Below are 72,089 nucleotides of genomic sequence, written 5' to 3'. Positions count from 1 at the left end.
TAGAGATTTTGAGATCAACTTTGCAGTTTTTGCATAGGGACATACCATTCAAGCAAAACTATTTTGAATATTTTAAGCAAAAAAAAAATGTATCATGTTATGATCTTATAACATCCTAAGTTATAGGTGAGAGGTTTTTGTTTATTGACTCTGAAATAGAACCTTCTTTTTTAGAAACACATCCTCGTTGAATTCAGGCTAGGGAACAGTCAGATTTTAATTTTAAGGGAACAGGCCATGCATGATACAGTAGTGGCAGTTTTCAGAGGGAGGGGTATCTAGGAAATTAAGTTTGCTGGACTTGGCATTAGGAGGTACACATGCTCTCACTCCTGCCAGGGCTTTACTTCCGTGAGAATACCCTATACAGCATTAAAAATTATACTTGATACTGTGGAGAACTGCTGAAACTTGTACATCCACTTGCCCACCATGTACCAACAGGAAGGAGAAAAGTTCTCTGGAAATGTGTTAATACTGGAGTCTTTTGCAATAAGCCACATGACAAGGTGCTATTGAATAGTTTGGAAAATCAGGTTTAGGTAAAGCATGTTAATGCAAGAGCAGTGTACAGTAAGGCATTATTAGGGAAACTTTAGAACCTATGGGAGATCTATTCTCCTTGTTAGCAAAGTTTTATTCAAGAAGAAAGTAACAAAGAAAGGGAGGGAGGGAGGGAGGAAGAGAGAGAAAGGAGGAAGGAGGGTTGGAGGGAGAGAGAGAGAGGGGAAGGAAAGAAGGAGAGTAGGAAGGAAGGAGACAGATTATTTCTTTAAAGAATCAAACAGAATGGCTGAATTGAACCAGAGGCTTAGAGGGTCTTGGGGAATTTGATAAAGCTGGATTAACAGCCTGCCCAGCAAATCAGCTTCCTTGCAAGTAGGGTCCCAGAGAGTGGTTTTCAACCTCCAGATTCAACCTGAAACCCAGTAAGAGTGGGAGCCCTAGTGTAAGACTGTGTCTACCAATTTTCTTTTAGTGTATGAGATCTGGTCACAAAGAGAATCATTGTGACTATCCATGGGCAAACTACCTTTAGCCCAATCATATGCCACACATTCAAGAAAAGGTTAGGGTTTCCAAGTAAAATAAAGGTATTTATCTTCCTCTCTTTTCAAATTTGGTTATAGAAAATATGAGTATTTTCTATAAATAGCACTTGCTTTGGGATTCTTTCTTTAGCTATTGATGAGTTAAGATTAGAAAATAAGGAAATCCAAGGAGACTAGTCATCTTAGCAAGCAAAACTGCCCATAGACAATCTGGTTCTTTCTTTTTATAGGAGACAGATGCAGGGAGAGGCTGAAAAGAATAGAAGCTGATGTCCCTTCCCTGTGTGTAGGAGTCATAAACCCAGAAGTTCAGAAAGTGGGAAAGATGACTGCACCCCTGGTGAGAATTTAATTTTCTAAGCCCTATATTCTCTCATGCTAGGATCCTCAATCTAGGGACAACAATATAGCCCCCACACCTGGAGCCCACATATCAAAAGAGATGTCTACTGATGTGAGAGACTGTTTGAATATGGTTTGTCCTCCAAAGGCTGATGTGCTAGAAGCTTGGTCCCCTGTCCTGGTACTGAGAGGTGGTGGAATTGGGAAGTGGGGCCTAGTGGGATGCAGTGAGGTCACAGGGATACCACATTTGGAAGGGATTAATGCTCATCTGCACAAAGTAGACTCAGTCCTGTGGAACTGGATTACTTACCTTGAGCATAGGTCGTCATAAGACAAGACCACCTTACCTTATTGGCCTCTTGTGTTCTTACACAAACTCTCACCATTTGATGTCATTCATCATATAATAATGCATGAGACCCTCACTCAATGTGGCTGCCCAAGCTTGGACTTTATAGCCTCCAAAACCATAAGACAAAATAAACCTATTTTCCTTATAAAGTACCTAGTTTGGTGAATTTTGTTATAGCAACATGAAGCATACTAAGACAGACAGCCTACCTGAGTAGGCTGGGACAGTGGTAGTATTGGTATGGGTAACTAGTCCTTTATAGGTATGGGTAAGAAAAATTTTCAGCATACAGTATCTGACAGGGCAGAACTAGGAAAAACAAATCTCTCAGAGGCCAATCCAAATCCTCAAGGAGAACAATGATCTGTGTGGGCTCAGAAAAAGAAACTACCATGTGGTCTTTGCACCCACAGCTCAGGAAGAGGATTTTTATGGAACATGAGTAATTGGCTGTATATTCCCCTCTCAGGATGCTGCATTTGATCCAAGATAGTAATTCTTCTAGTTGACTGGAATGTTGGATGCTGAGGTCTCACAGCTACATCTTATTTCAGAAATTGCCCTTAGTAGGAAGAAGCTGCCTCACCAAAACCATGTCTCCTTCCTGGGTCCCACAGCAAGTGATGCATGAAGAAAAGCTTTGTTTCTCTTGCCTCAGCATCTCTAAAGGGGTCTCCACCTTCAGAGATTCCCAAAGGATTGACTGAGGCTGCTCCTGTAATTATTTCTCAGGTCAGCTTCCCTTCTCATGTGTCCAGGATGAGCAGAAATCCCCTCAACATATTAAATACTTTGGCATTAACTTGATGTTAAAACACTTTGCTACATGCTAAGAAAATTAAAATTATGACTTAGTCTTCAAGGATATTTTAACTTATAGAATCAATAAATGACTCCAAAATATAATACAAGGCCATGCCCCACTCAAGTACAAGGTGCTAAGACCTTCCCTCATAAAGACTATATACCTACTTTGTGCTTTGTGCCACAAATAGAAAGACCAGTAATACGTGGGATCTGCCATTAAGGAGTTAGTATATTCAGGAGAGGAAACATCTCTTCTTAACCCGAGTTTCTCTGTGAAGATTGGATTCATTTATTTACTTAAGTTCACACTTAACTTCCAAAAGGAATTTGAGGTAGATAATAAAAAGCAATTAAGTATTTTATGAAGGATTAGAATGGTATGGTGTGTGTGTGTGGGGGGGTGTGCAAATTCCAGGTTGACGTAATAACAGGAAGGCAGTTTCTTGTAATAGTTTCTGATAGAATCTTTAAAAGTGGAGCAGGAGAAGAATATTTCACAGGCAGATGGAGTCCAGAAAGAGGAAGATGCCTTCTGTATTCTCACATGGCTGAAGAAGTGAAGAAGATCTCTGAGTCTCTCATAAAGGAACTGATCCCATTCATGAGTGTTCTGCCTTCATGTTTTAATCACCCCCCAAAGAACCCCTCTACAGACATCTCACTGGGGATTAGGTTTCAACATAGGAACTCCCAGGAACATAAGCATCCAGTCTGTAGCAACAGCAAATGAGGTGTGGCAGTAGGGACCTGACCATGAAATGTATTGGTCCTCTGGTATATACTGTGACTCAGAAGTTTCCTGCCTAAAAAAGCAATGGAATAATTTTTTGAAGGTATACATGAGGTGGCATCTTGGAAATTATACCCTTTGAGGATATGGAATCATCCTCCAAGATAAAAGATCCCACCCTAAGTCATCAATCATTATGTGATGCTGAGTTGCCAGGTATGGATAATAGACTCATCTGGGAGAGTTGTCTTTCCCACCATTACAACTCCAGGTTCTATAGGTCCAATTATCATGCTTCCCAGAGGGAGGATGCTTCCATAAAATTCCTATTAAATTTTAGCTCTAACTGCCCTGTGGTTGAGATACTGTCACATAATTCTTTGTGTCAGGGAGTCAGGACCCACTGTCCTGGCAGGGGTTATTGGCTCTGATCATCAGAAGGAGGTTGGTGTTGAGAGCCACAGCCGAAGGGGCCCCAGCAAATTTCCAGCTGCCAGCAAACTTCCAGCTGCCGACTCACAGTGGCCCCAGCAACATCTAGCTGATTGGCTCCTCTGCAGTGATGCTCATTGGAGATGCTCATTGAGCTGTTTCCCCGCCCTTTCAGACTGCCAGCTGATGATTGGCTCACAGCGGCCCCAGCAACATCTAGCTGATTGGCTCCTCTGCGGTGATGCTCATTGGGCTGTTTCCCTGCCCTTTCAGACCACGGAGCTGCTCATTGGGGGACTTTTTTGGCTCCGCCCATGCGACCCAGCCAATGGGCCTCAAGAGCAGGAGGATGGGGGAGGTGGTGAGGCTTGTGGTTGAGGGAGAGGCTTGTGGGAAGCCGGTGGTGGCAGTTGGGGCTCTGAGGGTTTTTCCTGAGAAGCTGTTTTGTTTGGCCTGTGTGGTTCTAAAAATAAAGTTAGTTTCCTTTGACAAGTGGCTCCTGATTGTGCCCAGCCAGACTGCAGCAGGTTGGGATACCGTCACATAATAGTACTAAGGAAAAATGTACTTGGTACCCATGTGATCTTTTGGGAATGGGGAGAAGGGTTCTTGTATTCCCCTAACCAATTTTGATGATAAATGGACACATGCAGAAGCCACATCCTCAGAAACTCATGATAGCTAGAGACTGATTAGGGGATTAGGGGATGATGGTCTAGGTCATCTTACCAGATAAGCAAAAAAAAAAAAAAATGGGTAGTCAAGGATGAGGGGAATCTAATAGATGAGTGGGACAATAAATATTAGGCACAACCTGGAGAATGGCTACAGAGGTAAAGGGTGGAGTGAGGAGGAGCAGAAAGAGGGAAGGAACCAATGCTGTAATTTCTCCTACTGACTTCCTTTTAAACCTTTCCCAGAACAGAATCTCTTTTGTGGAGATAAAATACTATGAGAGGCAAGTGGTGTGTGGCACAAAGGTGGAACAAATTAGGTACATTTGGATACCACCCAGGTTCCCCTTCATGATCAAACCATGCTCCAAATGCCTAGCATATTAACTCTGACAACTCATAGCTCCCTCAATCTGATAACTGCTCTCAACTAAAGGAGGCTACCTTATCCAAATCTATGTTCTGATTCCTAGGGGCAACCACTATCCAAAGATTAATTGATCTGAAGTACATTCCTCAGTGTGGGGCATCTTTGTAGGACCATCTCAGCCTTGAGAGATGTGTGTGGCATTGGTTGAAGCTATTGTTTCAACCAACCGTATCTCTTTTTGTTTCTGCCTCTATCCTGCCTTGTTTACCTTGCTATTTCACAGAGCACTTTTTACTACTTTCAAGAGCACTTCTAATAAACCTCCTGTGCGCAAACCTTAGAAAAAAATTTACCTGTGACAATAGGGTATATTTCTAAAGCCAAACCTCTAAGACGAACAGAACCAGAAGCCTCTTTTATATTAATAAACTCTGAAAGGAATTGTATATATGATGCTGAGTGTACAGATAGGTATATTATGTCTAAAATAAGGAGAAGAATTTGGAATTCACAGGAAGCAGTTTCATGACAAGGGACTAAAGACCATATGAGAGAATGAAAGAGTTGAGGAAGTACACTAAATATGTGAAAAGAAGGGAAATTTCTTATTGAAGCCAGCGAGGGACAGTCTTTCATTCAGGTTGACATGGAAAAAAGGAGGTGAACATGTGTAAAAGTGAGAGTCACATACATAGGACCAGTTCCTCATCTTCACCTTCTTGGCAATTGGCATGAAAAGACCTTGGTCTTTGATAGGTCCTTGAAATTTGAATGTTGAGATGCAGACAACTCCATGACAGATATGTAAATTATGAAATATGTTTGTTGTACCAAGTTGTATTCTTTTAGAGCTGAATTTGTTCTTACATGGGATCTTTTCCTTTCTAAATGAATTATTTACTTTTTAATTAGTTGCTATGGATTATTGTGATTTATCAGCATCTTTGGTATAAACCTATGTCTTTATCATAAAGTCATCTTTGACTTTATTTCCTCTTAATAACTACATTTAATACATCTGGAAATCTCATTATATATTCAGAATTCAGGAATCTCCTTAAAAGGAATATGAGACCAGCCATAAATATGAATCTACATAAGAAAATGAAGAACATTGTATTATGGGTTTGGAGAGAAGTTGTCACCCAATGGTTCTTGTTAATGCAGAAATATTTGGAAGTGAAATAATTAGATTATGAGGGCTACTACCCAATCTGTTCATCCTAGTTTGGAGAGACTGGGTGAGAACTGTAGGAGGATAGGTCACTGGAGGTATGCCCTAGAAAGGTACATCTTCTCTGTGACTCCTTCCTTCTCCTTTTCTCTTTGCTTTCTGACCCACCATGAACTGATCAGCTTTCAGAGTCCTTCCCCCATGATGTTCTGCCTTACTTTTTAGGTCACAGCAATAGAGTCAGCTGTCTGTGAGCTCCAAATAAACTTTTCCTTCTCTAGGTTGTTCACAGTGACACAAAAGCTATCTAAAACACATTGGAAATAAAATAAATCAAGGCAATATTAAGTCTTCTTACTTTAATTGAGCTAAAAGATAACTAACTGACTAAAGAAAAAACAATATAGATTTTTCACAATGTAAAAGTAAGATATATGACAACAATTACACCAAAGATAGGAGAAACGGATTGCGTATGTACTATTTTAAAGAATTTATACTTCAAATGAAATGGTATAATACTATTTTGATGTATGTCTGATTAAGCAGGTATATTTTAAAAATCTGTAGAAACCAATAAACTATTTTATAGAGAGGCATAACAAATAAGTCCATAGTAGAAATAAAGTAGAGTTTAAAAAGGTACTCAGTGAATCCAAAGGAAGGCAAAAATTAATGAAAAAGAAAAAAGAAACAAAGAACAGAAGGAACATTAGAAAACAGCAAAATAATAGCTATAAATAAAACCATAAAATAATCATATTAAATGTAAACAGTATAAACCTATTGTTTACAAGATGCATATTGCCAAATTGGATGAAAAAGCAAGATCAACTATCTGCTATCTATAAGAAACCCATTTTAGGTATAAGACATAGAACTACCATTGTATTACTAATTAAAAGAAGCTGGCATAGCTATATTAATAGCTGATGAAGTAGAGTGTAGAATGATAAAATTTACCAAGGCTAAAGAGGTACATTACTTAATGATAAAAGGAGTCAATTCTCAAAGAAGACATAATAATGCTTCATAAGTATATATCACACAACAGAATATCAAGAATACGTAAAGCAAAAATTGATAGAAATAAAAAATGAATACATGATTATGGTTGGAGAATTCAACACTCTCCTCAGAGTAATTAATAGGACAAAGAGAAATTTCATATTTACCAACTTGACTTAACTAATATCTATAGAACATTCCACCAAACAACTGTACACATTTTTCCAAGTAACTATCATTTTCCAGTGACTAATCTTCTGAGTCATAGAACAAAATTTTAATACATTTATTCATTTCAAGGAACTGAATAACATAAAACATGTTTCAAACTTTAATTCAACTAAAAATCAATAACAGAAAAATATTTAGAAAAATCTACAAAATAGGGCTGGGAGTATAGTTCAGTGGTAAAGCACTTGTCTGGCATGTGAGAAGACCTGGGTATGATTCTCAGCACTAAATAAAATAAAAAGGAAAATTTTAAAAACCCTAAATACTAGAAGATAAAACTGATTATTTCTAAATAACCCATTAGTCAAAAGAGAAAATCCTAAAGGAGATTATAATTTATATTGAATTGAATAAAAATAAAACATACACCAATTAATGGGATGAAGCTAAAGCAGACTTGAGGATGATATCTAGCATTAAATTTTTTATGATAAAATATATTCAGATTTTATTTTATTTTATTTTTTTGTTGTCTCATATGCATTCTTTTTTTTTAATTTTTTATTGTTGGCTGTTCAAAACATTACATAGTTCTTGATATATCATATTTCACACTTTGATTCAAGTGGATTATGAGCTCCCATTTTTACCCCATATACAGATTGCAGAATCACATCAGTTACACATCCACTGATTTACATACTGCCATACTAGTGTCTGTTGTATTCTGCTGCCTTTCCTATCCTCTACTATCCCCCCTCCCCTCCACTCCCCTCTTCTCTCTCTGCCCCCTCTACTGACATTCATTTGTCCCCCTTGTATTTTTTCCCTTTCCCCTCACTTCCTCTTGTATGTACTTTTGTATAACTCTGAGGGTCTCCTTCCATTTCCATGCAATTTCCCTTCTCTCTCCCTTTCCCTCCCACCTCTCATCCCTGTTTAATGTTAATCTTCTTCTCATGCTCTTCGACCCTACTCTGTTCTTAGTTACTCTCCTTATATCAAAGAAGACATTTGGCATTTGTTTTTTAGGGATTGGCTAGCTTCACTTAGCATAATCTGCTCTAATGCCATCCATTTCCCTGTAAATTCTATGATTTTGTCATTTTTTAATGCAGAGTAATACTCCATTGTGTATAAATGCCACATTTTTTTAATCCATTCATCTATTGAAGGGCATCTAGGTTGGTTCCACAGTCTTGCTATTGTGAATTGTGCTGCTATGAACATCCATGTAGCAGTGTCCCTGTAGCATGCTCTTTTTAGGTCTTTAGGGAATAGACCGAGAAGGGGAATAGCTGGGTCAAATGGTGGCTCCATTCCCAGCTTTCCAAGAAATCTCCATACTGCTTTCCAAATTGGCTGCACCAATTTGCAGTCCCACCAGCAATGTACAAGTGTACCCTTTTCCCCACATCCTCGCCAGCACTTGTTGTTGTTTGACTTCATAATGGCTGCCAATCTAACTGGAGTGAGATGGTATCTTAGGGTGGTTTTGATTTGCATTTCTCTGACTGCTAGAGATGGTGAGCATTTTTTCATGTACTTGTTGATTGACTGTATGTCCTCCTCTGAGAAGTGTCTGTTCAGGTCCTTGGCCCATTTGTTGATTGGGTTGTTTGTTCTCTTATTGTCTAATTTTTTGAGTTCTTTGTATACTCTGGATATTAGGGCTCTATCTGAAGTGTGAGGAGTAAAGATTTGTTCCCAGGGTGTAGGCTCCCTATTTACCTCTCTTATTGTTTCTTTTGCTGAGAAAAAACTTTTTAGTTCGAGTAAGTCCCATTTGTTGATTCTAGTTATTAACTTTTGTGCTATGGGTGTCCTATTGAGGAATTTGGAGCCCGACCCCACCGAATGTAGATCGTAGCCAACTTTTTCTTCTATCAGATGGCGTGTCTCTGATTTGATATCAAGCTCCTTGATCCATTTTGAATTAACTTTTGTGCATGGCGAGAGAAAGGGATTCAGTTTCATTTTGTTGCATATGGATTTCCAGTTTTCCCAGCACCATTTGTTGAAGATGCTATCCTTCCTCCATTGCATGCTTTTAGCCCCTTTATCAAATATAAGGTAGTTGTAGTTTTGTGGATTGGTTTCTGTGTCCTCTATTCTGTACCATTGGTCCACCCGCCTGTTTTGGTACCAGTACCATGCTGTTTTTGTTACTATTGCTCTGTAGTATAGTTTGAAGTCTGGTATCGCTATACCGCCTGATTCACACTTCCTGCTTAGCAATGTTTTTGTTTTTCTGGGTCTTTTATTTTTCCATATGAATTTCATGATTGCTTTCTCTATTTCTACAAGAAATGCCATTGGGATTTTGATTGGTATTGCATTAAACCTATAGAGAACTTTTGGTAATATTGCCATTTTGATGATGTTAGTTCTGCCTATCCATGAACAGGGTATATTTTTCCATCTTCTAAGATCTTCTTCTATTTCTCTCTTTAGGGTTCTGTAGTTTTCATTGTATAAGTCTTTCACCTCTTTTGTTAGGTTGATTCCCAAGTATTTTATTTTTTTTGAAGATATTGTGAATGGAGTGGTTGTCCTCATTTCCATTTCAGAGGATTTGTCACTGATATACCGGAATGCCTTTGATTTATGCGTGTTGATTTTATATCCTGCCACTTTGCTGAATTCATTTATTAGCTCTAATAGTTTCTTTGTAGACCCTTTTGGGTCTGCTAGGTATAGAATCATGTCATCTGCAAATAGTGATAATTTAAGTTCTTCTTTTCCTATTTTGATGCCTTTAATTTCTTTCGTCTGTCTAATTGCTCTGGCCAGTGTTTCGAGAACTATGTTGAACAGAAGTGGTGAGAGAGGGCATCCCTGTCTTGTTCCAGATTTTATTATTCACCACATCAATAGACTTAAAAATAAGAACCATATGATCATCTCGATAGATGCGGAAAAAGCATTCAACAAAGTACAGCATCCCTTTATGTTCAAAACTCTAGAAAAACTAGGGATAACAGGAACATACCTCAATATTGTAAAAGCAATCTATGCTAAGCCTCAGGCTAGCATCATTCTGAATGGAGAAAAATTGAAGGCATTCCCTCTAAAATCTGGAATATTCAGATTTTAGTTCATCCATTTATAAGCCATCATTCTTCTTCACCCAGGTTATTGAAAGACCTCCTAACTCTTTCTCTTGCTTATACCCATGCCCACAGTAGTCTTAATACACTGGCTAGAGTGATTCACTTTAAATTTCAACTTATCATTCCCATTATCCTAATTCTATTCTATGTCAAGAGCACTAATTATTTTCTAATGTACTATGTTTTTATTTGTAGATTTATTTTTATCAGTTTGTCACCTACCACTGGAATATATTTGAATATAGCAATTTGTGTCTTCTTCCTTTTTGCGGGGGGGGGGGGCAGCTATAATATCACAAATACCCAGTATAGTGCCTGATGCATATAGTAAGCACTAAGTTAATATTAATTGAATTAAACGAGAAAAGGAGATAATAAATGAACATATAGAATGGGGAAGAAGGCAAAGGGAACAAGGGAAAAAAAATAAATCTGCAATTAAATTTTGCTCATATTTGTGGTAGAGTGTTCAAAGTTTGGGTGTAGTAAACTTCATGCTGTTTGTTACAGAACATCTAACTACTCTCAAAAAGTGAGTGTCCTGGTGCTGGAATCATAGCGCAGTGGTAGAGCACTTTCCTAGCATGTGTAAAGCATTGGGTTTGATTTTAAGCACCACATATAAATAAATAAAGATTCGTTGAAAACTAAAAAAAAAAAAAAAAAAAAAAAAATTAAAAAAATTTCAGTGTCCTAGCATTTTTCTCTTGTTTATATATCTGTGGTAAACACTTTAGAAATCTTTTCACAGTAATGTTCATATTTTTTCTCTTTCTCTACATAATTTTTCTGCCTTCTTAAGTCTGGTATTTACATTAGTAAACATGGAATTCACATGTGTGGGGACTGGTAGCATGTTTGTTCATATATCTGGAAATGGTATGTCAATGTTCCTATGTGTATTTTAGTCTCAGGATGGGATCTATGGATTTCTTTATATTCTGAAGTGCATCTGTATCTAAAACTTTTTAAATATCCATGGACAGCATTCCGAAGACAATTTAGGATTAAGAATGTGTACCTTGGTATCAGACTACTAAATGTCACCCCTTGCTCTTTCCCTTACTAGCTGTGCAATTTTCAGCACATGATTTAACACACTGAAACTCTATATCCTATATAAAATTGGTATATGGTATACTGACATCATTGGCTCTTTGTGTGCACAAAAAGAGGTGATACATGCTCAAGACTTAGCAGAGTATTTGAGATCTAGTAAGCCTTCAAATGACAATTGTTACTGCTCATAAATTTTTTGAAATTCTGTTTTAAAAACAGTTATTTAAAACTCAAATAGTTTCCTTTTGCAATTATTCATATTAAATTTCCAGGCTGGATGACAGAATTCTATACTTAGAGGATCCAAAAAATTCCACCAAAAAACCTCTAGAACTAATAAATGAATTCATCAAAGTAACAGGATATAAAATCAACACCCATTAATCAAATGCATGTCTGTACATCAGTGACAAATCCTCCGAAAGAGAAACTAGGAAAACTACCCTATTTACAATAGCTTCAAAATAATATAAAATAAAATACTTTGGAATCAACAAAAGAGGTGAAAGACCTCTAAAAGGAGAATTATAGAATTCTAAAGAAAGAAATTAAAGAAGATCTTAGAAGATGGAAAGATCTCCCTTACTCTTGGATAGGCAGAATTAATATTGTCAAAATGACCGTGCTACCAAAAACATTATACAGATTTAATGTGATTCCAAACAAAATCCCAATGACATTCCTCATAGAAACAGAAAAAGCAATAATGAAATTCATCTGGAAAATAAAAGACCCAGAATAGCAAAAGCAATTCTTAGCAGAAGAGTGAAGCAGGTAGCATCACTATACGAGAACTTAAGCTATACTACTGAGCAATAGTAACAAAAACAGCATGGTATTGGCACCAAGATAGACTAGTAGACCAATGGTACAGAATAGAGGACACAGAAACAAACCTACATAAATATATTTTTCTCCTACTAGACAAAGGTGCCAAAAACATATATTGGATAAAAGATATCCTCTTCAATAAATGGTGCTGGGAAAACTGGAAATCCATGTGCAGCAAAATTAAATTAAGCCCTTATTTCTCATCATGCACAAAACTCAACTCAAAGTGGAGCAAAGACCTAGGAATTAGATCAGAGACCCTGCGTCTAGTGGAAGAAAAAGTAGGCCCAAATCTTCATCATGTCGAATTAGGCCCCATCTTCTTAAGCAAGGCTCCTATAGTGCAAGAAATAAAATCAAGAATCAATAAATGGAATTAATTCAAACTGAAAAGCTTCTGCTGAGCAAAACAAACAAGCAATGATGTAAAGAAAGAACCTATAGAATGGGAGAAAATTTTTATCACAGGCACATCAGATAGAGCACTAATCTCCGGGATATAAAGAACTCAAAAAAACAACACCAAAAAAGCAAATAACCCAATCAATAAATGGGCTAAGGAACTGAACAGACACTTCTCAGATGATGATATATAATTGATTATCAAATATATGAAAAAAATATTCAACATCTCTAGCAATTAGAGAATTGCAAATCAAAACTATTTCATCTCATTCCAGTCAGAATGGCAGTTATTAAGAATGCAAGCAACAATAAATGTTGGTGAGGATGAATTGGTGAAACCAATCTGGAAAGCAGTATGGAGATTCCTTAGAAAAAAACTTGGAATGGAACCACGATTTGACTCAGATATTCCACTCCTAGGTTTATACTCAAAGGACTTAAAAACATCATACTACAGGGACACTGCCACATCAATGTTTATAGCAGCACAATCCACAGTAGCTAAATTATGGAACCTACCTAGATGCTCTTCAATAGATAAATGGGTAAAGAAACTGTGGTATATATACACAATGTATTATTACTCAGCATTAAAGAGAATAAAATTACAGCATTTGCAGGTAAATGGATGGAGTTGGAGAATATCATGTTAAGTGAAGTAAGCCAATCCCAAAAAAGCAAAGGCTGAATGTTTTCTCTGATAAGTGGATGCTAATCCATAATGGGGGTGGTAGGGGAGCATGGGAGGAATAGAGGAACTTTAGATAGGGCAAAGGGGAGAGAGAGTAAGGGAGGGGGTATGGGGGTAGGAAAAATGGTAAAATGAGATGGACATCATTATCCCTAAGTATATGTATGAAGACACAAATGGTGGGACTCTACTTTGTGTACAATCAGAGAAATGAAAAATGGTGCTCCATATGTGTACTATGAATTGAAATGTATTCTGCAGTCATGTATAACAAATTTTTAAAAAAACACTATTAAAATAATAATAATAATATTTCCAGACTGTATAATATGCACAAGTAAATAAATATAAATAAATTACATTATATACCTAGATTGACTCTATAAAATTATCCTAATAGAAGAGAACTTAATTCCCATGGGAAACTTGTTCACTTACTTATTTACTCAATAATTCATCAGTAATTTCATTTTGCCAGGTAATACATATGTATCAGTAGTAATTTTCTTCAGGAAAATGTGTTTGGAATTAAGCTCACACAAAGGCACTACACTAGCTGTGAAACCAAAACATCCCCACAACAGAGCTCACCCCCTATCAGTAGCCATATAGATCTCCTCACCTCCCACCATTGGACATAGTTTCACAGCTTTCAAAGGCCCATACCCAGGGATGTTTCTCGAATTCAAGCAGGACTCTCCTACTTGTTTCCTTTAACAATGTTTTCACTGCTACCAACTTTCTCCCTACGTCTGTCTTGACTCACATAGGAAAATTCAGCCTCAGTTTCTCTCCAATGTCAAACATCTTCAATAGAAACTCCACATCATTGTCATTAATAACACATGCTCATGCTATTTTAATAGCTATATGTCAAAAGACAAGGGCTGATAATGACAACAGAAGATAAAACCACAAATTTCACCTAACCCAACCCTTAAAAAAAACCTAAAAGGTAAATAATAACAGGCCTTTTGAAGGGACCTGGGTCCTGAAGCTCACAGTTCTTCCTTGATTTTAACCACAGCTGTATCCTTTTCTTGAGATTTCTCCACAAGTATCCATATTAAGGTTTGCCCACAAAATGGTTACTTATCAAACCTACCAAAAAATAATTGACTTAGAGACAAGCTTAGTTTTTGATATCTTTAAAGGGGCCAAACAGGCAAATTTTCACTGGCCTCAATTTCCAGACAATAATAAACCAACACACTATTTAAGTCAGCCTCAGAAAATGGAATGCCATTAGCAAGTGTGAGTTTTTCAGTGTGGGAAGGGATTTTGCTTATTCAGATTTTGCTTATACAAAACCAGTTGAAACACTATTGGAATGCTTTTGTGACACCATCCATACCTCCTAATCTCCCAATCACCCTGTGGCTTTCAGTCTAAAACGCAGAACACTTTCTTCTTTCAGATCTTGAAAATGTAATTCAAAATCACTTCACATCCTCCGTGAAGAAGTTAAACAAATCTGTGCACAGCCATTCATTATCTCTCAATTAATTACAATCCTTGGAACACATTGTGCATGAGAATTTAAACCATCAAATTTGCCTTCTGGCATGCTTTTCTTTAATGAATTAGTGTGTCTCAAAAGTATACCATAAAAATAATGACACTGAATTCTAGACAAAGCAGATGCTTTTCTTTCAATAGTTCTCTTCAAGATAGGAGATACAATTTTACATCCATAATTTCATCACAGGCTGCATTTCAAAACACTATTTGAAAAAGAACTGGCATTCTTTGTCCTAAAGATGATGAAACCTAGGCTGTGTTGTTGAGGAACATATATTTTGTAACTGATAGTGGGCCCTAATTAAGAAAAAATGCATAGAAACTTGGATGATGGCCAGATATAAAGGATGAATTCTTTGCAGTTATTAAAGTTTTGCCTTTCAAAGCACTTCTTTGGAAATGGAAGGCACAACCTTCTGATTTAGTTCCCTTTTATTATCTGCTACTCTTCCTGTTATTAATAACATGTGACAAGAGTTATATCTCCATAGATCTATGGACAAAATCAACAGATAAGATTCGGTCACCTGAGGTCCATTGACTGTGTGTGAAAACCTCAGTTATGGTCTTCTATGAGTAGAAAACAGGAGACATGGCTTCTGTCCTTAAAGTGTTTGTAAGTAAATAAGGAAGAAGAGACCTGAGACCAGTAACAATGTTGTAAGGAAGAAAGGTGGCCTTAAATATTCATTTCATTCAATGTGGAAAACAGAAACACAATCCTAGATGACATTCAAGAGAAACACTCAAAAAGGCACTCTTTGGTCTTCTTCACTGTCATTTTGCTTTACTTATTTTTTTTCCATTTTCTGCACCCCTCCCCCACCAGGTCAACCTCCTACAAATAAATACATACTCAAAGCTGGAAGATTAGCTGTTATGATGGCATATGCTTCAGAATTTACATAGCTACCTTGTCTGTGGCTCTTCCCAGGCTAAGAATAAAATAAATTGTAGTATCTCAGATACAAATCTCATGCCTTATTCCTCTCAAAATGTTGTGTATATTTGGTATCATTTCATCGTAACAATAGGACATGAGTAGATATTGGTTTGTTTATTGAAAGAGGAAACTGAAACACACAGAGGCTGTTACCTAACATTTCAGATGTCCCATTAGTCATGAGGCTGGTATTAGAATCTGGTTTACAAAAAAAAAAAAAAAAAAAAACACCACTCTGTCCAAAAGAATTCGGCTCTATTGATAGGTTATAATCATAATTAATAATTCCTAGTTTTACTAGAACAGAAGATAATCTCATCACACACATGACATTCCCTCACACTACCTTAGCAGAATTAACAAAATGATCCAAGAGTTAGAAGTCACATAGCATCAGGAGACAGTCACTGCTTTACCTCTTCTGAGTTTCAACTACTGCAAGGTAAGCGTGTAGTGAGAAGGAAAGATAGAGGAGAAGCCAGTAGTATATACAATTGGATTCAAAGCCCAGGATTTCAATTTCAGTTCTACTTTTCTTACATCTGTGTGTATGTGTGTGTGTGTGTGTGTGTGTGTGTGTGTGTGTGCTGTAGTGGGGAATGAACTCAGGGCCTCATGCATGCTATGCAAATGCACCTTTCCCAGCCATTAAGTTTTCTTATATTTTTTTTTTGGGGGGGGGGGATCCCAGAGAGATCACAAATCTAAATGTATGACACTTTCTCCCAAAGAACACCTTTTTCTCCTAATTTGAGCCCCACCCTCATTCAGATCCCATTTCTCTTTTCTCTTACTCTTCTCAGATACTCAGTTATTTGAAGCTTCATTATACTGAAGACCTTTATAAAATAAGCTTGGGGGAGGAAGGATGATGAGAGGACAGAATTTTAAATGCTACAGCACAAGCTGCCCTTTTAAGACTTTATTTACTTTTCACATCCTATGTTCACTTCTGACTGTGAAGGGCAACAATTTCCTTGGTATATCAATCAACCAAAACAATACATCAAAGCTCTAACCATGTTCCAGGAACTGTCTAGTACATCATCTCCTTAATGTCTAGAGAAAATAATCATGGACATTTTCCCACACGCTATACAGAAGTCCTTCTTCTTTGAAACATTACTCTAATCTTTTTAGTCCTACTCTTTCTTAAGAGGATATTTTACTTAAGGAAATAAAATGGAAAAAAAATACATTTCAACAGGCTTGTGTATTCATAAAATATAAGGATTCACAAAATTAGTCATAAAGCAGACAAATATTAGCTAGGTTGCTACCTTTTATGGCTTTATACAACAGTCATTTTTTGCAGAGTTATCCTAAAGAACAATAGTGGAAAAGACCCTAAAGCTCAGTAAGCATCAACTGAATACACATATTCAAAACAAGAACTGGTGAAAGGGTATTTGTTCTTGTAGAATTCCAAGTTCTAGTCAATTACATTAAAAACACCAAAGATTTCACAATGAAGAAATTCTTATTCAGCATCTGTTTTCACTGAGGAAAAAATACCCAGATAACAAATACAGCAAGTAACAGCCTCATGCCACATTTGCCTTTAAAGTTAAGAAATTGTAGTTGACTTCAAGTTAAGCTTATTCCTTTTATAGACCTCACTATAGCCGGTGATTCTTCATTCCCCTGCATGCAGAGGTTACCAAAATTCTACATTAAGCAGCAAAACAAAGGGTCGAAATTTAGAGTGACTGTTTCTGGTTCATGTAATTTTCATTCCATAATTTCAAGCAAATGTGTGTGTGTGTGTGTGTGTGTGTGTGTGTACAATTTCCCTGAAGGAGAAATAAAGCTGTCTTAGGTATTATAAAGGGACCTACAGTTCCTAAATTATTTTGTTCTTATTCTTTTGTAATATTCTTCTAACCAGTGGAGTTGTTTCACTTTGAAAACTCTGGTCTTCGGGGGGCATAAACAACATTGGCAGTTATCTGTGAAATGTTTCCAAGAATCCACTTGTCTTCTCTCCTTAAAGCAGTCTGCTTTCAGGATTCAGAAGGGGCAAATTCAGGATCCCCATATCCCTAAGTGTCACTCTTCTATCACCTCTTAGGTATAGCTTGCTAAGCTTTCTTCCAGTATTCACTTAGATAGTTTGGAAACAGATAAGTACTTTAAGAAGAAAAGGGTGAGGAGCAAAGATGAAGTAGTTGAAAATACAGTATTTGGGCATAGTACATGCCAGTTCCTTCCTCTTACAAAGAATGTACTAATGATAGTCCCATTATCAGTTTCCTTAGATTAACATGTTCTATTACAATCATCCATAGCGCAAGAGCAGGGTTTATGGGGTTCTATTAATTCAGTCCTTAAACCATGCCCAAATTGACACATAAAAGGTGCTTTTAGGTAATGTTTACTATAACCTAATGGAGCCAAACACATCATGAATCAGGAGGGCAACAGACAAATTCCATTTAATTTGTTTTTACAAATACAGAAATTGAATCACAGAGTTTTGTATGAATCATGGCCACACATGGAATCCAAGTCTCCCTTCTAAGATGCTCCCAGCTTAAAGCCACACTGAGCTAAAAAACATTCCTGTCCAATCTTTTGGTAACTGCTTCCATCCAACCCCTCCATCAATGAAGTATGCTGTTGATACATTGAAATTCCCTTCTCTGAGCATTCTCTATTCTTCTCTCTATTTCTTCATTGCTGTTTCTAGAAGATTCTGTCACTAATCATGAGGTTTTCATCTTCCTTCTTTAAGCTCATTACAGATTTGTTTATGCCCCATATAATAGTTATATAGTGTTCTACCTAGGTCATGTGGGCTTAATTTTTCCCACTGAACTGTAAGAGCCTTAAAGGCAGAATCTACATCTTATTTCTATCATCCTTTCAGTGCTATTCCCATTGATGGACACAGAGGAGAACACATCCCCACACACTGCAAGTTATAGACCTCCCTAGCATGATGTCCTCCTGTATTTGGTTATTGTAGAGATCTCACCTCTAACATGCAGTCCCCTTCCTCCTGTTTCCTCTCTGCACAAGGAATTGCCCTTGTCCTCAGGTCTTAAGTTGGTAAACAGTTCTCTAATGATAACTGATAACCATTCATGATTACAGTGTATTGACAACAATCAGCTAAAGACAAGGCCCCTGTCCATCTAAACTGATAATGACTAAGAACCCTGGAAAATCAACATTCAAAAGATCTGGAGATGTGTAAAGTTTTTACATCCTAAAATTTCACAGCTGTAGTAAACAAAGGTTTGTCACTGCATCCTGATTGCTCAGCCCCCTGCCTGTTCTGCTCTCCCTTTGCCTCAGAGGCTCACAGAGCAAGAGCTGATCAAGGAAGAAGGTCAATCTTAATTTTCAAAAGTGTAGCATGAGCCATACAAAAGAAAAAGAACAGTTGAAACATTTTTTTAAGTGGAATTACTATGTTTGACAGACTTAAAGATAGAAAACAGAACTCTAGGAATAACATAGATGACAACTAGTGAAAAAAAGGCCCCATTGTTTTTAGAGCTGATGAATTAAGTGAACCAGAAAGAGAAATAGAAAAAGTATGGACAGTTATGGAGAAAACAGTGAATATTTTAAAGAAACACTGTAACTCAAACAATAGTCATACTACATATTGATGCTAACCTCACAGTTGGAAATGTAATGCTTGGATGTGTAAATTCTGAAGCAGAGAGTGAACAAGGGAAATAAAGAAATGTGCAAGCTTATTATCTTTATGTAATATTTATATTTACAGTAAAAGTATAATCTTCAAGGGTTTCTGGAAGAAGCTGGACTGATTTACAGAGTTTTATTTCTTTTAAGATTGAATGAAATAATTATATTTCTTGAAAAATGTCCCTTCTATCCAAGAGCATCCACTATTGATGAGTGGCTTATTGAAGGGATAGGACAGATCTGTGATTTGCAATTATTGGCATATAATGAATACTTAGGTTTTATCATTTGTTGAAAAGTATAGTTTCTTAATTTTAGCATCGTTTCTTACCACTGTCATTTACTTGTCATAATTAAGACAGAGCAAGACCTCTAGTTCTTAGCTTTGGTTTCCCATGATCCAATAATTCCTATTAGCTATGAAAACTTGGGCAAGCTACTTAACTTCTGTATATCTCATTTTCCCATTATGAAACAAAGTCGTTAATAATATCTACCCCACAGAACTGTTGTGAGGGTTCAATAAAAGAAAACACATAAAATACTGGGCATGGATCAGCTATTTAGCAAGTATTTGATTAATATTAGTTATTTTTGTCATTGAGGTGATGCAGATATTAAATCTTAAACCATGATTTTTTAAAATCTTGTGGTAAATATTTCAAAATCCAACAGTTAGTACTAAGGAGTCATTATTTACAGAGATCCTGTTTGTCAAATATACAATTTAGAAATTTACTTAGAGACTTTAAAAAAGCAGAAGTATAGTTTCAGAGAGCAAAGTGGATATAATAAAAAGTTGAATATCATTTCAGCATTTGCACTAATTCTCTGAGGGCCAGCTAATACATATACAGTACGTCATGTAATAGTGTAATAGGACAGGAATCCTGAGATTAGGTAACCCAAATATTTTATAAAAGGAAATAAACCCATCTCACATTTGCTCTATATATTATCTTTATGATGCTGGATAGTAAGTACACCTGCCCTTTGCTTTGGAAAAAAATACTATATGTGTGTGTGTATGTGTGTGTGTGTGTGTGGAGAGAGAGAGAGAGAGGGAGGGAGGGAGGGAGGGAGGGAGAGAGAGAGAGAGAGAGAGAGAGAGAGAGAGAGAGAGAGAGAGAGACTGAAACAAAACAAAGGTAGTCAGTATTCCTTTGTGGGCAGAAACACAAGAAACCCATGGAGAATTGTTTACCAACATTTATAAGTAGATGCTATAATTAACTGATATTATTGATGTAGAAGTTAAGGAACAGAGGGATTAAATAATATGACTAGGTCAGTGGCTTGTGTGGAACTGCACTCAAATCCAGATAGTTAATCCCAGGAGCAAGACATCTTAACTAGTATGATTAATTGATTTCCCAGGGTTCTTAATCATGTGATCAACTGAATGTAAATGTTATTATTAAAATTATCCTGGCTAATGTATTGATATAAAGCAAAGTATGAAATATTGATCTGCTCTTATCTATTGAGATAGTTTGCTTACAGTTGTTATTAGTTTTTATTACTTGGGGGAAACTAAGTCTTAAAGGAATTAGGGTTTGTTCCTGTTTTAAAGTCTTAAATGATTATTTTTAACTGGTTAAACAAACAACTGTTATTTAGGTTATAACAATATAGTTGACACCCTAAATATATGTGAGTAGGTATACATATGTATCTGAGAACTCCATCTTTCTAAGCCTTCTTGTCTAAGTATTATGTAAAAGTTTATAAAATGAAAGTTTATGTAAGTTTATCAGCAAGATAACCAATGAGTGCTGTCTTTTATATATTGTATCTGATGTAGAAGGACCACACTGTCATTAGAAGACCTGTCTTATATCTGTTTGTTTTGACTAAGTCAATTTTTGATGATTAACACTGTTTCCTAAATGTATAAGAGATTTAAGGCTACACTTTGATTTTTGTTAATCCATGCAAACCTGTGATTATTGTTACCATACACTTTGGATTCTAAATTGTAAAAGTTCAACGTAGTTAAGTGTAAAACTTAGGAGGGCATTTTGCCAAGTTGCTGACCTCCAAACTAAAATCATATGTAGCAAAAGTCTCTGATTTATATAAAAATAACAAATTTGGTTGGTTAAAAAAAAAAAGAGGAGTTGGGTTCAAAGCTTTCTTTGATATCCTTTCAGATATAATTTGCCACCATGCTAAGATTTGTCTATTATAATGAAGAGACAGCAAATGTAAGTGGCTGTGATCCAGACTACAAAGACAGAAAATAATAAGAAGAAGAATAAGAATATCTGTTTCAAAGTTGTATACATTTAAAATTTTTATCAGAACCTTTGCATTCTGTAATTTTTATATGATACTTGAGAAAAGTGAATCTTGAATGACGACTTAGATATTTCTAGTCTTTCTAATTATAGCTCATGGCTAGGGAAAGCAGATACTTTATTTTCCATCTATCCCTACCATAAAATTCCTTTTTCTATAATATCAGTGAGAATATTATCTAAGAATAAAGTGAGAGCAACCTTTAAGCTGCTCATGCCTGGCATGTTACCAGGGCAGCATGTCCTGGATAGAACATTACCAAGGAAGGGAAGGAAAAGCAAGAAACTGCAAAAACATTAGTGAGATAGTCAGGCTGTGTCCTCTTCATATCCTTGGGCCTCGTGAGATGTTTTTCATGAGCTGGAGCCTTGTCTTAAAATTATCAATAGTTATCAACAGACACTGTAACCCTGCACATAGTATCGGGCACCTTATCTTATCACCAGTTAGAATGTGGTCACATGCTGTCTATTTTGCTGAAGAACTTTTGAAACCTCAGGGACAGAAAAATGCTCCTCTGTATATTTCATTGCTTTGGAATCTATCCTTAACCCTCCTTTATTCTCTTCTGCCCACTCTCTTTAGACTGTCTTATATACTCCCAGGGCTTCAAAGACCACTTCCATGATAATGACTCCACTTTCTTCAATGTGATACACCATAATTTCTTGAGTTCCTAGTCATACCATCTACTTTCATTTTGCAGTCTCCACCTTACAATATACTAAAGCCATTTCAACTTCAGCTTGTCCACAATGGAACTCAGTATCACCACCTTTCAAGCTCACTTCTTTTCCTTAAATATTCTCCACCTAATTTAGGGGCATTGCAATCTAATCAGAAGTCATCCGCCCGGCACAATGGCGTATGCCTGTAATCCCAGAGGCTTGGGAGCTTGAGGCAGGAGGATTTCAAGTTTGAAGCCAGACTCAGCAGCTTAGTGAGGTGCTAAGCAACTCAGTGAGACCCTGTCTTTAAATAAAATACAAAAAAGGATCTGGGGATGTGTCTCAGTGGTTAATTGCCCCTGAGTTCAATCCCCAGTACGAAAGAAAGAAAGAAAGAAAGAGGAAATCACCAAACCCTGTTAAAACTCCTTCCAAATTTTTTGCATGTCCACTGACATTTTTGTAGAAATTGCTATTAATTTTTATCTTAACTATTATATCATTATTTAATTGGCCTTCCCCATTCACAATTTTTTCCATAGAGTGCACATCTGATCATGTCAACTTTCTGCATAAAACCTCTCCTTGGCTTCCCAGGTACTCACCCAATAAAATCTGAACTCCTAATAGGACTCACTTTTTCACCTCTTCAACCTCATCTTTACTGACTATCCTTATTCTAGTCTTATTATTTTATTTGCAGACCCTCTCATCAATCTTTCTATTTCTTCTCATTCCATACAGATTATCCCTCTTGTCTAGGACATCATTTCCATTATAAACTAACCAATACTTATTTATTCTACTCAACATTAAGTCACATACTCAGAAAATCTTCCCAGGCATCTATGGCCTCCCATAGAGTCTTTAGCGTCCTCTGTCATTAATCCTAGTCTCATTTTATAGTAACTATTTATAACAATGCTCTCTGCCTAACTCAACTTCGAGACAGGAATGGGCAGTGATCATGCTCGAATCACCAGCATTTCACCTAATACTTGGCACTCATAGGATCATAATGTTCTTGTTGAATGAATGAATGAACCAATAAGGAATCTGTCCAGGTGATCTTTTATGAGTAGGAGACTTGTCAGTTGTCAGTGAATTAGCACCCAGCACTTTGGGGCTGAAGGTCTGGAATTGACTCCTTCTAGACCTCTTTCCTAGTATTTAGATGGTAAGACCTAGTCAGTTTCTTGGAACAGGGTTCAAAGTGTCTATTCTTTCTTCCTTAGAAAATTTAGGATTTAACAGTAGAAGTTAAGAGCTCAAGATCAATCTCCAAATATAACGATAGGCAATGCCAAATTTTTCATGTATCTGTTTTATACATTTATTTCCCTTCTTCCATGCTTGAAAGTTACAATTTTATAAAAATCATTTAAAACTGATATATATTTCCTATTTATCCTCTATTTTTAGAAAATGTGTCTTTCCTCTATTGAACAGCAAGACTACTTGTTTTCTATCACATAGGAACTCAAAAGTTAAGGATGCAAAACCATCCTACTGCCTCAGAATTCAACATTTTGAATGCCATCAAGTGTATCATAAGAGTACATTTTGGATTAAGTAACAGCAGAAAGAAGGAAATGTTATTTAGATATTATAGGTTCCCAAATCAAGCTGACATGAAAAATCTCCTCCTTACCTTCATCTCACCAACCCCAGGGATGCTTCTGTGATGTCTGGAGAAGGTGGTAATTTTTTGGAGTTCTAAGCATTGCAGTTGCTCTTCAGGCAAGAAGAAAACTACATTTTCTTCAGCTTAGGGGGAAAAGTGGAAAGAATATGAGAGAAAGAAAACTGGGTCATTTTTCCCCCTACTGTACTGCTGACAGCAAACTATGTAGTATACATGATTCAGTGATAGATAACCACAAAGCATCTGAGAGGAACCTTGGGCCTTTCTTGCCAACAACAACAGAAAATTTAAGTGATTGCAAAATTATAATTTCAAGAAATAAGGCATTCATGCTGGGTGAGGTGGCACATGCCTGTAATCCCAGTGACTCAAGAGGATAAAGGGGAGGACTGAAAATTTGAGGCCAGTCTCAGCAAATCAGTGAGGACCTAAGCAACTTAGTGAGACCTTGTCTCAAAATAGAAAAATTAAAAAAAATAATAATAATAAAGGCTATAGATGTAACTCAGTGGTAAAGCACCCTGGGTTCAATCTCCAATACTAAAAAAAAAGAAGAAGAAAAGGAGGAGAAAGAAAGAATTCTGTTCTGACTCCTTATTTTAGCCCTATGATTTAGAGTAAAATGATTATAGAGTGAACACACCCTCAGGACAAACCTTGTTTACCCTCTTACTCTAAGATAATTATTATCAGTGACCCTTTTACTGTCAAAAAATGCTTTCTAATGGAAATTATATGGACTTTCTAAATATAAAGAACATTTAGCATAATATTAACTTTTAAATTTTTTTTTTCTGTGAGACCCTACATTTGCCAGGCTCTGAGATAGCTCTTTCTCATTTGTGATATAATTAAATTTTCACAACAAGTCCATTAAGTAGATAATATCACTCTTTTAAAATACAAGAAACTTTAGTTCAAAAATGTTAGGGCATTGCCCAGGGCCACAGGGGTGTATGACAGTCACAATTTAAAAACATTCTTGTGCACACCTGTAATCCCAGTGCTCCGGAGGCTGAGGCAGGAGGATCAAAAGTTCAAAGCCAGCCTCAGCAACTTAGTGAGGCCCTAAGCAACTCAGTGAGACCCTGTCTCTAAATAAAACATAAAAAAGGATCTGGGGATGTGGCTCAGTGGTTAAGAGCCCCTGGGTTCAATTTCCAGTGCCAAAAAAAATAAATAAATAAACTATTCTTTCAATTATGTTTTATGCAGGTTCAAAATTGAAACTTAAAAATACCTTTTTCTGACCCCCTTGATTGCAGCACTCAATCCAAGTGGCTAGATACAAGACAGAAGGAGTTTACTTCTAGGTAATAAGGCATGACTGACTCAGCCAGCTACTGGAGGATATCAATAGTTCTAACAGTTCCATTGTCCAAAGTAGGTTTTCTGATCACTGTGTGTGCATCCCTGAGGCGACCTTGCATAAGAAAAAACTGCTCCAGGAGAACTTTCACTATATGCTTCTCACTGCTCCTGCTCCGTAGCCCTGGAAACAGAACGGAACTCCTCCCATGCCTGCTGCCCACTGCTACCAGTCTTTCCCACACCCCAGATATGAAGAGAGATAATAAGGCCCTCAAATAGAAGTTTCCAGATTATGAGTCATGGCTTACTCAGCCTTTGTTACAGAGAACCTGGAAGCCTTTGAAATACAATGTTGATTTTGGCAGTCTTAAATCCCTGTGCTGCTATCAAGAAACAAGTTACTCAACTAATTTGCTTGAGAAATTACCTCTTTAATGAGTATATTGAGAACAACCTATGTTAAAAGAGGTGGTGTTTAAGATATGGTGTTTAATGCCTGTTTATATGAATACATACTTATTTCTTTGAACAGCACTTAGCACTTCAATAACTATTTGTCACATTGAATTCTTTTAAAAAATAAATAAAATTTAACATTATTATTGTGTTCTTACTATGAGACAGGCATCATATTAAGAGTTTTATATAGATTATTTTCCTCCTTCTCTTTCTCTCTGAATGCACATATATATAAATACAGAAATATATATTATATATATATGCTTTTACTCATGCTTTTATATATGATAATGTCTTTGGCGCAATAAACACTTAAGTATAGACATTTAAATTTAATTAAATCAGATATGAAAACAACCACATACATTGGCATGTCTTCCCTAATGTTAGTTATTAATTTTTATATGTACTTCATAGAGATAATTTCTGTGGTATGTATTATACCAGTATAGCGTATATAGTGATCAAGAAAAATGCATATGTTGTATTCATTTAAGTAAGATTAGAAAACATGTATTGTCATATAATGTAGTATCATAGTAACTGTAAAATCCTTATCTGCAAAGCATAGATAATACTATGGACTAATTGTTAGGGCTTGCAAGTAGATAAAATTATACAATACACATAAAGCACAGCTCCTAACATTGCAGACACTCAATAAATCAAAGATATACTCTTTATAACTACAGTGAAACTGGGATATAGACAAATTTCTATTTTATTTAGGAGAAAAATGTTGTTTGGTGTTAAAGGCACTGTTTAAAAGAGGTACATTTGTTCTATCATTGTAAAATAATGTTATATTGATAGCAATATGTAAACCTAAAATATTAGTTTTAAAGTTGACTTGTCAAATTTTATAGTTTACAATTTTCAATGATAAATTCTGAAGATTTATCCTGAAATAAAAAAAAAAAAAACACTTATTTTGCTGCTTTTGATTTTGTTTGGTTTGTTTTTCAATGTATTTTGAACCAAAACAATGGAAGGGAAAGTTAAATAACAAAATTGTCTTTCTCCATCTGAAGGATATTCTGCAGTTCCAGGATATCTTTGACTCATTTCAGGGTCATGCTATTGTCATTGACTGTGGCTGGCTCAGGAGTTCAGGCATAAGCCAATCAACAAAAGGTGATCCCCTGTGCATTCATTTTTTTTTTTTTTTCAAGAATGCAGAGGTGATCTAATGTAGATCCAGATCCAAAGAAAATTTTTGAAGGTTTTGGTAAAGAATTTTTTTTGTTCTTATGAAAATTGCTAAAAGAGCTGGATTCCCTTTTGTTGGACATTTTGTGCATAGATCCAAGGCTTAAAATAGTGCCAGTCATCTTACTACTTCTGTTTGAGGATTAAGCAGACAACCTGAGGAAATAACAACTGAGAGAAATGTAGAAAAATAGAGCTGGAGAAATTGAATTAAGCCAATCTGAGGGCTGAATCTTGATTTCTAAAGTCAATGAATTTTCTCAATTTCCCATACCAAGGGTACCAGCCTCATCTGGTAACTTATTACAACGTCAGTTCTAGAGTCCTATTACAGACTTGCAGAATCAGAAACAGGGTAGGACAATCTGTGCTTTCAAATGTCCTTTGGGTGATTCTGATGCACACTAAAATTTTGGAACCACTGGTTTGAGCCAGTTTGAGCCATATTTTGTTACTTGCTATTCAAGAATACATTAAATATAACAACTGAACTTATAGATATATACCAACCATACACTACTGAAAAGATTATATGAACTAAGATGAAAAATTGAAAAAGGAGAAATCATGGTGTAATAAGACTGGGTTAGTAGTTATACCAAAAGGTTGAGACCCTCCTGGGTATCCAGGTAGACCTGCTGGGGTCTACAGAAAATTAGTTTCTTTCTCTGTAATGTGGAAAATCCTAATGCTATTTTGAATAATAAATTAGAATAATTTAATAATAAATGAAAATCAATTAGAAGTTTTTCTGAACATATACCAAGCACTTAGTAAATGTCAAAGATGATAATGATTATAATGATGATAACAATGATGACCACCATTCACCCCATCAGAGGAGTTCTAAGGAATAAACCACACTGAATAAATAGATCATATTAATACTCTCAATAATGTGGAGTTGTTGGTGCCAAATCACTCTCATGATGACATTTGGATTCTAAATAAAGAAATTTCATTAGAAAATTTATCTTATTAAAAGGATAACACTATAATTGCTTAATAAAAATTAAATTTGAAAATAGGTCTTAAAATCCAATGTTATTTTGGGGGCTCGGTTGTGGCTCAGCGGTAGAGCACTTGGCTAGCATGTGCGAGGCCCTGGGTTCAACCCTCAGCACCACATAAGAATAAATAAATAAATAAGTAGATTTTTAAAAATCTAATGTTATTTTTATTTACTCATCAAATGCTTATTAAGGGCCTAGTTATAAGGCACAAATAATAATATTTTAATGTAAATATACACATATCTCTCTCTGGTAAAACTATAAAAATAAAAAAAGATGATGTTAACAGATCTAACTGTTACAATGTTTGTCTCTAAGCAGTGGGAACTGTGGTTTTTATTTTTGTTTTCATACATTCTGTAATTTTTTAAGAATATCTTTATGTGACTATTTAGTGAAAGTGTACTTCTAAAAAGCAAACAACAAATTACTTTTCCTTGAAGGAAAACAGAGGTCCAGATGATCTCATGGCATCTAGTTGTCATTTCCCATTCATGATATGGTGGCAATCAACCCTGCACTATATAATGTTCAATTCCAAAATTACAGATTTTTTTTTCTTCCTATATCCAGATTCAAGTCACAATTTACTGTTTGAATTCAGAACCAACTCATGCCCTGACTTCAAGGATAGAAATCAGTGGTGGATGCTGTAAGGCAGACCTGAAGGACCCCAACCAACAGCCAGTGGGTGGATGCTAAAGGCACCTGTTCTGTACACTCAGAAAAATGAGAAATTATACCCCATCTGATTCAAATGTATGATATGTCAAGATCATTGTACTGTCATGTGTAACTAATTAAAACAGATAAAAAATATAATTTTTTTAAAAAAATAAAGGCACCTTTTCTTGTTGCCTGCTATGATCCTTTGGGCTTCACACATGGGAGTGTAAAGCAAGGAAGTTCACCAGACGTTTGAGGTTACAAATCTTAGGAAGCATCTTCATCCCAAAACTGGCCTGAGTTCTCTCTCAAATTTGAATTCATCAAAAGTTAGATTCTCCTGGCTAGATTTAGCGCTATTAGCTAATTATCAATCAGAAACCATGATAGGAAGCAATTGCAACCCAGAACTCTACAAAGCAGCAATTTACAGTTAAGAAGTAGAAGACACACACATTCTAATCACTCTTCACTTACTTCATTTATTTGTAAATATTAATTTTATTCTGTATTCACATCCCAAACTAAAAAGGGAAGGGAAATCATAGTAGGCAATATCAAACCATTGGTAAGGGCTTGATCTGAAGTAAGACCATCTGGGTTTAAATTCCACTTTAAAGAATGGGATAAAGGTAAGTTTAAAAATTTAGGTGTATGTGAGGTCATGCAATGCTATTGTAAGGGCTAAAATGATACATGTACAATGCTCAACACAATTTCTAGTGCAGAGGATGCACTCTGAAAAGGCTAATCTCTAATAATACTGTTCACTTTCTTGAGACAACCTTATGTCTATATTCTCTACTATTAATACAAAATGGGTATCAGCAGCAAGTACCATGGAGGTGGAAACCTCCACATATGCGCTTTCTTATCCCTGCAATGATAAGAGAAATCAAGATATAAGTGTATGTGGTAATTTCCAGACACTTAAGCTTTCTTTAGTGATTTTAGAAATATGGGGTCCCTAGGGAACAAATAGTAAAAGAAATTAGTATATTTGGCAAAGATGTTGCTTAGTGAATTACAGCTCTGACCTTCCTTGGGCAAGCTAGCCATAGGAAGAAAGGGCATACAGAATGCTTGCTTAGTGAAAGGATGCCACGCTTAGCAACTCCTAGACACTAATAATGAAATTCTTAAGAGCTACCAGATCCTTGTCTCTCCCTCTAACACACACTGGGATTTGACTTCCAGCTCCATTTGCACCTCATTTAGAATGTAAAGGGAATAACACCCTAGGCACATATTCCTTCAAATTTCAAGCCATCCCTGAAGTCTAAATTGAAAGTAGATAGATGTTCATCTCCCTGGGACCTAAAATGAAATAGGTCCCCTATGAACTCTCCAGACTTTGGTGCACACGGCCAGACAAGACCTCAAGTGCTGACTCCAGGCCCGACTGTTCTTCATGCCTCAGTTCCCTTTGTTTAACCCTCAGTCTCTCAACTGGTGTGTTTGAAGTGGGGCATGGGGAAAATGGAGGAAATTTGATGGGGAAAAGGAGAGGGAGGGTTGGGGAAGGAGTTTGGGAGCAAGAAAGATGGTGGAATGTGATGGACATTATTACCCTAGGTACATGTATGACTACACATATGGCACAATGCTACATTGTGTACAAGCAGAGAAATGAAAAGTTGTGCTGCAATTGTATACAATGAATCCCAATTCATCCTACTGTCATATATACCTAATTAAAATAAATTAATGGGAAAAAAAAACTATGAGAGGGGAAATCCAGGCCTTGTTGTCAGCTATTGTTTATTTCAAATAGCCACCCTATATAGATAGCCTCTAAAGGGAAAAGTGGTTTTGATGGACAATGCTTTGGTACCTATTATTTAAGAAAAAGGTCAAATACTAAATAGTGCCTTACAGAAAAGGAGACAGGAGACTTGCAATCAACAAATGACTTTTAATAATGCTGCAATGTGTCTTCTCTGCTAAAGTCATTTGGAGGATAAAAGAAGTAAGACCTTGAAACCAGTTTGGGTACTACAAGTCACAGAACTGAAATGATCTAAACAAATGATGTAGCTTTAAAAAACTTCACAGGATCCAGAAGGACAATACCTTAAAGGTTAACAAGGTACTTTGCTAATGCCAGAATACCTTGTCATAAAACCTCAACTCTTCCAAAGATGTAAGGAATAGAATTCTCACCTCATCTGTTACGTGTCCTGGAGAACATCAAGATTCTCAGACTTTCTGTCAGTGAGGTAAAATATGGAACTTTAGGTTTCATGTGAGGTTTAAAAACTTTACAAAAGCATTATTCACTTCCTATTTTGGCTCTCTTTTCTAAAGAATAATAGTTGAACTCTTTTGTTTAGTTTTTACTTTTCCTTTATTGTATGTTACCTTATCTTGTCTACTAATAATAACAATGTCCATCCATTTGTATAGAATGGATTCATTTTTAGAATAAAGTTAACAAGGAACTATTAAAACCTAGCATAGAATCAGATTTGGAGTCAATTATATGTGTCAGAGTTCTGGAATTTCTAACTTGATGCAGGAGAATTAGCTCTTAAATGTTCTCTATTTATACTAAACAACTAAAAGCATGATTTCTACTCAAGTTTTAAGAGCTACAGAGATTCAGTAAGGATCAAAAGCACCAGAGGAAAAAATAAGATAACTCTATACTAAATATATTTACTGACTATAAAATTCCCATATACCTGGTTACTTCCAATTCAACCCTTCTCAGGGATTTTTTTGGCCAGGTTATAAGGAAAAGCAAGATAGAGAAATTTTCTGCTAGCATTTTGGAAGTACACTAAAAGAAATTATAGTAACGTTGGAGTAAGAAGATGAACATTTTGATAAACAAAATTTGTTAATTCTAGAGGGACAATTTACCTTTTGAAAACATTTACAATTAATCCAGTCTAAATCCATGCCACTGTTATGATTTCAACATGTCTTGGTCCAGAACACCAGTTTAATTATTTCACAGATCAAAGAGGAAAGGCTCTCAGCTAGAGACTCATCAACTGCAAGAACAGCTCTTTCCACAACACTTGCCAAGTCCTTGTATATAATTCGATGTTCCTATGGGTTGAATTGTGTCCTCCAGAAATCCACACATAGGAATCCAACCTCAAGTACCTCAGCATGTGACCTTATTTGGAAACAGAATTGTCGCAATTATGAGTAGTTAAGACGAAGTTAGGATGGAGTTGGGTGGGCCCCTCTTCCAGTATGACTGGTGCCTTATTAAAAAGGAGAAATATGAACATAGAGGCATGCACAAAAGGGGATGTCATGTGAGAATTTTGGTTCTGCTGCGACAAATCAAGGAACTCCCAGAAGCAAAGTGAGAGACCTAGAACAGAACCTTCCATAGAGCCTTCAGAAACATGGCCTCCAACACCTTGATTTCATACTTAAGGCCTCCAGAACGGAGAGACAACAACTTTCTGTTGTCCTAAACTACTCGGTTTGTGGGACTTTGTTTTGATGGGCTCTCATAAAATATAAATTATCAAAGTTTTTTTTTCATATTACTCTTTCTAATTTTTGCTGCCCTGTCATATGACACAAAGATATCAAACCAAAGAATCGTGAAACAGAGCTATTACCATGTGCACTTCTCATTCACTCCACCCCCACTACCCTCCCATTCTAGACCCATACCACCATGGAGGTGATTTCCACAAGAGACCTAACTTTTGCCTGGCTTAGGCTACGAAAGCATGACTGGCCTTTTACGTGGACCCCACTGCTAGCCAGTTATAATAAGCCCACCCTCCCTTGTGGCTTTACTTGTATGACTTGGTTGAGAAGTTATGTGTCATTTTAGACAGAAATGTGCCCCTTCTCCTAGCAATTGCCCCCACCTTTGATCAGAAGGGCTGAAATTCTCTCAACAAAGGCAAGAACCTTTCCTTTAAGCTATTGACCTGTGAAATAAACTTCTCCCTGCCAAAACCCACACACACTACTGCAAACTTTCCAGTAGCACTGGAGTGTGCTTCATGGTCCAGCAAGATGCTGAGAAAGTGATATGAGAGCAGGCTAGCACAACCATTTGAAGAACAGTGTATCTGAAAGACTAATATACTGTATTTGAGTAAGTAAAACAGAGGAGGACAGAAAATAAAAAAGAATTTTTTTATGTTATATACTCACCAGGCACTCTGTTGCTTATTGATTAAAAAAAAAAAAAAAAAAACTGCTACTGGACAATTACTTTGTGTGCCATCTAGTTTTAAGTTCACTGAAATTTGACCAGTACTGGAATATACAAGTTGGCCCAACTTTTCTAAAAAACACTCTAGTTCAAACACAATGTAAATTCAAAGCAAATTTCAGAATTTTTACATTCTTATAAGAGCACATGAAGGGAATATGTGTGGCCAAGACCTCCAAGCAGGATTCAGGTATAGGAAGAAATGGTACTGAAGATTAATCCTCCTCCAAGTTAAGTATCATCTAGATATGAGCAACCTGATGATGAGGTCACACTTGAAGTAGGCATCAGTTCTAGGTACATCTTTGAAAATGCCTATAAACCCAAGCTTAGGATTTGGTCAGAATGAAATAAAGCACAGGAGACTCATGACAATACACAGGCTACTTGCCAGGACTACTTGTTGCCAACAAAAATTGTTTTCAATTCTGAGCATCTGGAATATGTGATATAGCTGAGTGATGCTCATTAAGTAGGGAGCATAAAAACACCATACAGAAATCAAGTCTACAGACATGTCAAAACACCCATTTTGGATAATACTTTTATGATAATATATGCTTTTACTTTCCATTCTCTCTTTATCTAATGAGAGATTGGCAGAATGGATAAAAGAAAGAAATGCAAGAAGAAGAAAAAAAAGAAAGCTGGATGATCTGACTCTGAACAATTGAATATGTAGAAAATGCATGCATTTCAGAAAGATTTTACTGTGGGACATTCCTAAAGAGAGAGACTTAGTTTGTCTTTAGCATTTATCAGCTTAGTGTTTAAATTGCTCCCCGAGTACAAACATCAATAGAAATGAAAACCTGGAAAGAATCTAAAGTGAATGCTAAGGTTTCATTACTTTTTTGGAACAGTAAGATCTTCTAAGATTAGAGTAAAATATAAAGTATTTCCCCTCTTCATCCCATTTTATAAAATAATGATGGATGCCTATTAAAACAATTCCTGCCCTTCTGCATCTGAAAAATTACTTCAAAACTGCAAGATCAACAGCTCAGTGCTGCTGGGAACTGTGGCACACACCTGTAATCCCAGTGGCTTGGGAGGCTGAGACAGGAGGATCACAAGTTCAAAGCCAGCCTCAGCAAAAGTGAAGTGCTAAGCAACTCAGTGAGACCCTGTCTCTAAATAAAATACAAAATGGAGTTGGGAATGTGGCTCAGTGATGGAGTACCCCTGAGTTCAATCCCCAGTAGCCCTCTAAACAAAATCTTAGTGTCATGATTCTGAGCATCGTGGAATACCAATCTAATTATTTTTCCTGAAAACTTTATGCAAAATTCAGCACTCTTAATCTGAAATTCTTCCTCCAACAGATTTTTTTTCAGCAAACTTGTTTTGTTGTTTTAGAAAAACAGTATTAAAGAAAAATTGGGAAGATCATATAGAGTTTCTATATAACACACACCTAGATTCCCCTATTATTAACATCTTACATGTGTATGGTACATCATTTACAAATAGTGTACCAATATTGACATTATTGACTAAAATCCATACTTTTTCAGATTTCCCTAGTTTTTACCCATATCCTTTTTCTGTTTCAGGGACTCATCCAAAACACCGTATTGCGTTTAAGCATTATGTCTCCCTAGACTCCTCTTGGCTATGACAGTTTCTCAGACTTATCTTGTTTTTGATAACATTTATAGTTTTGAGAAGTACTGGTCATACAGTAGTATGTAGAATATATCTCAATTGGGATTTGACTTCTGTTTTTTTGATTATCAGACTGGAACTATGGGAAGAAGATCACAGAGATGAAGTACTATTTCATCACGCTTATTAAAGGTGTATGTTATCAACATGATAGTATATTAATATCACTGTTGATGTTAATCTTCATCTCCTGGTTGAGATTGTGCTTGCAGGTGTCTCCACCACAAGATCATCCCACCTGCCTCCTACGTGTGTTCTTTGGAAGGCATTCTCTACAGTCCACACTTAAGTGTTGGGAAGCTAGGCTCTGACACTTTGAGAACAGAGTATTTACATAAATAATTTGGGATATTTCTGCAAAAGAGATTTTCTCTTCCCTTTTATTTATTTATTCAATCATTTATTTTTATCAGTATTAATTCATAGAGATTTATTTTATAGTTTGGGTTATAATCCAATATCATTTTATTTTGGTTGCTTAAATTGTTCCAGTTTTCACCACTCTTTCAGTTAGCTCCATTGATCCTTAGAAATACTTTCTGAGCACTTGCTTATTTTCCAGAACAAGCTGCTCCTATTATGTAGATTTCTTGCTCCAGTCCTAGAATAAGACACTTCTCCAAGAGGTCTTCATTCCCTTAATTGGATGATGGCTTGAGAAACCAGGTCCTGGATGCTCAGTGTGTATGTCCCTAGAGTGTCCTAGCATGTAGGCCTTCAGCCAACAGAGAAGAGAGATACTTGTGTGAATGCTCTGCAAACACACATATCTACAAATATTGCCATCTGTATCTCATTAAGATATACCTGAGTTCATAATTTTTGTTTCCAATTCTAATCTATTATAGGTTATTCTGGCTTCTTCCTTTTGCTTATCTGCAACCTCATTCCAACAGTAAGAAACTTGGCTTCTACTCCTCATCCTCCACTTACTTAATTGTTCAATCAGTATACATGTATAATGAGTCTTAAAATTATACCTCCATGAGAAACTTCATCAACTACAGTGCAGTGCTTATATACAGTTTCTTTTTCCTTTTTGAGTCCAACAGACCTCATTCATTTCTGAAGTTACTTAGGTCAGTAACTTTCCTTAACACTGCCTTCAATGGTTGACACATTGGTAATATAGTTACATTTCATCCTGGAATCCCCTAACCCCCTAAGTGATATTTTTCTAGTTTGCATATGTAACATACATCCATAATTACAGAATTATACAGAGTAACTTCATCATCCTAAATTGTCCCCCGTTCTTCACTGGTTTTATGCTCCCTTTCTTCCTCTAAGTCCCACACACTGAAGTTATACCTTTTCCAAAATGTTACAGAATTGGAATTATACAGTTTGTACCCTTTCAGTCTGACTGCTTTGGCCTAGAAATATGTGTTTAAGATTCATTCATGTCTTTTCATTGCTTGATGGTTTGTTTCTTCTTAATACCGAATAGCATTCCATTTTATAGATATAATGAAGTCATTTGTTTTAATCCATTCACCTAGAAGAATATCTGGGTTATTCAAGTTTAGGGCAATTATGACTAAAAGTACTCTAAATGTGCATGTAGATTTTTGTATGTACGTAAGTTTTCAAATCACTCAGGTAAATACCTGGGAGCACAATTGTTGCATCATGTGATAAAACTGGGATTAGCTTAGTGAAAAACCATCATACTGCTTTCTAAATGGTTGAACTATTTTACTTTCCCATCAGTAATCAATGAAAGTTTCTTTTTCTATATTCTCTCTAGCAATTTATACTAGCTGTTTTTAAGATATTAGAATTTCATTTTTGTTTTAATCTTTATTTTCTTAACCACAAATGATGTTGAACATCTTTTTCATACATTTTTGTTCTTCCAACTCATATTTAAATACTTAGGTGATTTATTGATGATTAAAGCTGTATTTTAGCATTGTATCAACTTTCTATTTAAATATTAGATTTTCTTTCCAAGAAATATTCCTAAAGTTTGTGGGTTTGTATTACATAGACAGTATCCCACATATACTATCAATTTTAACATTATTGGCAGAAGAAATCTATCTAAAATGAGTATTATGAATATCTAACAAGTTATTTTATTGGCAATCTACATGTATTCTTAAGTGCTATTATAAACTTCCTCTTTTTACATTCCAGAAGGAAGACAGTGCCTAGTAGCATAAATTACCTAAAAATGAAGAAGGGAACTGGCATGTTTTGCCTTAGTCACAACACTGCCTTGCTTGTGTCCTTGAACAAGTCACTACAACATGAGGCCTCAGTTTCCTCACCTGTTACTTCAGATGAGGTTACTATAGATTCTGAAGCAGTATAAATATGAACTCATGATATTCTTTTACCTTCCTCTGCAGTCCTCTGCATTCCTAAACACTGACCAGGACTCAGTCACACTGCATATGCCTTTGGCTCCTTTCTGCCTACCACAGGCACACTGACTTTCCCTTGTAGAATTGTTAGGACACTTTCCTGACTACTCCTTAAGCATACATGAATTCTTTCTCTTTTATAACCTTAAAGATCAGTTCTCCTTGTTAATTAATTAACTATGTTTAATTTTTTTCATATCAAATCTAACTAGGAAAAATTTGCTTTGTTTGAGAGTAAATTTTTATCAAAGTTGATGGGTTTATAAATCATCTAAAAAGCATCTTGGACTCCTTACTATATCCTAAATAAAATCCTTTCCACTCCTTTACCAGGATGACTTCATAACAAAATGAAGTTTCTGACTAGTTTCAGCTTTGGGACTACTTGTCTTTTCTAATGAACAGACCTTTGAAGCAAAGAAATTGAGCCTGAAAAACAACAAACCACCAAAGAGTCTTACTCAGGATATATTTGATATACTCCCTTTTCCTTGCTGCTAAATGTATCCTGTTGCCTTGAAAGCAATGAGTCCACCTACCCTATACAGTGAGCAATTTTCTCTCCAGGGACTACTTTACTCATTCAGGTTCACCATAGGTCAGGCTAAAAGCAGTCCTAGTATAATTATTTTTTCTCACCACAGACATCCTTAACTGCTTCAGGATGTGTGACTAATTAGAGAAAATACACAGAACAAGCACGGTATGTGACACACAGCAGCCACCTACACAGGTTGCCATTGTGTTTATGTTGCTCAGATTGCTCTGTGAGTCACTAACTTTTATAAAAAGCCTTCAAAATCATTGTTGGGACAGGAATATATATGAGAGTGCTTCCAAAGTTAAAGTCAATCAAGTGAGGGGAGGTCAGAAAGCAGAATTACCACTTAAGCTGGAGAAATTTACAGACCTAGGAATTGTGTATTCAAAACCAGAAAAATAGAACTGTCCCTAAAAGGTAACTTTAATACTTTTGATTTTTCAATTTCACACAGAACCTGAATCTCAGGTCTTAATTCAGGGGCTGAATGATCTCCCACCACATTTGAGTAGAAAGTGTGCCTTACACTAACTGGCCAGGGACTTATTCACAACCTGGTTGATATTGGAAATTCAAAAAAATATATATTTATTATTGAATTAGAAGAAAGAAAGGCAAACAGGCTTTGAATAAGGGTTGGGGAGGTGTCTCTTTTGAGTAAAATGTGTGACTGATACCATGGCATGCCCCAACATCTTAAAGCAGCCAGCTGTGGGGCAGCATGCTTGCCTGATCTGCCCACTCTGGGTGGACTTTAGCAACTGGAGTAGATCCAGAGATCATCAGATGTAATCATACCTGACAGGTTTTGAAGTTGAAACCATATGAAGTTGACAAATTTAGGACAAGGGATAGCTATATATGCAATAACTACAGAATTGGCCTAAACATGAGATCAATTATTAATGGTCTTTAAGAAGACTATGCATTCCCGTATCCACAAGGAATTGATTCTTTTGAACAAATAAAGCATCCTTGGGTGCTTTTGGGGTCTAAATGTCTAAATTTCTAAATTGTCCTAAGCCAGGCACAGTGACACATGCTTGTGATCCCAGCTATCCAGGAGACTGAGGCAGGAGGATTGTAAAGTTTGAGGCCAGCCTTGGCAACTTAGTAACACCTGTCTCAAAATAAAAAATAAAAAGGACTGAGGATGAAATCTGTGGTAAGGTACCCTTGGGTTCCATTCCCCATGCTAGTAAAAATAGACATAAAAAATGAATAAACTGTTCTACATGTTCTTCAGCTGCCCAGGTTATACTAGTACTCTAGTTCTAGTACCAGTGTGTCGGATTTGCTCTTTTTCTGGAAAAATTTTAAAAAATGCTAAATTTCGTTTAGGATTTGCCACATCTACACAACTGTTTTTGAATTAATTCATGTTACTTCCTTCTACCAGGGCCCTTTTGCTGCTATTTTCCAGGACATTCTCTATCTCTGAGTCTCCAACTGCTCAGTGTTAGACTTTAAAAGCTGTCTTATCAGGAAGGAGTTTGCTTTCCTTCAGTGTTTTCTACTGAATGTGCGTGGGCAGTGAGTGATTGTTTGGGAATCACTGCTCTAACTGTGTCCTTAAAATCTCTCTCTCCCTCCTCTCTGTCCCACTTGCTGACTACAGACTTGAGCTGCTACAATGTAATATCTTGAATTGGATGAGTTGGAAATGCTTTGTCTACTGCACATGAGCATTGATAGTATGACTGTTCTTGTGAGAGATCATTAATAGTGCTACATGAGAAAACTCATGATTGCTCTACCTGCTACTGTTAGTGACTGATGCTCTACTATTATGTGCCCATTACTTGCACAAGGCATTTATATACTTTTGAGTACCTAATTTAGCTGCACTGGTTCATTTCTCACTTCTTATCTCTCAGATATATTTTGCATAAATGGGATTCTAAATAAAGATATTTATTATGTCTCTTGTGATAAATGTTAATGCTATATAGTTTATTCCATTCAGAAGGATCTACACTTAGCCTTAGGGTTCACACTTTATAATCTGTATAACCCTTCAGTATCTACTTCAGAATTAATTACTACTTTTAAGTGATTGAGTCCTGACTATGCTAAGTGCCTATCTTCATTATCCCCTTAAACCTTACGACACTCCTGTATGATAGATACTATTCTTAATCTAGTTGGACATTCGGTCAAAGCCTGAACTGATGACGTTAAGCAATTCAACCATTAAAGAATTTGAAAGCAGATCTGCTGATTCTAGAATCTGGTCTTTACCATTATAGTTAGTTATATCTTACACATCATGTTGCTGCTAACAGAACAAAACAGTTTTTTAGACAAAGGGAAACCCTAATGTTCTTTCTCCCTTGTCATGTAAAATGGAGAAAAACAAACAAACGCAACCCTTGTTCTTTAACAGCAGTAGAGCTCTTAAGTTTTCTGGGGCAGGTATAAATGCAGCTGAGTAGCTAAGCTGAAAGTGCTGCATTCAGTCAAGGGGATGTAATTTTTTCAATAATACTGACTTGTACTCAGAAGACACTAAATTAAAACATTACTGAATTAAACCCACATATATTCACCAAACAGCTAGGGTAACAGAATTACCTCATTTTTGGAACTATTATTATGGTTTACATCTTGTTTTTGAAATCCACCTATAAACAGCAATACCATGTAGCAGCTCTGGTTTCAAAGTATTCCCTGGTGTTTCTGTTACCTTGTGCAATGTACTTTCTTTTGAAATCTTTACATAGTCCATGATATACATAGGACAGATATTATTCACCCTAGTAATAAACATTAATGTCTTTAGTAGTAAACTTATTTAGTTATGTATGGTAGAAGTTTGATTCTATAGCAGGGAGGAGCAGTGAGTGATTCATACCTCATTTTTGTTCTGGAACAACTGACTTTGGTGAACTTTTTTTAAAATGTGAAGATATAAAAAAAAAGACACCCTTATTTTCAGGATTAAAAAAAGTAACCCAAGTGCTGCTACTACTGATTTGTTAAGTCTTACTTAGTTATATAATTGGGAATGTTAGTGCTTTGCCCCTAAAGATTTAGAGAGTTCTCCTCCACCTCAGACTTGACTTAGACTGCCTTACGATCTGGAACATTTTGTTCTTGGAATGTTTGTGTCTTTTTCATCTAGATAGTGTTCACAGGATTCTGAGAGCTGAAACCAGGCTGTGACATCAGGGACTAGTCAGTCCCATCCTTCCTCCACCTCCCATTGTAGATGAGACAGTGACAAGGAATGGCCTGAGGCTTGTGCCCTGCTGTCTGTACTGAACTGTTGGTAACCCAAACATATGATATTCAAGATAGAACAATCAGGATTTTGAGAAATAGGGAGAATGACTGTGATGATCGCTTCCAGGCTACTTGTGGTCATGTTAAACAAAAGTAGGAACTGAGGGGAAGGTGGAATCTCATCTGAAGAAAGCAGGCGGAACCACTGTTAATCATTTTGGCATCAAACAAGTTTGGCTTCATTTCAAACAAGAACAACAGGAACAACAATCAATAGTTGGACCTAGACTGGAATTTGGAAGTACCTGGAGACTCCCATTGGTGGGGTTTGAGATGGTCCCTTTGATACCAGAAGCTGTGGGCAGGTCAGAGACCCTGCAGGTCAGTTGAGTCTGTAGGTTCTAAAAGTAACCACCACCAAGAGTTGTGGATTAGAGCTTTGCATTAGACTTCTGTTCTATCTGGGTCTTTGGGAGGTCTGTCAAGGTCACTGATTGATCACCTGCACTAAGGGATGTTGAAAGGGCAGGGCCCTCCTTAATGCTGAAGGTGTCAGTGGTGATTGCTTCACCTCAGAAAGCCCTACCTGAGCATCCACAGGACCAAGGAGTAAAAAGGAGACTTACACACCGACACCTAAATATTTAAATGTTACAATCAAGCTAATTGTCTAGAATATGTGTCATACTCCTACTTTGACAAATCTCTCTTTATAATGACCTAAAGGTAATTTAAAATTTTAAATTCTCTGTTTCTTCTCTGGCTCCTGCCCACAACCCACCCCTTTGTTCTCTCGTGCTCTCACTCTGTCCTATATAAGGAGGGAACTATTCATACATGAAGGGTGGATATCAAGGTCACTCTTGCAAGCTCCTCACACACTCTCACAGCAAACAACTACCCTTATGTGGGCCTTGAATCCATAGGGTTGCACACTGGTTTGCTCTAGCCTCAGGATGAAGGACCCAGAGAAGCCTGAAGTCCCTCTGGGCAGGAGATTCTGGAGTCCTGGACAATCAGAGCATGGGCTAGAATAGGCAGAGGAGACCCAGTGGATTCCCTACTCATGGAGTGTGGGTTTGGTGGTGGAAGGTCAGAACAGGCACCCTGGCCCATTTCTAAAAGCAGGAATGCCAGTACTGTTTTCCCAGATGGCCACCTCATAAGGGTAAGCAATAACAGAATCAATGTGAATGGGGAGGAGAGAGAGTGGGACAAAGAGAGAGAGATCAAAATAGAAGAAATTGAAAGAATTGTCAGAGATCACAGGATCCCTGAGGAAGTCATCCAGCTGGGATGACACTTTGAAAGAGCCTTATTTCAGTCAAAATATCACTAGAAAGTGCAACTGTAATAAAGGGCTAAGTCCTTTGAAATGTATTACATAGGAATGATTTACATCACATAATCCTTTCTTTATCCTACATTCCCCAGGTAAGATAAAACAGACTCCTGGGGGCTAAGGGACTCGTCCATAATCACACTGATAATGCACAGCAGAGTGAACAGGTTCAACGCTCTGCTCTGTCAAAGATACACTGAGAAAAGCAGCAGAGGACATTTAGAGGTCTATAAAGCAGAATTCTGTGTAGTGTCTTGATTACTCATGGATATAGAAAGAATTTTCATTTCATAGATTTTCCTCCATAAGACTTCCCACCTTCCTGATTTTTGCTGTTCAGTGAATTGGCTTCCTGTTTCCTAGAAGTAATTTTAATTTTTTCTTTCTATCCCTTAACTTTATTTTCTATATGGATATGTTTCTCCATGCCACATACAGTAGCTTTCTACTTTGAGTCAACATCATTATCCCTCTTCCCTTACATGGGATTTATTTATTGACCCCTTATTGAGAAGTTCTTTCTCGTTCTCATGACTTGGAAATATTTCTGGCCTTTTTAATGCTTCTTTTCCCAATACTGTATATCTAGCAGCATACCCCTTATCTTCTACTATGTATATTTTGATACTTTTACTAAAATTTTAAATGGTACCAAGAATATATGACCTATTGAGCAGCTAAACGGTAGTAGCTACCTTTATCCTCAGAAGACTCCCATGGGATGAAAATAACAAAAATCAGAACTAGCCTCTTGTGAGTATTTTCTGAGCCCCACACTGTTCTATGCTCTGTACATCTATCTGGTTATTTCTCATCGAAGCCTCATCAAGGAAGAACCACCACTCCCAGTCTGGAGGTGAGGAAGCTGGCAGAGAGCACTGGTATGTACTGCTGGAGGCCAGTAATGGGGAATTTATTAAGTGAGCTCATCTTGGTCACTTGTGCCCTCTTCATTATGCAATGGCTCCTCTCATGTTTTATAATACATCAATGTAGTGTGCATGCTGTTTTCAGGAAGAAATAAGTCATTATTTATAATTATCATTCTCTGACCTAGACAGTGTCATAGTTCTGAGAATGTTAGAGCTGAAAATGTCATTAGAAGGAACATCTAGTCAGATGTCCTTATTTTACAGTGAGGGAAACAGACACTTAGGGACATTAAGGGACTGGCTGAAGTCAGATTGTACAGCATACATAACCCTAGACCCTTGTTCTCCAAACTCTTATTCTAGTTTTTTGTTGTTGTTATTTGTTTGTTTGCTTCCACCAACATTTTACAGACCTTTAAGAATCCAATTTGCCAATCCTGAAAATTTTTAATTTATATTGTTTTTGGTTTCATCATTTTTTAGCCCCACCCCCATTTCCACAATGACACCCAACTTTCTCTAAATGACAGTTTAAAGTTTTTGAATTATAAGTTCATAACTAAAAATTCAGAAACTGAAAAAATTCTATATACATACTATTACTTTTCAAGAGAAATGAAAAATAATTTTGTTATCATCTGAAGTCAGATAAAATCTAGAGTATTTTTAAATGAATAGTACTTGGGCTTTAAAAGAAAACCTTTACTCTATTACTATTACATTAATAGCCATGTAATTGCCCTATGAACAAATTACTGAGATGAAATACAGCACCCTGCATGATTTATAAAGCAAGAGATCAAGCACAGCAAAACTCATTTCAAAGATGTAATGTCCATTCCCCCTTTCCAAAAGCAAAACCCTCAAATAGAATAGCTTATTAACCATAGATCAGAAGGGCAACACATATATCATTATTAGTTCAGTGTTGATTTCTAGGCATGCTGCTATTACTGCCATATAATTATCAGACAATAATCACTATATCAAAGAAATTGAGCCAGGGAGGAAAGGATGCACATACCTCTTGCCATTCCCAGGGTGAACATGACATGAGGAATTCAATACAGGACTAAAAGGATTAAGTTAAGAAGAAAAACAGCTCATCAAAAAAGAAAAAAAAGTACATGCAAGGACCACACACGTTTTTAATGAAGTATCTAGTTTATTATTCCATATTGTTCAGGCATGATATGAGAATTCATTTATGCCAGGAACCAGAAAACTCAAAAGTTAAATCAATAGCCAGCTGCCATATTCAGCTTAACATGTGCCTAGTAACAGGAATAGTAGCACTGATTAAGAAGTTTCACGGCTGGGCATGGCAGCACACACCTGTAATGCTAATGGCTCTGAAGGCTAAGGCAGGAGGATCTTGAGTTTAAAGCCAGTCTCAACAACTCAAAAAGGCCCTAAGCAACTTAGAAAGACCCCATCTCTAAATAAAATATAAAAAAGGGTTGAGGATTTGGCTCAGTGGATAAGCCCCCCTGGACTCAATTTTTTTTTTTTAAATTTTTTATTGTTGGTTGTTCAAAACATTACAAATTTCTTTTTTTATTTTATTTTATTTTGTTTTTATTGTGGGTTGTTCAAAACATTACAAATTTCTTGACATATCATATTCCACACTTTGATTCAAGTGGGTTATGAACTCCCACCTTCACCCCATACACAGATTGCAGAATCACATCAGTTACACATCCATTGATTTACATATTGCCATACTAGTGTCTGTTGTGCTCCACTGCCTTTCCCATCCTCCACCCTCCCCCCTCCCCACCTCTCCCCTCCCTTCCCCTCCTCTCTCTCTACCCCCTCCACTGTATAACCCTGAGGGTCTCCTTCTATTACCATGCAATTTCCCTTCTCTCTCCCTTTCCCTCCCACCTCTCATCCCTGTTAAATGTTAATCTTCTTCTCCTGCTCTTCGTCCCTACTCTGATCTTAGTTACTCTCCTTATATCAAAGAATACATTTGGCATTTGTTTTTTAGGGATTGGCTAGCTTCACTTAGCATAATCTGCTCTAATGCCATCCATTTCCCTGTAAATTCTATGATTTTGTCATTTTTTAATGCAGAGTAATACTCCATTGTGTATAAATGCCACATTTTTTTTATCCATTCGTCTATTGAAGGGCATCTAGGTTGGTTCCACAGTCTTGCTATTGTGAATTGTGCTGCTATGAACATCCATGTAGCAGTGTCCCTGTAGCATGCTCTTTTTAGGTCTTTAGGGAATAGACCAAGAAGGGGAATAGCTGGGTCAAATGGTGGCTCCATTCCCAGCTTTCCAAGAAATCTCCATACTGCTTTCCAAATTGGCTGCACCAATTTGCAGTCCCACCAGCAATGTACAAGTGTACCCTTTTCCCCACATCCTCACCAGCACTTGTTGTTGTTTGACTTCCTAATGGCTGCCAATCTTACTGGAGTGAGATGGTATCTTAGGGTGGTTTTGGTTTGCATTTCTCTGACTGCTAGAGATGGTGAGCATTTTTTCATGTACTTGTTGATTGACTGTATGTCCTCCTCTGAGAAGTGTCTGTTCAGGTCCTTGGCCCATTTGTTGATTGGGTTGTTTGTTCTCTTATTGTCTAATTTTTTGAGTTCTTTGTATACTCTGGATATTAGGGCTCTATCTGAAGTGCGAGGAGTAAAGATTTGTTCCCAGGGTGTAGGCTCCCTATTTACCTCTCTTATTGTTTCTTTTGCTGAGAAAAAACTTTTTAGTTTGAGTAAGTCCCATTTGTTGATTCTAGTTATTAACTTTTGTGCTATGGGTGTCCTATTGAGGAATTTGGAGCCCAACCCCACCGAATGTAGATCGTAGCCAACTTTTTCTTCTATAAGACGGCGTGTCTCTGATTTGATATCAAGCTCCTTGATCCATTTTGAATTAACTTTTGTGCATGGCGAGAGAAAGGGATTCAGTTTCATTTTGTTGCATATGGATTTCCAGTTTTCCCAGCACCATTTGTTGAAGATGCTATCCTTCCTCCATTGCATGCTTTTAGCCCCTTTATCAAATATAAGATAGTTGTAGTTTTGTGGATTGGTTTCTGTGTCCTCTATTCTATACCATTGGTCCACCCGCCTGTTTTGGTACCAGTACCATGCTGTTTTTGTTACTATTGCTCTGTAGTATAGTTTGAAGTCTGGTATCGCTATACCGCCTGATTCACACTTCCTGCTTAGCATTGTTTTTGCTATTCTGGGTCTTTTATTTTTCCATATGAATTTTATGATTGCTCTCTGGACTCAATTAAAAAAAAAGTTTCACTTTCTACCTGCCCTACCTAATCAGTTATTTCCATATCTATCAAACCACTTGCTTTTCATTATGTATTAACAGTCTCACATTCCAGTATAAAACTACACTCATTTAAAATTTTTGGTTTTATCAATAAAGAAATTCCAAAACAAATTTTGCCATGCATATACTATTCTTTTTTTTCCTTTTGGAAACTATTATGATTTCTCTCTCATATGAAGTATCAAGACATTCTATTTCTGTGAATATATGGGCGCAAAACTGCATGGCTACCTCCTCTTTCTCTGTACTGTATCCTCAAACTCATTCCCTCTACTAATCCTCCCCATCATCTTTCCCTCTCAACTGCATTTGAACATGCCTAAATCCTTTCCATCTTCACATACACTTACACATCTCACTCGTATTTTTATTTAGTCAAACTTTGTAAACTTTCTAGCTTGAATTCCTTTTAGAAAATGTATCAAGATATTTCAAATATATTTACAATTCTCTACCTACCCTAATCAGAACCCTACTCTGCCTAAACTACACTTGCTGATGTTGCCAATGGCCAGGTCCAGTCTGTATCTTATTTAACATCTCAGTGTTCAACATGGGGACTACTCCCTGCTTCTTGAAGTAGCCTCTCCTCAGCTGATGTGCCCCCTCTTCTCCTGAACTTTCTCTTTTTTCCCCACCCAGTCTCCTTTTGCATTTCTTCCTCCTCTATGTCACGTTTGAATGATAAGGGTTCCTCAGGGAACTGTGAGAAGTGCTCCTCTTTCCTCTTCCACAATGCTCACTTCCTCAATCACTCCTGTGGTCAGGGACCACTTTACATGGACAACTCCCAATATATGTGCCTAGTCCAAATCAAGATTCTGAAATCCAGGTCCATTATCCAGCTGAAAGCTTAATGTATTTAGTTAGATATGACACAGATAGCCAAGACTCAACATATCTAAGTCTGAACTTAGTTTCCCATCTAAATCTTTTTGTGTTTCCAACTGAAAAATGCATCACATATTCCCTGTTGCTACCATAAACCAGGGCAAAGGATTGAACCAAAACACAGACAACCACAAACAATCCTTTCAACATTTAGTTAGTGGGTATATTAGTTTCCTAAGGCCGCCATCACAAATTAACACAAACTTGGAGACTTAAAACAATATAATTTTTTTCTTTTATAGCTTTGGACACCAGAAGTCTGAAATCAAGATGTCAGCCAGGCATCTTCCTTGAAGGCTGTAGGGAAGAAACTTCCTGATGTCTCTCAGCACCAGAAGGCATCCCTGGGGTTCCTTGGCTTGTGCCTATAGCTCCAATCCCTGCATTGCCTTCCTCTGTGCCTCTGCATCTTCTGCTCTTCTTACAAAGACATTAGCCATTGGATTTCAAGCCTACTCTAAATCTTAGATGACTTCATCTAGAGGTTCTTGATCAATTACATCTGCAAAGATTCTGTTTCCAAATAAGGTTAAATTTTTAAGTTTTACATGGACATGAATATTTGGGGGATACTATTCAACTTACTATAGTGAGAGTGGAAAGGGACACATTTCATAACTAAAAATATATAGATAGAAACATATTCACTTATTAATTTAGTTTCACTGACCAAAGCAAAAAAAAAAAAAAAAAAAAAGTTCTGGGGGGTGGGGAGAAAATGACTAAACCCTTTCAATGTTTTCTATGGTGTTTGTTCTCCCCAGATTTGTTTGTACTGTTTTTGAGTCAAATCTAAAAATTTTTTTGTTTGGTATGTAAAAGGATTTTTAAATTCTGATTTAAAAAAAACCAACAATGTATTTCCAGTAAATAATATTGGGCCTACTTGGTTTTAAGTTTTAAGAACTAATTTTTTTATTGACCACTTCAAAATTTATGTTCAGAGATAGCTCTACACTAGTGGGGAATTGTTTTTTAATTTCTATTCCTGGGCTGTTGTGCCTCAGCGGAAGTGGGCTGAACTTACAGTTCGCTAAGATAGTTACCAGTGGGGTTGTGACAACTTTGGAAGATCAGCATCCTGTCAACTGTCCTGCTAGCCCTGCAAGGACCTTCTGTGTCTAAGGTCATCATTGGCACCTCCTTCTCCCACTCACATCCACCCTGTCCACCCTCTGTTTCTCCCTTAAATCCATCCATTTCTTTCCACCTTCACTGCCACAACTCTAATCTAAGCCACTATCTTTGCTACTTGGAGAATCTTAATAGCTTTCTGACTGACCTTTCCAGATAAATCTTTCAAAAAGCAACAGCATAAATTTTTCTAAGTGCAAGTTTGATCATTTTATTCAACTATTTCATCCAATTCTCTTATTTTGGACCTAACCTCTAGCAAGGCCCTCATGACATGCCACCTTCTGGATACCACAAAGCTCTCTCACTTCATTGCTCACCATGTTCTACTAAGTTGCTCATTCCTTGAGTATGTCAAGCTTTCTCTAACATACCCCAGGCCCTTTATTCATGCCATTCCCTTTGCCTGATATTTCAAAACACATTCTTAGGAACCAAGCAGACTTGCACTCAAGATCCTTCATTCTCCTTTCTGAGCTCAGTGGTCTTTTACTTGTCAGTGAATTATATGAGCCTTAATTTTCACATTCACAAAATCTGAATGAAATTAATATTCCCAGGATTAACATAAAGATCAAATAATAAAATGAGTATTATTTTCAAGTGGCATACTACTATGTACATCCTAATTATAATAATTATTTTAAGAGTACTCTAGTTGAAGGCCTTGAACCTCAACTTAGGGTACAACATAAGAATAATGTTCTGCTTATTCTTGGAATATGTAAGTCCTTGGAGAAACTTTTTCCTCTTAAATTTATTGGACGCTATCTGTATGTTTATTATAATAGTTTGTCAAGCATGTGTTTTTCAGCTACTATTTACATCAAGTTCTAAATTACCAGAATCCAAATTAAAGTTGTATTGCATATAAAGAAAATGAAGTGCTTCCCCTATGCAATTTGATGTACAATAGGGTAACCCATTCATCTTGGTTTGCCCAGAATTTTCAGTTTTAACACTAAAAGTTCCATATCCTTAGGACCCCTTCAGTGAATCACTCCAGAATACAACTAATGTGCCTTCATGTGCAATGGCTCAAGACCTCCATCTGCAAGCGAGGTTTCTAACCCTCATCCAATGTTCCCCTTTCTTCCTGTTTGTGTTTCCAGGGACCCCTAAAGCTTCTGGAAACACTAGAATCCTAGGAAGGGGAATATTGCCTTGCTTGGTGTTTGTCAAATCTCTGACATCAGAGGGTAATGCTAGTGGCTTAAGAATGTGAGCTTAGAGAGTTATAAGTAGATGATACAAGCTGAGACTGGCCTCCAGCTTCTGCAGCAAACACAAGGCCAAGATAGCATCCTATTCTGTAGAAGCAAATTTTCAAGGTGGGGAATGGGAAGCACTTCCCCATCCCCATTGGTATGTGGGGATATCCTGAGAGATTCCTCCGGCAGAGCAGGCCAGGCCTTGTGAGTTATAGCTCTTCCAAGTCTTGGCCACCTCCCAGGTATTAGGCAGGGAAATTAAGTTTTATTGTACGTCCTGCTGGCCAGTGTTTTGCTGCTCACAAGCTCTGAGTTGTCTCTGAAGGCTGGGGTCCTAGGGATCTCACCAGGGGAGACAGGGAAAGAGGATGTGCCACCAATGTCACAAAATCACCATCCCTGTAGGTTGAAGCAGAACACAGTAGAGTCAAGTTCTACTGTTCAGGTAGCTGCTTCCAGGACCAGAGCAGATGCCTGCTGTGCAGATGCTAGAGAAAAGGCAGCCTTCCCCAAGGGCAGCACATCTGCTCCAGTCGTCATGTCCTGCCTGGCGAGGCTCTGTGCTCAGCCTCCTCACCGCCCACCCACAGCCATCAGCAAGGTATTCACCACCACCTCAGGGACCCAGAATCACCATCTTCCCAATATCTCTCCTCTTGCCAAATTCTTCCCTCTCTTGAGGGTCAGGGGAGGGAGCATCTCCCTTTGAAAATTGAGAGTTTTTCTCCTTCTATCTTATTTTCAGGAAAGCCACCTCAGTAATTAGTTAGCGATTTCCTGTCTCGACTGATATTATGACATTTTAAATTCATCTAAAGAAAAGAAAGCAAGCCTTTACTTTAATATCTGGCTTTGTGCCCTTTCTGGGAGGGCCTGCATTACATCTTAGTAAATTATTGATAGAAAAACTGGAACCATGGCTACAAGGAAAACATCGAGATCAGGTGTTTACAGGAGAGGGACCCCACTGTAATAATGTGTTTGGAGTGAGGACAGGGTTCTTCTGCCCCTTCTGTCCTAAGCACCCTTGGTTGAGGTCCAAGCACTAATTTTCATTTCACTCAACTACCCTACCAGGATTGAGTAGTGTCAGTAGGCTCTGAGGTTGTGTTCTTAAACAGTAGTACTTCATTGTCTTAGGCTTTTACCATTCCTCAGAGCTCAGCAGCAATTAATCTGATGTTATATGTGGCTGCTGTTTGCTTGTTTTTCTTAGACCAGAGCTTGAGGCATCCATTTGTTTATTTTGGTTCTTTTTTAAAGGCCCTCTTTGTAGTCTTGGGCACTGTAGGTAGATGGAGTGGAACCAGGAGTTAATGTGTAAAGTTTTTCATCTTGGGAGTTTCGTTTCAAGCTAACTCTGGGTCACATGTACATCAAGTTCAGTTTTTGTTTGGATAGAATGCTTCAGCTTGGAGAGAAAGAACAGGAAGTGGGACATTCCAGCCCCCAGGCAGCAGCTTCTGCTTGTCAAGTCATTCTTGACAATAAGGTCATAGACATTTAGTAAGGGTGGCTCTGGGAAGTAATTTACAAATTATGCTAAGAGCAACAACCAAAAAGGTTTATTATTAAACTGAGAACAATATGAGCACACTAGAAGAAACCGGGTTGTAAAATAAGCTTAGGTGGGAGGAAAGTGAAGTCCAGCATGGGAATCATACTCCCTGGGAATCAGCTGCTTGGTCAGAGGACACAGAGGAGGAGAACTAAAAAAAGCTTCCCGTGTTGTGAAGGTTGGCAACCAGAAGACAGAACAAAGGGCTGCTCTTAAGAACACATAAAACACACTCAGGTTTCAGCCATGAAGCAACTTTGGAAGGCCAGAATGGCTGTCAGCACCAGGTTGGTGCTTTCTGAATAAGGAAACAGACAACGATATAAGGCACAACTGCAGATTTCACCAATGCAACCTGACCAATACATGCACTGAGGTCCCAGTAAAGGATGGGTCGCCCTCTGCTCTTCCCTGAAGTCTGGGATTAACAATTTCTTGGTTTAAGAACTGTTTCTTGCTGGGTATTTGGCACACACCTGTAATCCTCACACCTGTAATCCTAGTGATTCGGGAGGCTAAGGTAGAAGGATCTCGAGTTCAAAGCCAGCCTCAGCAAATTAGTGAGATCCTAAGCAACTCCGTGAGACCCTCTCTCAAAATAAAAACTAAAAGGTCTGGGGATGTAGCTCAGTAGTAAAGGACCCCTGGGTTCAATCCCCAGTACAAACAACAACAATAACAGAACAATAAAAAACCTGTTTCTTCTTCCTTCCATTCGATGTCTGGGAAGGACCCAGAATACACACATCATTCTTCCAATGGCAAGGAGACCCTGCATGGGCCAGGCTGAACCAGGATTGGCACTTTCATGAGCCTTATCCCCTTTCCTGAATTCAGAGGAAGCAGTGCTGTCACTGAGGAGGAGGTGAAAATACCATCCAGGGTCATGATGACTGGTTTGTGGTTAACTTAGCAAGGCCCAGTTGCTTAAATATTCTCATATTCAAATTACAAGCAAACTGTAAACATCTTCAGAGAAAAAAAGATGGTGGAAAACGTACTTTCTAACTGTAAGTAGACTTCAACATTCTAATGCTCCACAAAGAATCTGCAAGTACCTGAATCACACATTCTAACCAAGCCAAGAAAACATTCACAGGATAAAAACGGAAACTGTCAAGTTCATTACAAAGCACAGCTGCTTGGGAAATTAATGAACTCTTATTTATGTTCCTTTTATTTTTTTTAAGCAAAAAGGGTTATTCTATCAAATGAGACCATTTACAGAACCAAAATATCCCAAGTCACCCTTTAGTTATTATGCCCAAATAATAATAGCTTATTTTTGAAGACACTTAATATCTTTCTAGCCTCCTAGCATGTTGCTTTGTTATTTGTAATGCCATTTGAGTTTGAGCTAGGAGGAAATCCAATGTCAAATGAAAAGGGTCCTCCTTTTCATGAATTAGCCTTTCTTTAGCCACACCATCAAAAAAAGTGAGGACACTGCTAATTTCCCGAATCTTTTCCAGGCTGGCACCAAATGGATTCAAGTAAATCACTGGATGCCTTTATCTCTGAGTGACTCATGCTGTTGAGAGCCAGCTTTTATGGATTTGAAACCCAGCTAAACTCACTGCCTCCTTTGTCTTTTCACATAGCACTGGTAGGTTTTAGTGAACTCAGAAGTTGTACTTGAACTACACAACTTGTTATTAGTTATCCCATAAAATTTTATCTGCTTAGTTCATTGCATCTAACTATTTTGCTGATTTTTTCTTTAAAATTTAAAATATAATCTAGATGTAGTTCTGGGAAGTTAGGACTCTATGGTATAACCTCATAATATGACAGATCCCTGTCATGAAGAACATCTATTTTTTTAAAGACATAGATCATTTTTTAAATCTTTTCTAACTTAATTTTTAAATGATGATTAAGGTGCAAGAAAGCACATCTAGCCACATTTTAATCTAAAATTTAGGAAGAGCCATATACCCAAGATACTTAAGTAAACAGCAAAGAAGGAATTTAACTAGATATTTTGATTAAAATAAAATGACAGTTCCAAATTATATTCTCAAACAAGGTAAAATCAATTCCACCATTATTATACAAAGTGGGAAAAATACAATTTCATGTGGGGGGTATGTGTCCTTTCATTAGGAAAATGTCAAGGATATATTAACTTCAGGTTGAACTTCCTAGTTATCTATTATTTATCTCCTAATCCAAGACTTTCTTCCTCTGAAGATGTGAGGTTCTCATCAACTTTGAAATAGTACAGAATTTTCAAATGGATTTAAATGTGTTGTATAAACGGATGTTTCATTAGTATGTAAGCAGTGTGAAATTAGTGTCCTGTAATCCTTTCATTTCAGAGATCAAAATCAACTTCAGCTAAAGAGTCATAGAGATAAGAACTATCAATTTGCTAAACTGTTATCAGAAACACAAAGACTAACTCAAAGGGGTTATATGTACCAGTATAAGCCAGGAAATTTTTCTCACCTATCCTTGCTCATAAAAATGTTTATCACTTTTATATCTAAAATATTCAACAAATATTAACATTAATTATTGCTAACACTTGTCAAGTTCTTGCATTTGGGATTCTGATGGTAATAAAAGTAGTGTTTCCTCAAGAATTTGAAAGAACATATTCAGTACTTTCAATGTATAATTTACCAATGTGAAAAATACCTATGGAAATGTAAAAGTTAAATTAAACAAGGAAAATATTTTCAAGAAAACAAGGAATTTTAGTATACTTAAGCTGAGACAAAATTGGCTTTATATTTTAATCTATGTTATGGTACTTACCAACTGTGCAGACTCAAACAAGTTACTTATCCCTTCTGAACCTTGTTTTCCACTTATTAAAAATGAGATCATGGGGGCTGGGGCAGTAGCTCAATGGTAGAGTGCTAGTGCTGCCTTCCACGTGTGAAGAACTGGGTTCGATCCTCATCATCACATAAAAATAAATATATTGTGTCTATATACAACTAAAAATATTTTTTTAATGGGATAATGGATCTTATTTCAGAATAGTATTGTGCAGACTGAGATAACATTTGGGAAGCAAGTCATAACATGCTTAACACATAGTATGCTCTTAAGTAGCAAGTAGAACTCTCTATTTATAGAACTCAGACATTGTTTTAATGGGAGTTGCCTTTATACCAGTTGATGTTTTCCAATTATATACCACTCTAATACAAAAATTAATCAGTTCTAGTAATAACATTTTTCAAAGAGGAGAGTTAAGGTAAAGTCATCAATATTGACATTATATAAACTTCAGGTCTTCAGGAATCCAAAGATGGTGTTGTGAGTTCCAGGATTATATTGTGTTCTACTTTTACCACTTAAGAAAATAAGGAATTCATTTAAACAGTCTCTTTTCTTATGTTCCAGCTCTTTTGTATCAGATGGATATTAGTGACCTAAGTCAACTATGTAGTATAGGGGTAGTATAAGCTCAAACAGATCACTAATAAGAAAAAAAAGAAAGGAAAAAAAAAACAATGTGAGATGACAAGACTTTAGTTACTGAAGTTTTGCAAAACAGGATGTTCTTTCCACACCACCTCTTCCTCTCATTCACTGGGGATGACAAGTTACAGTGCTTTGGTGCTTGGCAAGTTATCATTCCAAAAGGAACTTGGCATGTCAGTGAGTTAGAGGTGCATGTTGAGATCATTTTCCTTTTGTGCAGGGCTTTCCAGGGTGTTGGCAGAGAACATACAATTTTTTATAAAAATGTGACTTACAGTCCTTGAAGGTCCTAACTATCTGAGAAGAAAGAGTTAAAGTTCACAAGAATTAGGATTATAAAGTTTCTTTTAAAGAGCCTAGTTGTAAGGAATCTTACAAATAGATACCACTTGGGAAGAAATCATGAAGAAATGAAAGATTTGTAAATCATAAGTCAACAGATACAGGTACTCAAATTTCTTTGGTATCACACATGTGAATATCCAATCAACACTTGATCATTGTGCAGTCAACAAACATTGCTGAGTGACTGTCACATGCATGGTACTATGGAAGCCACATGGAACACACTAATATGAAACAGTCTGACTTTAGAGTATCTAGGGGTAGAAGGCAGATAAATTAAAAATTGATTATATTCTAATGCTGTACTGCTCTATAATATTTGTCGACATAACAGTGTGGAATCACTGAGAAAGGGTAATCTTGCTTAGGAGATTTTGAAGAATTCCTGGCAGATGTCCCCAGATCTGAACCTTAAAGGATAAGTAGGACTAATACACTAATTTTTAAAAATGGGGGCAAGGGGAGGCAGAAAACCATTCCAATAATATGAAGCCTTAGAGGTGAGAAACAGCATGTGCATAAAACACTGAGCAAGCTATGGAAGTTTTGAGTACAGCACAGAGTAGGGCAGGAATATGTGATTCAGTTTGAGGAAGATTCTATTTTCATATTGAGAATCTTAAATACTGTAGGCTAGACTAGGGGATGAAGAGCTGTTTGAGAGATTATGCAAAGCAGCATGGATCAAATTTGCATTTTCATTTTCGTTAGATCCTTCAGATAGCATTGTGGAGGGTACATTTAAGAGGAAAGGCAGAAGTCTGGGGTTTGGTTCAGTGGAAAAGCATTTGCCTAGCACGTGCGAGGCACTGGGTTCAATCCTCAGTACCACATAAAATAGAGTTATAAAAAATAGGAAAGGCAGAGGGAAAAAGAACAGTTAGTTGAAATCAGTAAAGGAAAGAGATTGCTCTGAGAGGAGCCAATAAAGGGTGGGGGGGGGGGGCAGATGAAAATCCAACACAGACAGTGGCCCCGAGGCCAGTGAGTTATCTTGGTGACATTGACCAACAGGAAATGGATGTAGAAACCTAAAACTTGAAGGAGAATTGAGAATGTGTGTGTGTAATTTATTTTTATACATAGACACACATACACAAAATCGGTCGGGGGGGGGGAGGAAAAGTCATTAGTATTAAATAGGTATTACTTCAATCAAAAGGGATTTTTGTCTTAAACCTCTTGGGCTGCTGTAACAAAAATATCATAAATTTGGTGGCTTATAAACAACAAAAATGTATTTCTCATAGTTATGGAAGTGGGCAAGCCCAAGATTAAGGCTTCAGCAGTTTTGGCACCTGGTGAAGGCCTGTAACAGATATCACTTCTATGTGTCCTCACAGGGTGAAAGGGGCAAGGTAGTTCTCTAGGGCCTTTCTTCTATGGGCATTAATTCCACTCAGGAGGGCTCTAGATCTAACCACCCCCAAAGTTCCCATCTTCTAATACCTCCATCTTAGGGATCAGGCTCCAATATATGAATTTTAAGGAAACACAAACATTCAGACAATAGCAATTCTAGTCAGATGAAATCTCTAGAGTAAGGAGAGCAGAATGTGGAGAACATAACTCCAGAGTATACAATCAGCATATTATGTAAGAAGAGGTATTAGGAAGAGACCAGCCAGAATGGTGGCAGAAGAGCTAGAAGGATATAGCTTTGTCAATAAGATTGGCAGCCATTATGAATTCAAACAACAACAAGTGCTGGCGAGGATGTGGGGAAAAGGGTACTCTTGTACATTGCTGGTGGGACTGAAAATTGGTGCGGCCAATTTGGAAAGCAGTATGGAGATTCCTGGGAAAGCTGGGAATGGAACCACCATTTGACCCAGCTATTGCCCTTCTCGGACTATTCCCTGAAGACCTTAAAAGAGCGTACTACAGGGATACTGCCACATCGATGTTCATAGCAGCACAATTCACAATAGCTAGACTGTGGAACCAACCCAGATGCCCTTCAATAGATGAATGGATAAAAAAAAGTGGCATTTATACACAATGGAGTATTACTCTGCACTAAAAAATGACAAAATCATGGAATTTGCAGGGAAATGGATGGCATTAGAGCAGATTATGCTAAGTGAAGCTAGACAATCCCTAAAAAACAAATACCAAATGTCTTCTTTGATATATTGAGAACAACTAAGAACAGAGCAGGGAGGAAGAGCAGGAGGAAAAGATTAACATTAAACAGAGACATGAGGTGGGAGGGAAAGTGAGAAAAAAGGGAAATTGCATGGAAATGAAGGAGACCCTCATTGTTACACAAATTTAAATATAAGAAGTTGTGAGGGGAACGGGAAAAAAAAACAAGGAGAGAAATGACTTACAGTAGATGGGGTAGACAGAGAAGGTGGGAGGGGAGGGGAGGGGGATAGTAGAGGATAGGAAAGGTAGCAGAATACAACAGTTACTAATATAGAATTATGTAAAAATGTGGATGTGTAACCGAGGTGATTCTGCAATCTGTATTTGGGGTAAAAATGGGAGTTCATAACCCACTTGAATCTAATGTATGAAATATGATATGTCAAGAGCTTTGTAATGTTTTGAACAATCAATAAAAAAAATTACAAAAAAACAAAAGAAAAGAAAAGAGAGGTTCAATAAAGAAAGATCCACAGTGAGCAACACAGCAGAGGACCAGCAAGAAAAGCACTGAAAGCACCCATTGGATTTAGCAATTGATAAGGAATTGGTGTCCTTGGGGAGAGCTATGACATCAGCATGATGGAAAAGGAAGTCAAATGTGAAAGCAAAAGAGAAAGTGGGAAGGCAGCATATAGAGAAACTCTTCTTTGGAGAAGAGTATCTGTGACAATACTGTAGTAAAATGAGGTGGGAAAAAACGGGATTCATTTGAACATATTCCTAGTTGAAAACAACATAGATACGTTTTCTTTGATACATAAGATCAAATATATATCATGGATTCACAAAACTTGTCCCTTTCTTAAAGTTCATTTAAAACCATAATTCCTTCCTCACAAAATCTTTCATCTATATGCCTAGCAACCTTCAATTTAGACTGATTGTGCTTTTCCTGACTTTTTCAGCCAACATTTCTGCTGGCACCACTAATAAGCTATGGACACAAGCAACATAATAGAGAAGGAAATACGAGTGGGGGAGAGAAGGCCCTGAAAAGTTCCAGACTGGACAATCACTTTCTGAAGAGGTCCAGGTTGGCTGGTCACACTGGAGTGTCAAAGCCAAGTTGGCTGGGCTCCTTTGAAATGTGTCCAGACTGCAATCTCAAATGCTGAACAGCAGAAGCCTAAGAGTCAAATGTTATGAAGCATGAGCTTGGCCTAGTTTTAAGGGTTATTATTTCCCAGATAGGAGCCGTGAGTATCTTTAGTGGCATGAAAACAATTACTTAATTATCTGACTTCCCAGCAGAAGGTGACACCTAACAATTACCATTTAGCTGCATACCTTCTAGTGTCATTCTCCTCCCTGAACACCTAAAGGTGGTGAAATGAAGAGCATTCTGACAACACTCTTGGGTGTATTGTGCGGTCATTGGCTGGCCCAGTAGTTCTGCCCAGTTTCAGGTAGCAGATTTCTCTTGATCATTACTGTGATGAAAGAAATACCAGGGTGAAAGCAACACAGAAAATAGAAGTTATTTTTGCCATTTATCTTAATATAAGAATTATTATTATTTAGAAGCAAAATATTCTTGCATTTGGGACACAAGCCTTAAAATAACAAATAAACAACAACAACAACAACATAAGGATATATTTTCATAAGCTTCCTTAAATTATTTTAGGGAAAAGGCAGTATATCCATAAACTTTTAAAAATCCAATAATGCTCAGATGTGGCTACAGATATCAATTAATGATGAATTCAGCAGCAAAGTGGAATGCAGTTAGCAAACAAGCATGCATGAGGATAGACATTTCGTGTCTTCCTGCTGGTTTCTAGGTATAAGTGATAGTACTTAGATCAATCATTCCTTGACTTTGAAAGATAGAATTAACAATTCCAGACAGATCATTGAGATAAACTTGGACTGAGTTAAAAACCTGAACCAAATGTGTAGCTATAAAAATTAATACATCATCTCACTTTCTTATACTTCCATCACCTAAATCTCCATCTAATTATTATATGGAATTTCATATCCAGCCTCCTTCCTCATACTCTGCTCTGTTAGTGTTTAGCCACCCTAATACAACTTCAAATTAACCATGATTTCTAAAATGTTATGATGTATGTATAATCAGCAAAATCTCATTACTCAGAACCCTCAAGGCAACTTGAGGAAAAACTTTCAGATTAACTTGCTGAGAAATATTTGAGTTGATTCTTAGGCTCTGGGAAATATGGCTGAATTGAGATAGGTGATACATCTCTCTTGAGTCTCTGAGCTGCCAGTTTTGTATCTGACAATGGCAGCTGAGGTCCAGAATTGCTCATAATACCAGACATTGGAAAGTTTTCTAAAACTCATTCCTAGGGATTTAGCACATTTATTGTGTTTAGCATTGGAGCTACTTTGTTTAAAAGCCACAGGAAATAAAACACTAGTTTCACAATAAACCACTTTTTTTTCTTCTTTCTTTTGGCAGTGTCAAACCCAAGGCTTTGGGATGCTAGGCCAGCACTCTACCACTGAAGTATACCCCCAGCCCTGCCACATTTATTTTTGTTCATAGCCCAGAAAAAAATAATCAATAAATAATAGCTAAGAAGAGATGATTAAGTATATCTTAATTTTGACAAAATAAGATGCAGGATTGCTATGTCTTGTTGACAAAATAAGAAGCAGGAACATTGGGTCCTCAGACCTCATTAACTCCTTTTCCAGAAAGCTGTTAAATATGTCCAAGATAAAAGGTTGAAAGCTAAAATATATAACACTTTAGCTAAGTTTTAAATATGATCTAAAATATTAAAAAGAAACTATCCAGAACTAAATAACTTTTTAGAAAGGCTTTGTTTTATATTTCCAGGATCTAATTATACATTGATTGATACTAACAATTAATTTAATATGTGCTAACTTGAAACATTTTCATACTTTTTAAATTGAGCTTGAAATGTTCTTGCCTAAAGTTACAACTAGAAAACAAATGAACATTGTTCTAAGATTTCTTCTTGTTAGTCTTTTCCTGAGAATGGAGGAAAAATAAACAAATCTTCAGTTGAATACCCGGAATAGAAAACTTTACCTTAAAAAATACATCTAAGTTTGGATTCTTAATATTTATTAAGGGCCTACGATGTGGCATTGCATTGTTTCTACCCAGTGTACCAGTTTCTACTCTCTGTCTCTGTCACACATACACACACACAGACACACACACACAGCAAGCTATAAAATGTTATAGATTTACCACTGACAAATCATTCTAATCAATTATCTGCCTCTACTCTAATGAATACCCCTGTTTCCTTCTCTTCCAATCTACCAACCCAATGTTTACTCCCCCAGTGAATTTAGTGACACCTCTCCCCACCTTAAGAGTCCTCCAGTCCAAGTCATGAGTAATGCCCCAATCAAAAGACTAGGCTGGTATAGGAGAGACCATATAATTGACTGAACATAGCAATTTTTTAAAACATTCAAAGTAAATTGGATAACACATAACAGAAAGCAAAACTTGATCTTTGTTCACACTATTGTTTCCAAAAATGTGAGATTTTACTGTGGTGCCAAACCATACAGTGACTAACCAGAGAAGCCAATAAAACATGACAGATCCTGTGGGATTAGGCAACAATGAAAGCCTAAACGCCTTGTTAGGCATGTGCCTAAAAGCCTCTTGCCATCAACCACTTAGGTCTGCTATTAAAGGTCAGCACAATTACAACATTGAAGTTCTTTTATTTTTTTAAAGTAACTTCTTTATTATTTGAAAACTACCATACTGTGTTCTTTCACACTGAAATATGTGGAACTGCAAGAATGAAAAACGAAGGCCTCAATGGCTCTCCTCAACACTCCAATTATATTTAATATTTGTATAAAGCACCTTTTAGTACAAGAAAGCCAGTGGGTGCCTTGAAGAAACAGAATGCCTCCAACAATCTTGTAATTGTCCATTTGAAACAGAGTGACTTACATTTTGAGCATAACAACTTCACTATATCTAAAAGACAACCTAGTAGTTTCAGAAGCATGGAAATATTTTTTTTTATATTGATGCCTAAAAAACATTGATAGAAGCTTTAGAGTACGGATAAGAACATTCTGGTTTTTGACTTCTCACCCAACCTAAGTTATTCAATTCTAATAGTCCTTAATTATCTTATCCTCTAAACAGAGGTATTTATATCCTCTCCTGCTCTCCAGCTTAGAGATCAGTTAGCAAGTAACTTCAAGATACTACAGACAGTGAGTGTGTGGCCCTTTCTAAAAGCTTTACCTCTTCCTCTTCCTAGATACATCAAAAGAGATGAATTAGCTGACTACCAAAGGCAATGTAAAAACTCCTCTATCCCTGCCCCTTCTCTGTGAGCTGTGTGACTCATTCTCCCAGGGTGGTACAGTGGATTTCTCTGTAGGCTTCATGTCAAATTAGTCCCTTTAGACAACAAATCCAGTCTTTTGGACATGATGAGTGTATAACAGTAAAATGATAACATTCTTTGTGTCAGCCTAAAAGTGCAATAAAGTATATTCACAGAGAATATAATGGCCTTATAAGAGTAAAACTAACCCCAAATCACTGAGGCTTCTCTTTCTTTTCCTTATATTTTTCTTTTACCTGAGGGGAAGGGGCAGAATGGAGATGAGTTGAAAGTGAGGGTTAACAAAGTTGTCACCCTGTGATATTCCTTTGGAGGGACAAAATTTGTCCCAAGTCATCATACTCAAATTGTTAGAGGCTGGATTCAAATCTTTACACACACCACCACCACCACTACCACCACCACCACTATTAGCTCTGTGGCTCTTCTTCTTTCCTCCCTTCCTCATTTCAAAAAGGGGATCATAATAATAGCATCTATCTTCAGAGTTGTGAGAAATGAGAGAATTAAAGGCTTGGCACAGGAATCATTACCAGTAACTGAAAGCAGTAATGCAGGGAATTTCCTTTTATGCTTATGGTGCCCATGATAACTATTGCAGACAAGAGAGGACAGAAGTTGATTAGAAATACTGTGTTTTGTAATGTTGTCTCACCTTGACTGAGACATCCTAAGGCATGAAGGACAGTGAAAAAGAAGTACAAAGATGTACGAGGAAAAATATGGTTAAAACTGACAAGAAATAAATCCATAGGAATGGTACAGATTAACCCTTGGCCTCCAGTGGTCTCAGAAGTAGAAGGAGTATTAATGATCTCTAAATGAAGTTCCCTCCATCAACCGCAATGTTATTATAACCCTTCCAGAAACACCTCCTGTTAATTACTGCTCATTCATTTTCAGTGAATGTCTCCTAGGTGAAACTCTCACTCAGACCTCAGTTTCTTTAGAATATTTTGAAAAACCATTTACCAACGCGTCTGAATGCCAGATGGATCTCCTGTCCTATGTACACTGCATCAAAACACGGACTCTATCTCCTTCTAATCTAGAGATCTGCCAGAACAGAACAAGGGGCCTTGCCATAAGCTCTGGTGGCTGTCCCACTGGCACACACTGTGAGAGTGCACAAGGAACGCCATTCTTACCGATATAGGTTTTTATTGTTCACAGTCAGTAAAACACCTGGCATGGCATATGAAATCACCTTCATCACCTTCGCTGTGGCCTTTAGTGCTGATGGGTAAATTAAGGGCAACGCTTAGCTTCTGTGCTTTGCTTTTCTAACACTTTCCTTGGGGCTATATTATTATAACCCTTCCAGAAATACTACCTGTTAATTGTTGTTCATTCATTTTCATTGAATGGTGAAACTCTCACCCAGACCTCAGTTTCTTGAGAATATTTTATTCTATTTTATTTTATTTTTACTAGTTGCTCAAGACAATACAATGATCTTGACATATCATAAATTTGATTCAAATAGGGTATGAATTCTCATTTTTGAAAAACCATTTACCACCATGTCCCAACGCCAGACTCATCTCCTGTCCTACCCTGAGTTTTGACTTAGCGTATTCTCACCTAGGCGCAGAGCCCCGAGGTCCAGGAGCCACTGCTCGGCCCCCTGCGGCTCTGGCCTCTTTGCCTGGCTGCGCAGCCTCCGTGCTCCCTTCCCCCCCACCGCGGTCCTCCGCGCACCCCAGCACTGGGTCGCTTGTAGGCACAGGGTGATGGTTTTTCACAGCAACTTGGAATCAAGTACACAGCTAAAATAAATAAATAAATAAAGGTTTCAAAGAGGCCTGGCTCGTCCTCCCACTCGGAGGTTGGGAACATGCCCTCCATCCAAGTGACTGCACATTCCCAGGACAAGTGACAACCATGTTGCTCTATTTTGCCCAGGACCGCGGCACCACGTGACATGCACGTCAGACCTGTCTTTGCGGGTTCCAGGCCGAGCCTTGCAGCCTCAGTCCCTTTTCTGTATGGCCAGGGGAAAGTGTAACCAGAGAGCTGAGCTGGTCTTGGGAAACAACAGAGGTCACTATTGAAAGGAGCTTGACTGTCAAAGAATAGCTTTCAAGGGGCTTGCCCCTCTCATTCCTCTTTGTCCTACTCCCTTGAGGGGATAAATGCTGTGATTCTTTTCCTTACAATGTCAAGCCCTTGATTGCGCAGTCATCTTTTGATCAGTCACACTTGGTACACATTGAACTTTCTCCTCTGCCCTCCATGTCTGTTCTGACAAACTAGTGTCTGCAAAGTAGTACAGGGCATGCCGTTTTCTATGCATGAAGAAACTAGAAGTTAGACAATCACATGTCTAGTTCTAAGTGTATTTTTGTGGTCCCCTCCCCCAGAGTTTCTCAAGTAAGAGGTGCCTATCATACTTTAAAGCTCTTCATTACTTTTAACAAATTTCATCCCCAGCCCTTTTATCCGTTGTCACCTTCCAGCTAGAAACTTCACATCCAAAACCAGATTTCTGATATAAAGGAAATTGTTTTGATTTAAGACTTTGATTCAACACTGAAGGGAGATCAGTAAAAGAGGAAGTGAGGAGGGGGTGGGAGAAGAAAGGAAAAGGGAAAATACTGGGAATTGCTATTTGTCCAAATATATCGTTGCATTGTAGGCAGGTACAAATATATAACAACAAATCACACCTTTATGTACAACTATAGTGCACCAATAAAAAGTGGAAAATGATTTTAAGAAGACTGATTCACATGCAACAATAAAAATAGTGTCATTCTTTAAAAGTTTCCTTTATACTTCCTTTCCCCACCAAATCTTGCTTTACTTAGCTTAAATACCAGGTTAAAGCTTCCTTGCCTAGAAGTGATTCTAATTCACTTCATAATCTTAGGGACATACCAGCAACCAACTCCTGTGGGCCTTCAACATGATCCCTCACCAATCAGCCCACTGAGGCAAACTTGTTGTTGAGAGCACAAAGAGAAAACAGAGAAAGGTGTAGGCAAAGTATTTTGTTGTAGCTTTCTTTCTTTCTTGATCATTAGCATAATTGTAGTTTTCTTTTGATTCACTTTTCCAGTAGAGAATTGGCACCTAGCCCTGCAAATTGCTTTTATAAAAATCTGGAAGTCAAGAAGTAAAGCATGTTGCTCCAATTAACCTAAAATCTAACCTAATTTGCTGTTGGACTAAACAAGAACTTTCAAAAGAAAAATAAAATCAAAGTCTATCATTTTAGGATCTGAGTCCTAAAAAAAGAATGCTTTACTGTCCTTAGAGCTGAAGGAAAACCAAAGCCTCAACATTCTCATTCAAGGTCATTGCCTGTGTTGTCCTCTCCTCTGGCAATAACTGCAAAGTAGAGTAGGAGGAGGGGAGATGGTGAAAGATGAGGAGAATAAAGCTTTATTACCATTATCCAGTCAGCCCCTGCCCACCAGCTAGAGGTCAAAAGAGTGCAGAGAAGCAAAACTCACCTCTACCAGGGAAAGGAAGGAGCTGGTGGAGAGAGCTTCCTCCTAACCCAGGATTGTGTATATTGGCTGAAGAACATGCACTCTGTTGTGTGTTAGTGATTGCTCAATTTGTTTACTTGGTAACTCACTCACTTATGCTGCTGCTCTTTGTTCTTCAGTGAAGATAGATGATCCAGCAGAGCGAATCCTTGTTTCTTATGAGCTCATCTGCTTCTGCCGTCTGCACCACACCTGTAATTATAATTATGGCCCACTGCTCAGGATGCTGCAATCCTTTCTACTGAAACCAATTGTGAGTTCACAAACCAAGTTCGTTTGCAAAGAGAGAATGCCTAAATTGACAGAATAAGCTTCATTAATCCCTTTCATTGGTTTTTCTGGCTGCAGGTAACTATCAATTAAGATGCAGGTCGTTAACATTTTTCAGTAGCATGGAGGCATCCTTGCATTTTCAAAGGGACTATGACGTTAGTAAATGGGGTAGTCTGGACAAGCATAATGAGGCAAGACTCTCTGAAAGTTGATAACAAGATAAAAGTCACTCTTCAGGTATTAAAAAGAGGGAAAGAGAATCCATGTAGAATCACTAGAAATAAACCAAGCAATGGTCTTAGTGAAGCATTACTGGTTGACTTTATTTTGAGTATATTCTTCTTATGACAATTGTTTTACAAATTCACTGTCATTTACATGAAAGACACTTATCAGAGCTTTTTCAATTATACTGAAATATAGGGATAGGTAGATTTTGTTTCAAAGAACTGAATTCTTTCCTTCCTTCCTTCCTTCCTTCCTTCCTTTTTTTTTCTGAAAAGGCATTGTTTCTCTTTGATATAATGTTCTTAGATACATGATAAGGAAAGGAATTTGTGATTACTGGGCTTATGTACAGTTTGTATTGTGACCTCTTTTTTTTTTTTTTTGTTTTTCCAGCCTCAAAACAGGAGGAGTGAGTTTTTTAATCCACATAAAACAGATAAGACACTCCTCCCCACTCAGAGGTTTCATTTCTAAAATCTGAGCCCAAATATTATAGCCTTCAATTGGTCTATTGTATTTAAGACAAAGGATTTAGTCAACTGCAGTGGCATTTCGACTTTTCGTCCTACTGCAAATTACTGGTTGCGCCATGAGATTTTTCTCTAGTATATAAAATAAAATGCAATTTAGGAAAACAAAATTGAAATAAATAAGTTTGAGCAAACTTTTATTTGGCCTTACATTCTAAAGTTATAGGCAGTGATTTTATTTTTCTTTAGAAAGTCTCCTTTTAGTCCAACGATGAATTTGATGGATTTTAGGCTAATTAGAGCAACATGCTTTACTTCTTTCAGATTATTATAAAAGCACTTTACAGGGATTTTTTTGGAAACAAGTAACAAATATAAATGAAACAACAATAATTTGTTCAATTTATCAATAGACATACATTATGTAATGGAAAACACTCTTCATAGAATGGGTGTGTTTCACAAAATATATATTCATGAAAGAAGTTGTTTTTAAGCAAGCCTGCAAGCCCTGAGGGAGAACCCCAAATTTTTACAATTAGTCATCAACATTGTTTCAGACAGAGGTGCTCAAAGTATATTCACTGGACAGGCAGCATGGGTATCACTTGGGAACTTGATAGAAATGCACATTATCAGGCCACACTCAAGCGTTCATTGTTCAGAAACACTTGGGTTACACATTGCAATCTGTGTTTGAACAAGCCCTTTAGGTGATTCTATTGCCCACTCAAGTTCAAGAACCACTGGCCTAGATCCAGGCTATCGCCCTCCAGGTTTGCTTTCCACAAATTGTTCTCTACACTGTTTCCAGAATGCCTTTTTAAAATATTGATTTAATTATGCCACCCACTTTCTTAAAACTCTTTTGAAGTTCCCCATTGCTGTTGTGTCAGGACATTCATGGTATTCAAGGCTTTTCACCCACTGGTCCCTGATGCGGTCTGCATTTCCATCTCTCCCTACTTCCCCTGATCACTCCACCCTCCAGTACCTACCAGCCTACATGCACACACAAGTGCATGCACTCACAACTCAACACCCACACAGCTCCAGTCATTCTGAGCTCCTTGCAGTTCTGCAGATGCACAAGTCTCCTTCGCATCCCTGGTATCTGTGTTTCCTCCTTTTCCTGAGTTACCCTCTACCTTTCCTTCCCTTCCTCTCCTTCCCACCTCTCTTTATCTGGGAATCTCACCTCCTCCTTTTAGGACTGTTGTTTTTTTCTCACTTATCTCCTTTAGAAGCTTTGCCTGTACTCCCACACCCAAGCTGCCTTGGCCAGGCCCCTGTTGCAGGCGTTGCCACAGAATATTCTGCACATATCCATTGTTACTCTCACCACCCAGAATTTCAATTAGTTACATATCTTCCCCCAACTAAACTATAAGCATCTAGATGGGAGAGACTACCTCTTGATATCCCAGTGTATAGCATACACTTAGTTCATAATAAATATTTAATAAGTTCTTTCTGAATGAATGAATAAATTAATCCCTTGGTACTACAACTACAGATGAGTGGAACTGGGTCCAGAAAAGAAAAGTGATTTGATGAATCTATTTTGTGGAGATTAACACCTGTTGTTAAATCCAGTGTTCTTGCTATTAAATTATACTGGTTTTCAGACCCAGGGAAAAATTTACCCCCTCCTGTTCTGTTTGTGAGCTGTTTTGCTAAAAGAGAAACTGGGGCTAGGTAGGTCCTTGGATTTAATTTGTAACAATTTTACCAACATGATTATATATATATATATATATATATATATATATATATATATATATATATATGGTTAAGAAAAGAAATGTGCTTGTACCAGGACAGAGTAACAAACCACTTGCTATACTATCTCCCACATCCTGGATATATGTGGCCCATCTATAGGTACAGGATTCCTTAGATCTTGACTAAATGTCAGTGTTCTATTGGTCTGAAGGATCTATGACTAAACAAGTGTCATGAAATGAAAAGGCCATCTCACATAGTGGGTGAGAATGTGGACTCTGGTCTCAGACTGATGGTTCAAGTATCACCCCCTACCCCATGTTACCTGTGACATAGAAGCCTCAGTTCCCTCATCAACAAAATACAGAAAAATGATTCTTAGCTCATGACACTGTTGTGGGAACTAACAACAAGTGAACTATCCAAAGCACTTTGCACAATAACATAAAGTGCTTAATAAACATGAACAAAAAATAAATCTGATAAGATATTGAGTAATTTAGAGATCAGTTTCATCAGGGACCAGAAATATAAAAATGTCAAAATGCAACTTAATATCCTCTTAGGCTAAGATCTTACTAAAAGGCATTGTTATAGGAGAGATATGAATTACAGTGGATGGGGTAGAGAGAGAAGATGGGAGGGGAGGGAGGGGGGATGGTAGAGGATAGGAAAGGTAGCAGAATACAACAGTTACTAATAGGGCATTATGTAAAAATGTGGATGTGTAACCGATGTGATTCTGCAATCTGTATTTGGGGTAAAATTGGGAGTTCATCATCAACTTGAATCTAATGTATGAAATATGATATGTCAAGAGCTTTATAATGTTTTGAACAACCAATAAAAAAAATTAAAAAAAAAACAAAAAAAACAAACAAGAATGTATACAGCTGATAACTCACGTATCTTATTGAAGTTTTAAATTAAAGCCCTGTATGTACAAAAAAATAAATAAATAAATAAATAAATAAAAGGCATTGTTTAAAGTTTGTGTTATTATTATTTTTATCTAGCAACAGAGATATTATATAGTTTATAGTCAGAAAAAAATAATATAAAGACACATTAATATAAGTTATTAGTTAAAGGCAAAACTTTTGGACATCCCCCCACACCCCTTGGCAAAAGTTGAGCACACTGTTATCATTATGGATTAAAAACACCTACAGGATTTTTTTAGTGGAAAGGACTATACATAGGTTTTGTGTGAGAAACAAGACAGACATTTGCAATTCAGATTCAAACTCTTCCTGCTTATTTAATTTGTGCTCATTTCTTAATCTTACTCCTCACCCTTCAGAATGATTCAAGCATTAGGTCTCCCTTGAATTCAGTGGGAGTACTCTGCCTAGCCCAACTTCATGAGACAGGGTGAGGAAAGAGATCATTTACAATGAAGAATGGATTTGAATATTCAATTGTCCTTAGGTGAATACATTAAAGATGTTATAAAAAGGAAGTATTCAGTGAACTAAGTCTATAAGTATGGCACTCAATTGGCCCTTTTATACAGAGGTCCTTGCTAAATGGCACTCCCCCCCCCCTAATTCTCCAATGACTTTTAACAGATAGCTTATATGCTTCTCAGGGTCAGGAAATCCACTGGTTTCATTAAGATGTTAATGTGTCAATGGAGACATGATCACTGAGTAATTAAAATGAATCCAAACCTCTTTCAAATAATGAGCAGATGGCCAACTTGATTACAAAATTACATTTGTTGACTGTGCCTTCATCCTTAATGCAATTCTAGGGTTTACAGAAATCAGTTACACATATTCTCTTTATTGAGTTTGTATCTTAGGATTAAAAATAAAAACTGTTTCCAACAATTTCTGACTGGCAGATATTATTTCACCCCTCTGTGCCTTAGTTTCCTGATCTATAGAATGGAGGGCTGAGACATTGTACATTTTACTTAGGGTCTGTGGACTAAATGAGACCATCTCTGTGAAGATAGAAGCATATTACCTGACTCACAGGGCTCTGTAAATATTAGCTAATATAATCTAAAATCGGGGTACTAAATCTATCACTGGAGGATGTGATATGTTTGGGAGAATCTGATTGTTCCAGTTCCACTGTATGTCTGTGCCTCAACAGTTGGGAAAACGTGGACACACACACACACACACACACACACACACACACACACACACCCTTACCTGTTCACGAATGGATAAAAAAAAATGTGGCATTTATACACAATGGAGTATTACTCTGCATTAAAAAATGACAAAATCATAGAATTTACAGGGAAATGGATGGCATTAGAGCAGATTATGCTAAGTGAAGCTAGCCAATCCCTAAAAAACAAATGCCAAATGTCTTCTTTGATATAAGGAAAGTAACTAAGAACAGAGTAGGGACGAAGAACAGGAGAAGAAGATTAACATTTAACAGGGATGAGAGGTGGGAGGGAAAGGGAGAGAGAAGGGAAATTGCAGGGTAATGGAAGGAGACCCTCAGGGTTATACAGTGGAGGGGGTAGAGAGAGAGGAGGGGAGGGGAGGGGAGAGGTGGGGAGGGGGGAGGGTGGATGATGGGAAAGGCAGCGGAGCACAACAGACACTAGTATGGCAATATGTAAATCAATGGATGTGTAACTGATGTGAATCTGCAATCTGTGTATGGGGTGAAGGTGGGAGTTCATAACCCACTTGAATCAAAGTGTGGAATATGATATGTCAAGAAATTTGTAATGTTTTGAACAACCCACAATAAAAAATTAAAAAAAAAAAAGAACTAAACAAAACAAAAAAAAATCCCTATGATAGCTCAAAGCAAGAGGCTGCCGTGATGCATACCTGGCTGTGGTTCTTTTCATCGAGGAAGTTCCTTCTCACATTCTGGAGACAAATGCATCTGAACTCAGCTGAGTTGGGGCAGCAACTAATACTCTGTGAAACATTCTCTGCCCTGGAGAAGAGAATACTGAAATGTTTGTATCTTATCTATCACTCACACACCCTATAAAACACAGCATGTTCCTCCATCCTCACAGGTTCCTTATTGTTTTATTTCTGCAACTTTGTTTCTGTTACTATACACCCCATCCTGCCAGCCTCACTCAGTACCTGTGTTCTTGTTCTCCCAGCTTTCAAAGGCAGAATTAGGACCTTCCTCTTTCTCATCTTTTACCTCCTGTTTCCTTCTCATTCCACCATCAGCACCCACTTCTAAGTATCAGTACCAAAAATTTTTTTTGTGTGTTTTTTATACATTGAACTGATTGAGCCAGTTGAATTGTCATCTGTATGAGACTCTGAATTGATACAGAATGACAGGGGAGCTAAAGAGGGACCAACTTAGCTTTTGGAGGAGAACAGGACTTTGAAGAGAACTAGTTAGAACAAAAAATATGAACATAAAGGTGAGATTATTGAAATCTCTGAAATAATAAAGTATAACAACAGATTCAAAAAAAACTTATTCATTCTGTCCTGGAATTCAAGAATTAATGAGTTGTCTTGGTGCCTAAAGGGGTAGTCCTAATAAAACTAAAAGAGGCATAACATTGTAAACTTACGCAACAAATTTCCCTTCAGGGTTTTACTGACTGGAAATGAAAATCATTTAAGAAGGAATTGGATATGCTCTGACTGGTGGATCATATTAAATTATCCTTCTATGACCAACCTCTGTGCTGTTCTCAGGGTCAAGTTATAAATTACTTTTCCTACAGAGCCGTGTTATTAACTCTGGGAATACAGGGAGCCCTGAATTTTTCATTTCATGCATCTCTTTGGAAATGTAAATATTTTGAATCCAGAGTTATGGAGAGTGAAAATGTTACTGCAGATAGCATAGTGGAAGGTTAGAAGATAAATGCTGAGGTGTGTCATCTAAGCTAATCGTCATTACTCTCTGTAGAAGTTAGTCCGCCTGTCTCGGCATGCCAGGATGCTTCACCTTCTGCCTCTGAAAGTCCTGACCAATGTAGTTTTTGGTCCCATTCTCTTAAGAAAAGTCTTTATTCTGTCTTACAATAACCATGCACACCAAAGTAACAAATCTGAATCATGACCCCTGATCCACCAGGAAGTAACAGCAGTCTCACACCTGACATACCCACAGGTAAATCTGTCTCCATAGGTGGTCTGTGGTGAATCTTTTCTCTCTTGTATACACATATATTAAAACATGCTGGGTCAGAGGAGGATCACACAGTGCTTCTTATTTTTAAATTGTAACTGTTTAAATCAGCATTTCTTCTACATAGGTTTAAAGAAAAGCATGTGGGCCTGCAATTAGGAGTTTCGTGAACCCCTAATATTTTGCTTCTATTTTCTCCCGCATACTTAGCTAAATTGGAAAAATATGTTCATGAATACACAGAAAGGTAAGATTAAGTCCAGACTCATAATACTGGTTGCCATTTTAAGTGACATATTTTTTTACTAGATGCTAGTAATTTCCAAGTGTCATTTGTAATTTCCCCCTTTGAGGGTATCAAGTTTGACACGTATTTTTTTCAATTATAAGTATCTTATTTGGATTTGTATTTTTCCCCCCACAAAATAACTTTGCTATAGCTTTAGGAGTTTCTGGGGGTAGGGTGGTAGAGCTATAGTTGATCTGATGAATGCAAAACAAATACATATTTAAAATTTCTTTACAAAGGATAAAATGGATGTGGTAAGGAACTTCAAGCTTTATTGGATTTATTTAGTAGTT

The sequence above is a fragment of the Marmota monax genome, unplaced genomic scaffold (genome assembly GCF_021218885.2).
Source record: "Marmota monax isolate L192 unplaced genomic scaffold, Marmota_monax_Labrador192_F-V1.1 WCK01_AAM20220418_F8-fsc00007, whole genome shotgun sequence".
Classification (NCBI taxonomy): Eukaryota; Metazoa; Chordata; class Mammalia; order Rodentia; family Sciuridae; genus Marmota; species Marmota monax.
This window is presented reverse-complemented; position numbering follows the sequence as displayed.